This window comes from Phyllostomus hastatus, unplaced genomic scaffold (genome assembly GCF_019186645.2).
Source record: "Phyllostomus hastatus isolate PE091 unplaced genomic scaffold, TTU_PhHast_1.1 phas_contig_40, whole genome shotgun sequence".
NCBI lineage: Eukaryota > Metazoa > Chordata > Mammalia > Chiroptera > Phyllostomidae > Phyllostomus > Phyllostomus hastatus.
Window position 1 is genome coordinate 23,430,925 of NW_025333872.1, and position 72,089 is coordinate 23,503,013.

Sequence of the window (72,089 nt, forward strand, 5' to 3'; positions counted from 1 at the left end):
GGAAGTTGTGCAGCATCTCCACATATTAATTTTTAAATATGATTTTGCACAATTATGAAGTTTCACTTTATTTTATCTTAGTAAATTGGTTTAAAACATTTATGAAATTCTATTAAAGTTGTTTACTACCACTCTTGCAATATTATAGTGCTCTTTTTAGAGACACTGAAGCAAAATGCACCAATTTGCTGCAAAAAACAAAAACTACTTTAAAATTTTATTCTAGATGTAAGGAAGATGATCTGTATATGACAATATGGCCCAAAAGTGAAAAATACAAAATGAAGTATTACAAATCCATTTTTCAACTAGGCAACAACATCAACTGAAATAGTCTCTTCATAATTTAATGAAACACTAAGCCAAGATGCTCAATAGAATGTAAAATTTTAAATTTAATTTTAATTTTGAGAGATAACAGTTTGCAGAAATTTCATTCTTCTATTTTTAATAGTCTTGCATGGTTGGAAAATTGTAGCATTAATATAATAGGCAAATAGCAGTACAATATTATTTTCTTCTTTTATACTTGTAATGAGTTATAATGTAGATTTGTTAAGCTTATTAAATATCTCCTTACTTTCCAGGCTACTTCCATTTGCAATACAATAAAGTGGTTGCACTTGAGCTATGTATTTTTTGAAATTAGCAGGATAGAAGGCAGCCCTGATATTCAGACTGCTTTGTCAGTAAATTCTGTAGAGACTATTGTTAAGTAAAATTAGAAAGCTGGATAAACAGGAGGCATTTAATGAAACTTTATGATGCACAATTATTTTTATTTAAATGAACACAAATAGATCCAGATATAGCACTCTGATAGAGTAATTTATAATTTTTTCAATTACTAAAATATTTTTCTAGGTTATTTTCAAAACTACAGTTTCTCTTTCAAAACTATAAACATAAATCAAGAAGTATTAATACCATTTTTCTTAGATTAATGAGTCACTCAAAGTTTTTGAAACTAAGCATTGATTATTCATAGACTTTTTTAAAGCATTAAATAATCATTTTATGAAAAGTATTTGAATACCTTTCAAAGAGTAATTAAGGCATTTTGATAGAAGATCTCATATTACTGGACAATCTCCATAATGAAAAACATCAAAACTGATATAGGCAAAGAAACCACTTCCTTCTACATTCTGGATTCTGTGGCAAGCCTAAGAACTAAACTGACATGATGAATTAACAATAGAAAAACATGCAAATGTTATTTAATATATTTTACATATACAGGTGGTGACCACAGGACAATGAAGACCAAACATGACAGCTCTGAGGTATCAGCTGCCAATGTTCCCAACAGATGTAGAATGAAAGTTGCAGTCAGTATGTGGGGCCTGAGATTGCACTGGAGCAGCCACTAAAAGGAATATAAATCAGGGAGTTTGTATCCTGCTCTGCAGAGCTTCTTGATGGGAGCAGGACATCAAGGAGTCATATGAATAATGCCACTTACCAAAGGAGTAAAGAACCTGCAGCAAGGGAAGAAAAGAGGATCCACAGAGCCATTCTTGGCCTGAGGACAAACCTTTGGCTCACCATGAGAAAGATATTTCAGGGAGTTCCACGATGTTGGGAACAAGGAAATTAAGAACTAAATTTTAACCTTAATAGACAAGAACCACATTGTAGCTGAAAAGAAATGATAAAAGAGACAAAGTACAGTCAAAGCAAACATCCTGTGTCTAGCAGACGCTCTCCCCTGGGTAGGCTAGATAAGCAGTGCTTTGTAGTTTTTAATGAGAAAATAGAAAACTAGCTAGCTAGAGCCAGGAGATTACTAGGTTAATGAACAAACAGCCTGCCTTCCTGCCTTATGAAAGAATGCTTGGTTTGAAATTCCCGCGCGCGGTCTTTGTAAGCGAATTACTAACTGCCACGTCTGCTTCTGTATAACGCTTGCTTGCCCGCCCATATATAAGAACGTAGTTGTAAGTGCTCGGCACGGCTCTCGTTTGCAGCTCCTTGTGGGCACTGTGTCGCTGGACACTCTGAGAGTTCGCCCCTGCGCAGGTTAAACTTGGCCAATAAAGTAACATCTTTGATACCCTGAAAGTCTCCGATATTCGTTCTCGAGTTTGCTGGATGCTACACACGATACCCTAGATACTGTAGAATTATGATTCTATTCAACTCTTATCAGGAATATGAAGTCCAGAGACCTGGTCTATTCAAACCCAGCCTCCCATTCTTAGATACTTACAGCTTTATTCCAGACTGTTCACTGAACTTCTGTTCTTCTAGACCTCTGTCTTATACTTTATATTGCATTCCTTTTAAGATTTGCTCCAATTTCATTTACAGCCATGTATCCCTGAGGATACATCATTGTGTCAGTTTCTGAGATTTGCCCTTTCATGGTGTATATCTAGTTCCAAGTTCCTGGCCATACATCTCATCCTATTGCTTATTCAATTCCCCTCCCCCCCCCATATAAAATGTAAGCAGAAATATAGATATATACTGTTTGTATGTTAAGGTAGAAAACTTATAAAAATTTATAATGATATTATTTTATTTGACCTGACCATTTATTTAAGAATGTAAATTGCACTTAGAGATCATTACTTTTATAAGTAAAAGTACTTTTATAAAATTACTTTTATATTTTTAACAAAATATACAAACTGCATTTTAAATTTTTTTTTAAATTTATTTTACTTTTTGCATTACCATTAAGCCTCCTTATACTCCCCTCTTCCCATAATCACCACACTGCTGTCCATGTCCATGAGTATTTTTTTCATTTTTGCTCAATCCCTCTACCCTGTAATCTCCCCCCACTTAGCTGTCATCCTGCTCTCTATCTATGATTCAGTCTCTGTTTTGCTGGTTAGTTCAGTTTGTGCATTAGATTCCACCTATGACTGGAAACATGGTATTTATCTTTTTCTGACTGGCTTATTTCCCGTAGCATAATGTTCTTCAGGTTCATCCATGCTATCACAAAAGTAAATTTTTTCTTCTTTTTTTTTATGGCTGAGTAGTATTCCATTATGTAAATGTCTCATAGTTGCTTTATCCACTCATCAACTGATGGACATTTGAGCTGCTTCCATATCTTAAAGACTGTAAATAATACTGCAAAGAACATGGGGGTGCTTATATTTTTTCAAAATATTATTTTGTGTTCTTTTGGATATATTCTCAGAAGTGGAATCATTGAGTCCTTTTAATAATTCACATTATAATATATTCAGAAATAAATGGTCAAAATGCTATTTTAATAATTTACATTATAATGTATTCAAAACAAATGGGCAAAATGCTAATCTTAATATTTCCCTATTTTAGTAATCAGAATATTATTTCTATATCTAGACTTCTAGCACTCTATATAGAGCTTGTTTAAGAATGACTACTATCATACTTTAGAATGATTCTAAGATGATTTTATAGAATCATTTTGTGATTCAAAAAAATTCCAAGGTAAAATTTTTTAAATAACTTTGGAAGTGACTACTATCTGCTAATCAAAGTACACTATAGTCTCCTTTTCTGGAATGGAGTTTTAGTCAATACAGAGTGAGCAAATATGTATGATATAGTTGGTTAATCCATAAAATCTTCCTAGGGCTGCTTCTCCATGTCTTCTCCCCTTCTGATTAACTAGAGCAGTGATTGCTATCCCGCTTTCCAAGTGAGTTACTCCAGAAACATGGGTTTGAAGACAGAAGAACCTACTAGCCCAGAGCTCTGAATTATGATGTGAAGGTGAACTATTGTAACAATCACTTCACTCATCCAGTGATGGCTCATGAACAACAAATTGGAAATACAATCACACATAAAGTACTTAGAAGTTTTCTATATTTTCAGTTAGGAATCTAAAAATCAATGAATTGTCAAGTCCTGCTAATTCATCCATCTTCTCATTTTCCTATTCTTTTCATATTTAGTTCAAAACCTCATAACTTTTTGTTTCACTATAGCAGCATACAAACTAGTTTTCTAAATACTCGCTCTCTCCCACAAAATCCACTCACCACGGTAATCATTATGGACCATCCACACTGTTTTTGAGCCCAAATATCCTTATGCTTTGTTAAATAATATTTTCTATTTCTATGATATTAAATAAAGGTAATCACATGCTATATAGTTACATTTAAAAAGAAAAGAAATCATAAGGTAGATATCAAAATAGATGTGAATAAGAAAGATTCTCTACAAGTGAATGTTTAAGATCAGTAACAAGAGATTACTTCTACATATTCAACATCTGTCCCATGGTCCTTTTTTATGACCTAGTTTTATTCACAGCTGATTGATTACAAGGCTAGTTCCTATAAATGCTGAAGTAGATTTATCAGTTTGTTTGTTTTTTGAATGGAGGCAGGAACCTGTTACTTTAGATACAACATTCTAGTGGGTTGGAGACTTCTGGCCTGTTATGGATTTCACAATGTAAAAGCTGCCTAGTTATTGAGGGCAATTACCCTACAAATCAAATGATCCATTCATGTGGCAATAAAATAGATCAGAAAAAAATTAATAAAAACATAGAGATGAAAGTGTGAAAGATTATTCACCTCTGAAATATGGAAACAAACAAGAACATTTTATATGTTACTCCAAGGAATATCCTCTTAAGACAGATAAGAAAAATAATTTCTCATGGGTCATTTTTTCTTTTGTGTTCTGAAATTGCCAGTTAATTTTCACTTTATCCTTGATAAAATTATGGCAGTTAGAGAGATACACATATGATTGAAAACCTGAAGAAAGGTGTGTTTTTTTCAGAGGTCCAGGGAAATGGAAAAGACCTTAAAAGAACTCCACATTTTATAACTGTGATGTTAAAAAAACAAATGTTTCTCCATAACCTGGCTAAAGACCAACAACATTGCCAATTGTGGTGCAATAAAACACCCACCATTAGAAGTAACAAAATCAAGCAGTCTCAGCCACACACGTAAATGAACAGGTGTGGCCGGCAAACCATAGTTTGTCAATCCCTAATGTAGACAAACAGAAAATAGACAAAGACAAGACATAAGAAACTCCTTATAATGTTTTGAAAATGTGATCATGGAAAACTTTATTCTATAAAGACACAAATACGGTAGGACTTTCTGACCTTATCAGCCCTTGGAACCATCTTCAAGGACAGACTTTCTTATATCTATTCCTACTCTGTCTTAATTAGCTTCCTCTTACAGACTCAAAACAAAACAGTAACAAGGACGGACAGACAAAAGCTATAGTGTTGCTACTAAAAGTCACACTTCCATCAGCAATAAGAATTTTCAATTCATGAGCCAAAAATGAGATGATTTGTAAAAGAGGGATTGCCATTCTCAGGAGATAAACTCAGCATTTAAAATCTAGACAAGAGGTCACAAATCTCATTCTCTAAAAGAGTAGGTAGGAAATATTTTCAGCTATGGTGACCACACTGTCTCAGTCCCAACTATCCAGGTCTGCTGTTATAGCAAGGAAGAAGCCATAGACATAATGAACAATTATAGTCTGCAGGCCATAGCTTGACAATTCTTCATCTAGACAAATAGAAATTAGAACTCAGACCAAAGGTGGGGCATGTCTTCCTACGGCGGTCAAAGAGATTCCTGGAAAGGATATTTATAAGGCCTTAGAGGAAGGCATGTTTTCTGAATATGGGCTCTTAAATCATGCCAGAAAGAAGATATTGCGGGGAGGGCTTTGGGGTGATCTTCAGAATGGCATTTATAGTCTCCCTCAGAGACCACCAGAAAATTTATTGACTAAATAAACCAAAATTTATTAATGCTGCAATGACAGAGAACACTACCTTGATACTGTTTTAGTGCCTCAGACAGAAGAAGTTAATGAAGATTATTAATTCTCAGTTCAAGGAGTTAAAGTATGTCTTTTGAGGAGGGGAGCTTTTTAGACTTGAACAATTCTTTTATACAATCGTATAAATCAATTGGTAGACAAAGTGAAGTGAGCATTTTGAGGTAAGTTTTGATGGAACTGTTGTCATGATAAGTGAGTTGTTTCTCCAGCTGTGAAAAATATTATCTGACAGCTATTTGCTCAGATGAGCAAACTGTTTTCTCAGATACCTTTGTGGCAACAACTTCCTGAAGCAAAGAGTGAATTTATCTGGACACAGGTGCTCCCATTTCTAAGGTAGGAAGAGGCAGCAGCACTTTTCAAAAGAGAAAGGTGCCAACCAAATGATATTATAGATGTTCACCGGTATACTACTTCTTATTGGATGATTAATTATCTTTCTCTCAACTAGTCAGTGGACTGTGTGCAACCAGAGGTATGAATATTTTAATATTTAGATCCCTAATGATTATGACTATTAAAGACACTTTTATTTGAAAGAAAAAAGATAAGTAAAAGGTAAATATGCTGGATACTTTAATATGGCACCCAAATTTCTGTTATCAAATAGTGATGTTATCACCCCATCTACAGAGAGTGTTGCCAAATGACAGGCATTAGCTATAATGCTCAGCTGAAGAAATCTACTTTTCTCGCTGCCATGCTCCTTCTATGGGAAGATTCCTATGACCTATTTCACAGGAGCATAAAGCCCCTCCTCAGGACAAGTCTCACATGCCATCTTAATTCCAGAAATCCCTGTGGAGTTAGCTGAAGCCTTAATTGGAATTGCATTGGCTCAATATCTCTCTATGCCCAAATATCTTTGCTTCTTTCTGTTTTAAGAGTGTTGTTGATTCCAAGAGTAAGTCCCCATATATGGCATTCACAATTTGCTATAGTGTATTTTATCTTTCCTCTGGAACCCAGCTTGAAGGTGTTGGGGACAGGAATGGTCAAAAAATTAAGATGATATTTTGGAATCAAACAGTTTCTGTCTTGAGAGCAATGAGAATCCTGTCACTGGATGGAGATGAAATATAGATAGTACCTGACAAAAGGTATCTGTATAATTTATAAAACTCTCACTGGTAGTAAATCAATATACTATATTGTGAAGGAAACATAGTCACTCACACAAGGAATGAAATGTTTAGATGTGAAGTATAAGAAGAGAAACAGTAGCTATAAAGAGAAGGAAATTGGATTTTTATTGCTATGCTTGCATTGTATTGTCAAGATAATCTGGAAAAAATAGAAAACTGAGAATAATTATTTACCAATTAAAAATTAAGTATAATTTTATTCCTGGATGTCAGATAACTGAAAGGATTGTCACTTTCACTTTATAATGAAAAATAGTACTAAGTGCTCATCAGTAAAATGAGTGGATCAAAAACTATGGTACATTTACACAGTTGGGATACTATGCAGCAGAAAGAAAGAACTCCTATCCTCTGAAACAGCATGGATGGAACTAAAGAGTATTATGAAATAAACAAAGTAGTGAAAGGCAAATACCATATGATCCTACCTATAAGTGGAACCTAATCAACAAAACAAACAAGTGAGGAAAATAGATCTAGAGACATGAAAATAAGAAACCAACAGACAATGACCAGAGTGGGGGTTTCAGGGGTATGAAGGGTAAAGGTCAAGTCAAGGAGCATGTATAAAGCACCCATGGACAAAGACAATGGGGGGGCATTGAACATGGAGTGAGGTGGGCAGGGAAGAGGAGAGCAATGGGGGAAATTGGGAACAACTGTAACTGAACAATAAAAATTAAAGAAAATGAAAATTAGTACGATTAACTTCAAATTCAGAATTTTTCTTTCTCAAACTTATTGCATAGCTAAGGTTATAAAACAAGAAATTGCCCAAAATTTAAAAATAGATGTCTGTTGGGAGAGAGGAGATGTGGGTAGAAGCAAGTGGACATCAATAAAAAGAGTTCTGACAGAATAGTTAAAAATTTGGTAAATGCTGAATGTGGTCTTTAAACATTTATATATAGACAGAATAAGTCTGTAGGCTGGGGTTACAGAAATTGAGCAAGTCCACACAATCTTGAAGGCTGTTTCTGCATAAGCTCCACTGGACACTTACAGTAAAGATAAGAAAGAGCCATAAGAAGTCTTTATCAAGGTGCAACCCTGGGATAGGACAACAGTACAGAAAGTGCAAGAAATGTCACCTAGATACTTCTCCCCCTACCTACACCATGAAACAAAGCTTTAATCTGTGTATTTAAAGACAGAAAGCATTGCTGCCCTTAGAGCTTAGGTGAAAACTCATTGTATCTGGGAAGGAGAAAGGTGAAACAAAAACTGCTCCTAGGGCAAGGGCAAGAAAACACATCTGTCCACAATTACATTCACTGTAGGGTGAGAAAAAATGAGGACACATTCTTGAGACCCAGGAACATAGTGCGTGCTTAAAGGTGAGGTTTAATTATAAAAAAGAGAAGTGAGTTCTCCAATTATCCTCCTTGCTGTCAAGCTAACAAACTTTGGATAATAAGCAATAGCAAATTACTCCTGAAAGAGAGGCAAGAAGGAGACAAGAAAATGCTAACAACCTCCCATGAGACACAACAGATAGAGAAAACCTAAAATACACCCTTTAACAAGATTGCTGTGAAAAATCAGTCTGTTCTCTAAACACAAGACACATCTACAGAAATTTGAAACCAGTGGTTCATTGAAGGTAGCCTTAGGAACCAAGAAAAAGAGGAAAAACTCAAATTCAACCCTATTCATTGTATAAACTTAATACCATGCATTAAAAGTTCAACAGAAACAAAGGAATATACATTTTTAGGCATAACAATATTTACCTCAGTCTCTACTATTGTAAACAAGATGTATGGTTTTTAACAACAAAGAGACATAAATGACAAGGGAAAAAAGGTCATCCAAAGGATACAAATCAATAATCAGAACATACACAGGCAAGATGATGACATTAAACTATCTGATGAAATTTAAAATAACTATAATTAATATATTAAGTTGCTAATTTTTAAAAAGGGATGAAAACTTAAAAAATAAATAAAATGGTATAAAAATATAAAATGCAGAAAAAAATGTCTTTGAAAGGCATTTCAGTAGACTCAACACATCCAAGAAAAGAATCAATGATCTTGAGGATGAGTAATTAAAATTTACTGAATGACAGTGAAGAAAGTGTAGAGGCAGACAAAACTTATTAATAAAAATTAATAAGAGCTATAAATCAGCAATATTGTAATATGTGTAGTTAAATCCCAGAAAGAGAAAAATAAATATTTCAAGACATAATGGATGAGGATTTTCCAAAATTAATGACAAAAAGCAAACTACAAATCCAAGAATCTCAGAGAAGGCTAAGCAGGATAAATGCCTCCCCACTAGCCAAAAAAAAAAAAAAAAATCACCTAGATATATCACATTTAGATCTTACAAGCATATGATAAAGAAAAAATATTGAAGGGAGCTAAAGTGACATTATGCATAAAGGAAAAAAATTTAAAAATACAGAGGACTTCTTGTCTGAAACTATGTAGGTTAGAAGACAATGGAGTAATATCAATAAATAGGTGTAAGGATGGGGGGACTATCATGCCATAACCCCAAATTCTATCCCTATCAAGGAAAAAATAAGTTGAAAATAAGAATGGAAGAAGATACACCAGGCGAGAAGAAAACATAAAAGACCTGAAAATGACTAAATTAAATCCATCAAAACAGGCTTTAAAACAAAATATGCTACTAGAGACAAAATAAACTCATAATGATAAAAGTGTTCATTATTTTGAAGATATAAAATTTGTGAAAAAACACACACATAAATACAAACTCAGAAATGTGGAAAGCAAATACTAAGTAACATAATTGGAGAGAGAAATAGGCAAACAGTAACAGTTTGAGACTTTAATACCCAATTCTTAAATGATAGTTAAATTTACTAGACTAAAATCAGCAAAGGTATGGAAGATGTGAACAATAAGAACAAAGGAAGGGTGAAGCACTCTCAGCCTGAGAAGAGCATAGTAGCCAATGTCTTGGAACCCTCAGGGATAATGACAAAATAAACCACCAGAAGGTAAGAAAATTAAGAATGGACAGCAGAGGATGGACATGATGACTGCCTTTTATTGTGGTTCTGATATTAGCTATAGAAGCAAAGATTCATACAGACATTCATACTCTAAGTACCTCAACAAGAAAAGGCCACTAGAAACTACTCCCAGAACCTAACCTAGTAAGAGGACGATAGTTGATTTTATCCTGAACTACCCTCTTCACTGACACAGTTATGAATGCTGCCAAAAGCTTTAAATCCTATTTGCAGATCACTATAATGAAAAAGCCTGCCTTAATCCATATTATTATCCCTTCCAGTAGCAGCCTCACTCAGTGATCAACATGGTAATAAAATGGCCTGGTTATCTCTTTCCAACTTGGGTAATTCTGATGGTCCATCATACCTTTTTTTACTTTTTTAAGAGTTCATTTATTTATTTTTAGACAGCATAGAAGGGAGGGAGAAAGAGGGAGAGAAACATCAATGTGTGGTTGCCTCTCATGCACCCCTTACTGGATACATGGCCCACAGCCTAGACATCTGCTCTGACTGGAAATTGAACCAGTGACCCTTTGGCTCACAGGCTGGCACTCAAACCACTGAGCAACAGCAGCCAGGACATGATGGTCTGTCACAGCTTTGGAGAACCCCAAGGATGCCCTTTCTGTTAGGAGTGGCTGTCATCTGCTGCCTTTGTCCAGTTATTTATTTTGCTCCCTTCCATTGGTGTTAATCTCAAGAGAACTTCCCCAAAATAATCTGCAAATCCTGAAAATTAATCTCTTTCTTAGAATATGTTTCCTAGCACCTGGGAACTCAACCTGCCATAACAAGGTGGGAGATTATTGTTCTCTTATTTTCAATGTAGAGCATTATACCATCTTCTCTCATCAGTGGGCACAATTATTTTCCTTTACATCTTTAGACTCAGAAATCATAAAATGCATTTTTCTGGCCATGTCATTTTTCAAGTCTCAGCTCATTTCAGATTTGCCTTACTGAAAATGTTTGACAATTTTTTACATAAGTTTTTAGCATTACCAGTGCCTTGAACAACTACTCAGATTTCTAGGTATTTCATTCTTCCTCACTGGTATTATTTTGTCAGAATTCAGTTGCCACATTTTTTACATTTATTTTAAGCTATGGTCACATCTAAAGGCTGTTGGAATTGTTTGTTATATTTTGTGTGACCTTTTGGAAATCTACTTTCCTAATATCTTTTGTTCAAGTCTACAACTCTTCTCATTACTTGTATATTATGAACATTAATATGAAGTGCTATCTTCACTTTAGGTTTCTTCACATTCATTTTTTATACATTTCTGGTCATATTAAAAGTAAAAATAGCAATATCTATTGTCACCTCCACTTTCAAAGAGTAAAACTATTTCTACTTTTCTCTCTTTCAGTAAATTATACCTATTAAAGATAAAGAAGAGAATATTATACATGACATATTTATAATGATTAAAAACCCATGTTAAAAATTATTTGATAATTTATTATTTTATAGTCAATTTTTCACAAATTATAATTCTTGTTGAAAATAATTGTATACATTGTTTCCTTTCTATCTTTTTTCAGAAAGAAACTACAATATTTATTAAAGAAATTACGGCCCTGGCTGGCGTAGCTCAGTGGATTGAGCATGGGCTGCGAATTGAAGTGTCGCAGGTTCTATTCCCAGCCAGGGTACATTCCTGGGTTGCAGGCCATAACCCCCAGCAACCACACATTGATGTTTCTCTCTCTCTCTCTCCCCCTCCCTTCTCTCTCTAAAAATAAATAAATAAAAACTTAAAAAAATAGTTAAAAAAAAGAAATTACCATTGATGCTTTTAACAGTTGAGAGATATAATGAGGAAAAATTTCTGAAAATATGCTTTCTCTTATGAATATTTTTTCACAAGGTGATTCTGAGATATAAGAGGGGATACTTGAGTGGAGAGTCTAATTGATACTTAATTTTTTTAATAATAAAAACCTTGTTAAATAAAATATGGCAAAGCCATCACACAATAATAATCAGTAATTAAAAATCACATTAATGCTTGATGACAAAAGGTAAGATAGAATCACAATGCACTACTGAATGGAAAAGAACTTGAAAAGCAATTTAGAGTAAAATTATATTATCTGTAAAAACATACATGAAGAGAAGACTTGTAGGAGTCTATTCGACCATTCTGCATGATGTGGGCCAATCTCCCACTGGGAGATGAACAGGACCCACACTCAAGATAGGTTCTCCTGTGGGGAATCAGGCCGGCAATGTACCTAGGCCACTATGATCTTGCCTTTTGCTAAAACTCCCTCAACCCGAATTGAAGACATTTACTGCAAAGCAACTTCCTAAAATCCATGCTAAACCTTCCAACAAAGAGTGTAACTGGTTCAACTACTTTTGCCTTTTCATTTGCAAATATCCCTCTTCTGTGATGTGATTAGCAGCATTGGCTTCTTTGTTTTCTGTAAAAGATAACCACCTAAAGCGAGCCTGTGCATAGTAAATGACGACCATCATATAATGGGCGGAGTAACCCAACAAAGGCCTGTCATGGTGGAGGCCTGGCTTTTGCTCCCCTTGAGAGAAAACCATGCTGTCTCCTTTCCTCTACGAGACTCAGTAGTCCATGTGAATGTCTCATTTCATCCATAATGACGTGGACACTGCAGGCCGCTGTTTGCATTATAGGAGAGATATCAAAATGTTAACTGTGATTATTGATGAGTGATGAGATTGTGAATAGATTTCTTTTACATTTTGTTTATATTCATATTCAAAAATATTTCCAATAAACTTGTATTTGTTTACAATTAATTAAATTTGTTTTTAAATTGTTTTTTTAACCCTAGATTTTGCCTGAGCTTTATCTTTTTGTGACTATTCCTAAAAAGTCTATTATGTACCTTTGACTTTCATTTTCCTTTCCTATTTTCTCTTTTTTTGAACACATTTAAACCATATATTTTTATTATTTGTTCACATTTTTATTGTTGTTCAAGTACAATTGTTTCCATTTCCCTCCTCACTATCCCCCACCCCAGCCATCCTCCTTTCTATTTTTTAAATTTATATATGACTATTATAATTTATGAAATGCAAAACTGAAAAAAATAAAGGATTAAATAGTGAAGAGAGCATACACATAGAGAAATAAATCAATATTTTATTCATTTCTTATTTATTCACCCATTATACATCAATGTTTATTAAGTGTCTACTGTGTGTCAGGTGCTATTATAGTCAATGGAAGTACAGAAATAACAAAGATTAAAACAAAAAGACACACCTGGGTTTCAGGCCAGGTCCCCAGTGGGGGGGGGGCGTGCAAGAGGCAACTACACATTGGTGTTTCTCTCCTTCTCTTTCTCCCTCTCTTTCTCTTTCTAAAAATAAATGTTTCTCTCTCTCTTTATCTCTCCCTTCCTTTCTCTAAAAATCAATCAATAAAATCTGTTTTAAAAAACAGAGAAACCTCTGCTTTATAGAATTTATAATTTACTGAAGTGAGATAGATAGTAAACATAATAAATAAAGAAATTATTTAGGTCATGGACTAGCAAAGCTTTCACTGCATAGGTCCAAATAGTAAACACGTCAGCCTTTGTTAGCCAAACAGTCTCTCCCATAACTACACAGACTTGTCACTGTTGGGGGAAAATAACCATAAACAATATATAAACAAATAAGCATCTTTGTGTGTTAATATAATCTTATTTACCAAAAATTTCAATGGAGGCCCTGGCTGGCATAGCTCAGTGGATTGAGTGCGGGCTGTGAACCAAAGTGTCACAGGTTTGATTCCCAGTCAGGGTACATGCCTGGGTTGCAGGCCGTGACCCCCAGCAATCACACATTGATGTTTCTATCTCTCTCTGTTTCTCCCTCCCTTCCCTCTCTGGAAATGAATAAATAAAATCTTTTAAAAAATTCAATGGAGAAAAATTAAGATAAGAGTAATAGGCAGAGTTTGTGCAATTTTTAAAAAGTGAGTCAAATAATGGTCACTTTGAAGGTGATCTGTAAAGAGATTTAAAGGCAGGAAGGGAGTAAGTTACTTGGATAACCAAAAAAAGAATGGCCTAGAGTGGATCAAAGAACACATGTGAAGAACTCTGTAATTATTAGACTGAATGTGGCATACCAGGACTAATATTTTCTAAGTTTGTACCATATACTTGTCCTTTTGTGTGTGTGTATCTTTAAACTAATGTCTGTTCTGTTCCAGTACCATGCAAGCTATTAAATATTCATACACCATCAAAATGTATTACCACATGAAAAGCATGTAAATCTGGAAACTTTAAGTCCAGTAATAAATTATTATTTCATAAATATGTTCCATTGATATACCACCTAATTCATAGACATATAGAATTGTAACTATTTACAAGCTTTTTTAAAAAATAGAACACTTATTCAAAAGAAGTTAAGCACTCCTATGTTTGTTGCAGCATTATTGTTATTTACAATCTTTAAGATTTGGAAGCAGCCATAGTGCCCATCAGTAGATGAGAGGATAAAACAACTATGGGACATTTACACAATGAAATACTACTTGGATGTGAAAAAGAATAAATCTTTTACCCTGTGTGACAACATGGATAGACCTGAAACATTATGCTAAGTGAAATAAACCATTTAGAGAAAAGAAATGCCATATTATTTCACTCATATATGGAATCTACTGTAAAAACTGAACTAACAAGGGAAATAGAGACAGACTCATAGAATGGAGAGCAGGACATGAGCTAAGTGGGTAGAGGTTAGGGAGCGAAGGGACTGAGCAAAAAGGAAAAATGAATCATGGACATAGACAACAGTGTGGTGATTGCAGAAGTTCAGGGAATATGAAGGGACTAAAAGATAATATAGAAATATAATAAAAATTAAAATAAAATAAAATAATAAAAATTCAATAAAAAGCTAGAGAAATTTTCTTCTCTGATATCATTCATTAATAATTCATCACTATAAAACATATTTAACATAATGAGAAGTAAACTAATTATCTTTTAGGAATTTTACAACCTCTTCGAAGTAGGGAATAGTTTGAAATAATGTGATATAATATTACAATACATATAAGTATATTTTTTAACTTTCTGCTCTAAATATGCATAAAGGATTTTAAGCCATCATTTAAGATGTAGTTTTCATGTTCAAATAATTATTTTTTACTTTAAAGTCTTTTGTAAAAATATTTATCTATCTCACATTATTGTTATCAGGTATACGCTAGGCACTGTGTCAAGGAAGAAGGAACAGATAAAATTATTTGGAAAAGAAAATGGTGTATTGAATATATAAACTTAATATATGAAATAGTATTGCAAACTAGGTGGGACTTTCATTTTATGTATTTACTTTAGTTTTTAAAATGACCAGAATGAAACTAGTTAAAATTATACAGTACTTGAAAATGTAATTATGGAAATTAGAAGATATTCATTTTGGCATGGTGATAGTAAAGAAAAAAAAGATTCAGTGTAACAGGAAATGTTATCTTAATATTGTATATATTATCTAACATTAAACAAAGAAAAGAGACTCCATGCCTTCAACTTATATTCTGAAAGTAAATTTTTCTAGAAAATAAGAAAAATAATATCTGCTGTAGTATCACATTGTACATATTTAAACACTGAAGCTATTAAATTTATTAATGATGCTATGTTTTTATACATGATGTATTTTATTTAAATGTATGCTATATAAAAATATGGAAAATGTTTTATTTATAATGTTATAACATTTCACAATTGAATTATGTCTTAGGGTTTCCCATATTTTAGTGTCATGAGTCATTAGGGAAAGATTATCCATAGTATTTTATACAGTTTCTACTTAAAAACATAATACCTTATAGGTGATAAATATTTTCCATGTTTCCTTTCTGTCACGCCCTTTCCTGTCACAAAGTTGCATAGTATGCATAAAATAAAATGTGAAATTCTATTATTGCAACAAATAGCAAGAAGAAATAAGTAGAGCATTCAAAATTTGGAACTTCCATTAGACATTTTCAACTCAGAAATTTATTTTTGAAAAAGGTAAAGAATATGATTTTGACCCTGGCTGGCGTAGCTCAGTGGATTGAGCGCAGGCTGTGAACCAGGCATCGCAGGTTCGATTCCCAGTCAGGGCACATGCTTAGGTTGAAGGCCATGGCCCCCAGCAACCACACATTGATGTTTCTCTCTCTCTGTCTCTCTCCCACTTCCCTCTCTAAAAATAAATAAATAAAATCTTTAAAAAAATGATTTTGACTAAGTAGCTACCAGGTGGGAAAATTAAAAAAAAAATGATTTTATATCTTGAAATACCATTTAAAATTCAATTTAGAAAAACTGTTTTATCAAAAATATTTTTAAATTAAATATATGTATTCTTTGTACTGTTAATAATTAAGAATATGAATCCCTTAGTCAGACTACCTGAATTACAATCTAGTTTCCAACACCTAATGCCATACAACCTTTTATAAGTAATAGTATTTAACATAAATTTGTTAGATTAAATTACTTAATACTAGTAATCAGTGGCGCAAGTATATGCTACTTAAGTGTTTGTTAAATATGCATGCTTTTCCTTTTTTGAAAATAAAAACCATACCAACCACACTGTAATAGAATCATTGGAAAGGAATTGTGAGTCAGGTGGGAAATCATTACAAATATCTGTGGTTCTTCCAGAGTCACTTTAAATATAAATATAACTATAAATATATATGCGACAACAGAATATTCATAATTTTTATTATTGAATGTTTGATATAACCAACCAGAAAGTAATGATCTGATTCTTTGAACCTCAAGAAATATATTCATGAATACACAAATATATAGACATTAACTTTTATAAATTTCAAACAAAAATCTCTATCCCAGTGTTTCACTTAACCTGATTATTGACATATTAACTCATATAATTTTAATAACACTATCATGGTAGAAATTGGAAATATTATTAAGCATACTTCACTGATGAATAAAAACCCTAAGAGGTTTGTAGCAAGTTAGTAGTGGATCTAGCCTAAAATTCCTTGTAGTTTTCTTCGTAGAATCATAACTGTTTCACTAATATGTTACTTCCCAAAATGTATGCTATTTTCTTTCAACGTATTTCATGGAAATCTAGAGAGGAAGGATGGTTGAATGGACAGAATTTCATTATTAGAGAAAAATTAAGGTTACCTCACTTGAATACTTGAAATCAGTAGTGATAAATAGAGATCTGAATGTGAAGCAAGTGAAATGGAGGAATAAATGAAAGCCAGGGTTGTTTCAGAATCTCCCTCATCCAGTGGTTTTCAGTAAGGGAGGTGCGAGGGAAAGAAGTGAGAGGAGGGGAGCAGAAGGATGTATCTTGAGCTGTCAGGATGCATTTTTGACTCTCACATGAGTAAGAGTAGAATACAATTTTAATGAGTGAAATCCAGAAGGGTTAAACTTCCTGCAGTGTATAGGGCAACTCCTAACTACAATTTAATGTCTCACAGAAAATTTCAATAATATCTCAAAAATGTTTTCTTTTAACATATTTTTTTGTTTTATTTTTTATTTAATTTTGTTTTGTTGTTGTTCACCTACACATGGAACATAATCAACAAAACAAACAAAATTGCAAAACAATACCAGAGACATGGAAAAGAAGGACAAACTGAGAGTGACCAGAGGGGAGGAGGAAGAAGGATAACAGGAAAGAAGGGGAAGAGGCAAGTCAAAGAACATGTATAGAGGTCCCCCTAACATGATTTAATGGATGTAAATATTTCATGGATTAGGAATTTCATAGAAAGTATTTTAACATTCATGCTCATTTATTGTACTCTTCAACGATTTTATAGCTTTTTATTATTCACAAATACTTTGCATAAAGAAGTATGGAACATATGGTTTAGGATTTAATTTCTTCTGAGTTCTGGCAACTACAATAACTGGCAATCCTTCTTTCCTAACAACCCTGGTAGTTCAAACAAGTAAGCTTACAAACCACAAAAGGTCACACTGGAAAATTACAGGATTCTATGAACCTATAATCAGAACAATTTTTAACTGAGTCACCTCTCTCAAAGTGATGTATCAATGTATTAAACTCTGAGTAACGGAAACAAGAAAATAAAGCTTCAAATAAGATAAAGACTCATATTTCTCAAATAGTGATGTGTATAGTTGGTTTTTCAGGCCAGCTCAATGAAGTAATTGACTTCCTGCTAGCTTCCCTATATGTGCTCTGCCATCCTTAAGCTTCCATCCTCGCAGAAATCTCATGCTTTTAAGATAGTCACTAGGTTCTTCACCTTTCCATTTGCTTTCCATGCAGTAAGAAAAAGGAAAGACAAAATGACAAATGCCAGTTGACTTAAAGCCCTTCTTCTTTTGAGTTTCCAATTTTCATGAATAAAAAGTACTGTTAGAGTCAATTGGCTAGGACTTAGGTACATGCTAGCACTGTTTGTGTGAGAAACCAGAAAAGACAGGGTTTTGTTTTGTTTTTTTGCCAGACATATTCCACTCACAAGAAAACCTTAGGAAGATGAGAATCAATAAAGAATAGATAAATGGAAGTTTCTGTCACAAGGATTCGGATAATAATTAGATAATCCAGAGGAGATGAAAAAAGAGCTTGTGAGATGGAATAAGAATCACTGGGTCCCTTGGCACAGAGCTCAGGCCTTTGAACACCAGGAGGCTTGCAGGCAGGCAGTGAGTGGCCAGATCTGCCAGTTTGTGGATATGATCCAAGCAAACAGGATATTTTGTACCCTCTGGGGTATACTGGCTCTAGAAAAGATCATGTCTGTGGTTCTAACTGTGAAATTTATATTCGACTATAACAATTATTTTATTTTCCACTAAGCCGGCATACTTTGGAACACTTTGGTTAATATATTAAACTACTATTACTTTAAGTTGTAAAATAATAAACATTCACTCTGTAAAATATATTCTAATAAAATGATGGAGATATATATATGTGTGTGTATATATGTATGTATATATATGTATATATACACATATATATATATCACTACTACTCAGAAATAATCTTTTCCTCTTCGTTACCTTTTTTATGTATTAGAAATATTACCACAAACACATAATCACTCAAGGGATTTCAGTATTGCCATAGTGAACAGCACTATGATGAAACAGCACTGCATTTCATTTTTGTCTATTATTTCCATATTTTGATTATATTTTACTGATTATGCTATTACAGTTGTCCCAAATTTTCCCCCTTTGCCCCCCTCCACACAGCATCTCCCATTCCCTCAGGCAATCCCCACACCATTATTCATGACCATGGGTCATGCACATTAAATTTTTTAAAGTTTTGTGGTAATAAATGTCTAATATATGTTCACCTGAAATATTTATTTTTCTCAGTGAGGCAAAAAAAAGATTGAAAAAAGAAATGAAAGGACATTACTTCTGACTCCTGATTCTGTACTTCAGCTCATAAAATGAAGCTCTTCTAGACTTCCTTCTCTCAATCAATTGACATTCAAACACGAAACCTGTGCTGGTGGATCAACTAGATTTGAGCACCATCAGATCACACTGTTTCAAATACCATCCACACACGGCTTCACAAACTGGTAGAAACAAGCTATGCTTTCCCGCTCTTAGTTTACTTTTCCTTGTTGAACAACTTGAGAGGAAATAAGAATCTCACAACTACAATCATAACAGAGCATCCATTCAGTATAAAAATTTTTGTTTGAGAAAAAGAATTCAATTGATCTATGGAAAGGAATGAACTAAGTTGGATGATGCAAATTCAGAATGGCAGCTTGGGCTCCTTTATTTTGGTCTTTTCAATTATGATCCTACAGAAATGTAAGGTCTATATGATGAAGACTGGGGATTGCTTTTGTTTTCAAAACAAGACTTTAAATTCAGATGTTTCTTTAGCTGGAGAAAGAAGGGGAAAGGTCAAGTAGAGGAACATGTATAAAGGACCCAAGGGCAAAGACAGTGGGGTAGGGGAGGAGGGTTGAAAGTGGAAAGTGGGCGATGTGCAGGGCAGGGGAGAGTAATGGGGGAAAGGGGGGAAACTATAATTGAACAACAATAAATAAGAAATTGTTATTTTATACGATTACTTTTGCTTCCCATATCTTTCCTCTGAAAGTCAGCATTAGAAAAACTGCTAGGTTTTCTTGCCCATGCCGAAGTCAGCCAGGGTTTTTATTGCATTTGGGTACACTGGTTTTTGGTTTTTGGAACACTTGAGTCTCTGACACTATTGGACATCCAGAAGCTTCTTTGGCATACAGGGCTAAAATCTCCAAATTCCAGAAAAAAAGCAGCCAAACTGTAGGACCATGTCATAAGAAATAAAGAAGGCTGGAGCTTGCTCCTTAGTTCTGATCCTCCATCATCTGAGGGAAGCAGAAGGGGGAAGTAGGAGCAAACCTTAAAGTCATCAAGCCATTTCTAGAGAAGGTAGCAAAGCAAACCTAGAGGCTGTCCAGTGGCCTTGTTGTGAGAAAAAAAGTGCCTTCTTCAGAGTAAAGACTTCCTATTTATAATCTAAAAAGAATGCTTTTAATGATTTATCTAGACCAGTGAAAATCAGCTGCTCATTACATATTATTCAAATTTAGATTTTCTACTTGATTATTCATACCAAATTAGGCCTTAAAAATAGAACAAACTAGACTAGAATGTGACTATTTAAAAGATCAGAAATTACAGAATGCTTATGTAACTTACCAACATAGCACTAGACCCAAGGACTCCATGATACACATATTTCCAGATTCCTTTGTGTTTTAACAATAAAAGAATGATTCAAAGACATGATCACAGTTTCTAATTGATTGAATTACATTGCCTATCTTAGTTACAAATCAGCTGACACAGTTTTTCCGATTTCCTACATCTTTTGTCTTTTTTGTCTTTTAAATTATCTTTTAAAAATTTATATTTGAAACATGTTTTAAAAGACAAATACTTAGAGGAAAGAGTCATAAATTGTTTCTTTCAGCTACTTTGGACAGGTGGAATGATTCATGGAGTGATTTCTGTGGATTTTAGGTGGGGTGTCCAAGCATTTCCATGGGTCACCTTCTTTCACATGCTCAGGGATAAGGGAAGGTAGAAACTCCTTTTTAAACATATCAGTAGAATAACACAATTCTCTTTAGCGTGAGAACTTTCCCAACACTTTTGCACAACAACAATGATGATCCCATCAATGAACACAAAAGCTAGTAAGAACCTGTCTAAGGTCACTGTATCCACAACATCTTTCTCAACCTTGTTTGTGTTTATTCACTCACTTCCTCCATAGGGTGACTGGTCACCACATTTGGGGTGGTGGTGCTCTGGCTTTCTTCTTGGGCATGGACTGTGCTTTCTGAGGGTTGGTAGATCTTCTGTGTCTGTCATACTCTCTGTATTTGTTGGCCCCAGAATTGTCAAGGCAGCAGACTCATGGGGATCCTCACTGGCACCTGGAGTCACCATGTCATTGTCCACAACTGGAGTCATAATGTCATCTTCTGGCTAGAATGTACTGGCTTCTTCTGTCAGAGCCATGTGCTTCCCAAAATGAAGAACAGAACTAGCACTTCCACATCTTCTTGGTTGACTTTTTTTCTTTATGGCCTGGCAGCTAGCTTCTGTGTTGGCAAGATAATAAAATGTTCTGTACCCACAGACTGCAACCTGGCAGAGTGCAAGGGGCTGGAGCTGGAATGTGGGGAACAAAATCTCCAGTGCAGAAGGACTGCTCAAGTTCCCCTCATCTGCAGCAGCTGGAGGAGCAAACTTCACAGCTGGGTGCTTTCAGAGCAGAGTCACTATTTATCTCTCCCAGAGAAGGCAAGGGAGCATTTCAGGAACATTCTGGTTTCAGTCTGGAGTCATTAGGCCTGCCCTCTGGCTCTGTTGTGCTAGAGTGATAAAGGATGACCTCAGGTCAGATTCAAAGTTGCAGGGCTGCATGGAGACAAAGGGAGCCAGGATATGTGGGGGGGCCCTAAACCCTGGCAAAACTGGCTTTTAATCTGCTGTTCCTCAGCAGGAGGAAAAAAGAGGTGCATGAAATAAGTGATTTATTTAAAAGTTTTAAACATTTTATTAATTGTTTTTTGTTTTCAAGAGTAAGGTGGAAACCTAAGTTTTTCTTGTTATGAGAAGTAAACTATTCCTTGTGCTGCCAGTAATTTTAGAACCAAGTATGGATTGCTCTTGTTAATATCAAATTTGATGACTCAAATTTAAAAAAAAACAAAAACAAGAACAAAACCTGATTTTCCTCATCTGGGTGGACCAGAGACTGCTTGAGATAGTAAACTGCACCCTTTACCAAGGGAACATAGCAGATAGGCTCTGCTGGCTACCCAAGAGAGCTTAGCAGACTCTGTGGCTTTGGCATTTTGGAAAAAAAAAGCTGAGTTCAAGTTCCACCTCTCCTGACTTTGGATGAAATGCTGTGATGCTGGGGCCAATAGAGAGACAGGTATGGATGTCCATATGCCTTTTCTGGCTTGAAGACAGAGGAGGTCACATGAAAGGGCCAGAGAGTGGTGTTTGGGAACTGAGAGTGATCCTCAGCTGACAGCCAGCAAGAAAATGAGGACCTCAGTCTCACAACCACATAGAACTGAATTCTACCAACAGATGAAATGAGCCTGGAAGTGTTCTTGTCCAGAACCTCTAGATAAGACGTGAGCCTGGCCAACACTTTGATTATGAGACTCTTCACAGAGAACACAATCAATCCCGCCTGGCCCATGACCTACGGACCTGTAAACTAATAAGTGGATCTTCTTTAGCACTAAATTGGTAATTTGTTAGGCAGCAACTGAAAACTAGTAGAGACATCCTGGCTCTGCCTCTTGGCCCCAAAGCTGAAGCTTCGTTTAGGAAAACCACAACAGCCTAGGACTTTGATTCAACCAGATAAGTCAGGAAGTAAGGGAGGGAATGAAGGTGAGGTGAGGGGTAGACCAAAATGGACTCAGATTACCCTGGTGTGAAGTAATAAGAAGTATATATATACATTTTTTCTTATAATAATAAGATATATATATGACCTTATAATGATAATATATGTATCATATTATATATCTTATTTTATTATATATCTGCCCCTGTTCCTGATTCATCTCTTAAATCTTCTTATAACTAGGGTGCTAAGAGAATCTTTTATTTTAACATTTAGACTTTGACCCCAGTTGCTGACAAGGAGCTACTAAGACCTTGGTAATTCTTGAATGATAAGAGCACTGAACACTGAACTCCTGTATCCCTTAGGATTTCCTGGATTGTCTTCTGTTCTAATGATTAGAAAGTTAGGACTTTCAGATCCCCCTCTTGTTCCTGTAAGAAGGAGAGGGACTATAAATGAAATTAATAATTCATCATGCCTATGTGATGAAGCTTCCATAAACATCCCCATAGTATGGGGTTCAAAGACCTTCTGAGTTGGTAAACACATCCATGTGCCAGGGAGCGCGGCATACCCCAATTCAACAGGGACAAAGTTCTTCTGCTCAGGAACTTATGTTACTCTTCATCTGGCTGCTTGTCTGTGTCCTTTACCATTTCATGTATTAAATAATAAACGTGAGTGTAAACAAAAGCAGTGTCCCCATCTCCTAAGAGAAATATTGAAAAACTTGAACATGTCTCTCCATCATGTTTTTATTTTTGTTTTTGTTTTTAATGACACTTTCGTGCAGCCAGAAATGCTTCGCGAACAGAATTCACCTGGATAAAGGCATCTCCCAATAGGTAGGTGGCCCTGGTTACTCAATACCATGTGAATATTGTAAATTTGAATATCTATTAAAACTTTCCCAGAAAATCCAACATGCCCTCAATTATGTCTGCATAGGAAAGACCTCAACTACAGGGAAGAGACTACACAGTCTCTAACATTTGTATGGGGTGAAATTGTTGAGGTTGCACTGTAATAATGGGAAGGGTAGGAGGAATGAGAAGGGTTGAGGAGAACTGATTCAGAACCTGCTGAACCTCCGTTGCTATGCTCCTGAACAGTTCAAGGTCCTTATGTTTCTTCTTCAACATGTTCTGTGCATATGTTTCACAAGCAAAGAGGACAAAGTATCCCTTGTTGACCTACTGTCTGGTTAGATAACAAGGAGGATGTCTTCCTTCTCCCTAGTGATGGGGCAATGTTGTCCAAACAAGGCCACCACATCATCAGCTGAATTCATGAAAGGGAGCCCCACATGTGGAGAAGGACGTGAATTTCCTTGGAGAGAAATTGGGATACCCCATTGGAGGCACCACCAGCAATTTTAATATAATCTTTACCTGTTTCTTTGTAAACCTCAATGTACAGAGTTTCTATGTAATGTTTGTGCTTCTGTAGTGCTAGGTGTCTGTGCTCCTTGTTTGCAAACCTAACCAGAGCTTCTCCATTCCTTCAACCCTGGGAATTCAGACACAGCACTACATCTCCTTTCGCAATATTGAGCCCTTTGAAGAATTTTGCAATATCTGGATCCAAAGACAGCCATAGAAAACCCAGATCCCTGATTACAGTGTTGTTATCAATAAGTCCCTTTTTGCTGCAAGTGCCACTTTCAAATTTGTAATTTACTCTTTCTGAATCTAAAAATTTGTGATTATAAGGCAAAATCACAGCTAAATTATGTTCCCCATATCTGCAACTTGAAAGGCTCCACACAGAAAGATAAGTTATTGTCAAGATTTAAACACTCTCATTGCTTGCAGCATCCAGGTTTATATCAGGCATGGATAAAAAAAAAAGTAATAGAAACATGCAGGCAAAAATTCTTGGAAACATTAGGATACAGGATGTGCCTGACATGAAGTACATCAGTAAAAGACAAGAGGAGCCCCTACCCTTCATTTTGGTACATTGCTGACTGGTTAAGCTGTCCGATGGCTGTGATGTCAGGTACAGACATTGGCCTTAACTTAGTTTCTTTTTTACAGTCCTCTGTCAGTTCCAAATGATCCAGTCTAACAATATTCATGCAACTACCCCACTTTCATGACGGCCAGGTTTATGACTTTCTATAACAGTAGGATCAGCTATTTCTCATGCAAACCCAGCTTGGCTCCAATGATCCCAGTGGTGATTCTGAAAAGCACTGCCATGTAATCCAGAGAGACCACTGTGATGGTAGGTGGAGAGTGAAGCAAGGTCAGGAGGTGGTGGGATGGGGTAGAAGTGAGAACAAGAAAATTTGTGCTAATGTTCTTCTAAGAAACAAAGAAGGTGCCTGCTTCACCCCACCCCTTTGACTAACCTGGTGCAGAAAACAACCAACTACCCAAGTTCATACTGGTCCTCCATACTTTGGGCAGGAAGCATACAGCTGCTGGCCTCAGAGGGCCTGTGCCAGATAGAGCACATCACATGGCGCAGCTGCTGGAGTAGCTATCCTCCTTCGAGTAGCTCAAACCATGTGCCTCCGTGGGCTTCCTCAGGCTCACCTGGCCTTGCTGCTTCATTTTCTCAGGCAGCCCATCCTCTATTTTACAGCACTGGTCAATGGCAGCTCAAACCCCAAGTCCAGCTTTTGGAAGCTGGTGCAGCACCTGGACCCAGTAGACATAGTGCTGGTGACTCACATGGACACCAATAGTATCCTCAGTGTCAACAGTCTGTTGCAGTGCATGCAAGCTGGCAAGCACACAAGCACACCAGGGAGGAGAGGATTCACAAGCTCATCTCACCCAAAATGAATATGGCATTCCCCAAAACCAACATGAGTGGCTGCATCAAGGCTGATGTGAAGGGAGGACCAGGTAGAGCAGACCCAAGCCCACTGGAAGCACTGAGCATTATGCCCTTGCCTTCGAGCCCTGGCTGCTGCTGCTCAAGCTCACCACACTCTTGTAGTGCCCGCAGGCTCTGCCATAAATGTGGCATGCAGACTATTCCCTTCATAGCTACCCACCACCCACAGCCCCCTGGATGGCCTGGTCTACCTGCAATACTTGAAGTTATTGCAGTAGCCTGCTTTGATACCCCAGGAGCTAGCAAAATCTCAATGAACTGGGAGCAATGAAAGGATTGGCTCCCAGGACAGCCCCAGGAGAACAGTGACCTCCAGACTTGCCCAGGAGTGCCCTGGGGAAGCATGCAAGGAGCTGCCAAGGGCTGATACCCTTTGAAGGGCTGAGAAAGAAGCCAGGTTGCCCCCGGTATGGATAGCCTGTTAGCCTTCAGATCCAGACTTGGGAGGTGCACCAGGGAGTCTCCACTGTGGAGCATATCAAGAAGGTGGCTGTCCAGGAGGACACAATCCAACAAAGCACCTGACCTACTCTGCCTAGGGTGTTCCACTAGCTTTTGGTTCTGAAGGCCCACCCCCCAGCTTCTGGAGTGGAGAGGTGAGCTACCCACCACATGCCACATGGAGAGCAACCTAGAGCTGGGGCTGAGCTCACCCAGAAAGACAGGGCAGACTAGGAAAGAAAACTCTGGCAATGATGTTGACCACCAGCATCATAGAACCCTGTCTAGGGCTGCAGGCAGCTGTTGCTGAGCCCTCTGTGGGGTGAGGAAACCAGGCTGGACCAGACTGTGGCCCACAATGACCACGCTCTCACTGCCAAGCAAGGTGGGCTCCCTGCGCTCCTCTGAGGTAGGCAAGTCCCTGTCTGTCGATTAGGCACTACTGTACCCACTGCCACCAACCACCACAAGTGAAGTGGGGCTGAGCCTCCCTGCATGACATGAACCAGTGCCTGGTGTCGCCTGAGAGGATGAGAATGCAAAGCCATGCACATGGCACTAGCACTCACGTGCCCCAGCCACTCCCAAGTCAGCAGCCCTCGGTCCCAGGAAACAGCAGGTGCTACAGAACCCAAGGAGATGCCCTTCATGTCCATTCACCTGTGAGTCCCTGCCTACAGTGTTTGACCTCACCCCCTGCCTGCCATCCCCAACACCATCAACTTGGACCAGAACACCAATGCTTTAGGCTTCTTCACCACAACATGCTGTCTGACCCCTTCAATTGCCTCCTGCCATTGCATACCCACCCAGCATACCTGGGTACATGGTGGACCCCAAGAAGCTGTTCCCAAGGCAGGCCAGGCTAACAGGGTCTCTAGGTTGTACCCAGAAATCTCTGGCCCTCCTCAACCCCGGAACTGCCACTCTCAAAGCCACTCCAGTGACTGCTGCCAAAATTTAGGGGCTGGCTAATGAGGAGAGTACATCACTCAACTCCCAGAGCCATCCCAGTGACAAATGGCGGTCAGCTACCTCTATCGAGAAAGTCCTCAGTTCTTTCAAGTCCCATTGGCAGCTGACCATGTGGACTTGCAGCCCCAACCAGCCTTCCTCTCTCCAGCTTCACTCCAGTAGGCCGAGGTAGGATCCCTGTTCTCCTGGTGGATGAATAATTCTTTTTTCAGGTGTGTGCCTTCTGCTGCATCATCAGCAGCCAAGACCAGTGCCAAGCCCGTGCACTGTCCTAGAACTGCTCACATCCTGCAAGTTGCAGTGGGACTGTAACCTTCAGGTGACCCTAATCTCCACCTTCAGAGGTGATACCCAAGTGGTCGGGAGGAGACACACACCCCTCACCATGCACAGGGCTTCACATACATTATGGGGCAGTGATAACAGTGGGTACATTCAGGGTGTGACCTTCCCCACCTGAGAGGTGGAGTTCTAGCCCTGACACCCAACCTTCGGCCAGAATCTGTCACTCTCTTAAGATTCACCTGCATCAGAAATAAAGCAAGTACTCATCTGGAAGAGAGAGGGTAGAGAGAGAATGAGTAATATCTCTTGCCCCAAAATGTACACAGATCCTGTGAATATGCTACCCCACTAAACCCTATGGCAAGAGGGACTTTAAAAGTATAAAGAAGGTTAAGAATCTTAGTATGGGGAGACTATCCTGGATTGGTAAAATGAGTCCAATCTAATCAAAATAGAGACATTTTCCTCATTGTAGTCAGTCATAGAGCTATGTGACACCACAGAGTGGGGGGGAAAGTCCATTTATGCCATTGAAGGATTCTCCCCTAGCGCCCCCAGAAAAGAATGCAGCCAGGAGAGAACCATATCATACTCCTGACATGCAAAACTGCAAGAAATAAATTTTAGTTGTTTTAAACTGCTAAATTTGTGGTAATTTATCACAGCAACAACAGGTATAATTAGGCCATGGTCATCTGGGTGTGGAACACAATTGAGTTTGATAGGGAATGCAATGCATGTACATGATAAATACTGAACCGTACTTTATGTTAGAAAGTAAAGGGGCATAACTAACATTGCACAGAGGAGGGGAGGACATATGGCAGATGAGCTTTCTTCTTTTGCTATGCAGCATCTGAATAGTCTGGACATATACAGGAAATGTTGGGTATAGGCCCTGGCTTTCAAATATAAAACACTAACTGAGAACAATATGCATCTCCAATGAAACAGCATTTTGGAATGAATAGGAAACCAGGAAGCACTAGGTAAGCAGTTCTGGAATGTCTAGATCCTCTGGTATGGCAGTAAATTTCTAGTAGGTGAAGTCATCCTTAAGCAGATTCTTGGATTTATGGTGTTTCCTTAACTTGTGCCCCATTCTACTTCCATAGCTGGTTAGCTAGATAATATATTCTATGAGCCCACTGATAGCAGTCTAATAATTTTTCAGTAGAAATTATTTTATATTGTTTGATATTAAGAGTACTAACTGGCACATATTCTCCCCTATTCAAACAGAACACCCAAATCCTTGTTATTGTACTGTCACCAAATTCAGGGTGGGCGTTAACTGGCTTATATCAATTACTACATCTAGGATATACTATGTTGGTTGGTCAGTGTACGGGCGTGCAGTCCAATCTGGGCCATTGAGACATAAGCAGCCTTTCTGAAAGCATGTGTTTCATTTTGGGTATGACCAATTGTGTTACCTAGTTCTGAGGGAGGAGATAGTCAGGAAGGAAACTCCAGAGGCCCAGCAGGGCTGAGGTAAAAAACATCCATACATGACAAAGATCCCCTAAGACCGGTTGTTCCTGTTTTCTGGGATAACTCTGAACCATGGATGCACCTGCACACTACCCCTGATTCATTATAATATCATTATAATGAAATAACATTGTGGGACTCTCTTCTCCAGTAACCAATCAAGAAAATCACGGCAAACCACACATGCGCAATAGCTTTGAAATACAACTCCTTGTACCTGCGCAGGAAAAGCCTGCCAAAGACTAGCCAGGGAGCTTCTGCCCTATAAGAATAGAATCCCCCCAACCCACGTGTTCCTTCTATGCTCAGAGCTGGCTCACTCCCGTGTCCTGTGGTATGTACTATCACTTAATAAACCTCCCCTCTTTCTTTATGCTATAAACTTTGTGTGTTCAGTTCAATTCTTTGTCCTCGATCACTAAGAACCTGGTTACCTGTGTACACCTCTGACACTTCCATAGCACTATAAAATGGTAGATAAATTTACCATTAGAAATTTAGAAAATAAAGTTATAAATATTCTATTTCTAGTATTTGATGATGGATATTTTATGTTTTTTCAAGCATTGTCGACTGCTCCTGACTGATATAGGCCCCAAAGAGGGTCCCCAACAATTTTCAACATTTTTTTCTGGTGGGACCACACATACTCTTGGGACTGTATTTTCAATACAGACACAGGCATTAACTTGCTAAAATACGGTGACTTGCATGTCATAAAAAACTTGTTTGCATTTAAGGAAATGTCACCAACAATGCATCATGTGTTCCTCAGATGACTGTGGAGACCTCTTCAAAATGAAAATAAGCTACCCTTCATGGGTAAACCTGAGCCTCTCCCTCCCACATCTTCCAAAATAAAAATCTTGGAAATAATTACTTGAAACTTAAAACACATTTCCATAGAAACAATGTTATTAAATAATAACAAAATGTAAGACATGTATCTTATGATTTAACTGGGTCTGTAATTAATAACTGGCAACTTGGATTAGGGGGTGAAAGGATCCTGTGGCACAAAGGAGAGAAAGAGATGTCGTTAGTACTCGGAGTTCAAAACTGACCACTGAAAACAATTAAAAATGTGTACATCTCATTTCAGGAACTCAGAACCAGGACAATAAGGCACTCAGACTGGATGCAAAATTTAAGAAGATACTAAAGGACTCAGGCAGTAAATACATAATTTAATGCTACATTTTTATTTTAAAAATACCTCAAATTAACAAGCGAATGCCAGTAGACTGAAGCTGGTTTTCATAAATAAACTTTACTGGGGCTCATGCATGGATTTTTTTTCTCATCCCCTGGCAACCAAATTCTCTAAACGTTAGCCCTTTATATTGCTCTCCTAGTCCCTCTAGGCAAAACTGTTTGTGAAAGATAGCTGAGTAAGAAACTTTTTAAGAAGTGGGTGCACTCACCTGAATATCTTATTCCTTGGTTTTGACAATACATTAAAGTGAGGTACACATTGTAAGGCATTGCCAAAAAGAGACTGATGTCCTCTAGGCCCATGAAGTTTGGTAGGAGTATTTGAATTAAACTCACAGGGAAATTGGCTCTTCCATGGAAACAAAGAATCCTTGTTTCTGTAACTGGTTCAATGAATAAATTTAATTTTAGAGGTTCTTAATACTTCCTAGCTGCTTTTCCAGAAATCACATATTTTCTAAAAACTTGAGTTCCTGCGTGAGTTGTTGCTTTGTTTTTATAGCATTAACATGATGAAGGCAATAGCAACCTCTCTGACAGTAGGAATGAGGGGGAGGCCACCATATGAATTATGGTCAAGGATGGCTATTGTTAATTTAGGAGCTTCTCTATGTAAGTCCTATTTAATATCTATTTTACTGTGATCCATTGATGAAGAAGGAGTGTGAACTATTTAATGGGAGATCCTCTTGGTGTTTCTTATGTACACAGTGTTGTGATTACAGGTTTGCTGCATATCATTTTTATTATAAAGCCAAAATTTCCTCCATGGATAATGGCACAGGCTAGAGATCTTGTGAAATGCTGCTTGGTAAACAAAAATGAAAGGCTTAATATTTTTCTACTATTGAAGATTTGTTATTTTTAATACTAAAAGTTACTACATTAGTAGTAGTGAAATAATATCCTTGTGAAATCCTTGTTTCTAAAATGGTGAGAACTCCACACATTCATGCTCAGATTATTGCATTTACATTGGATTGTAAAGTAACCATCCTGGAGACAAGTGGTAAAACAATTTTTAAAGTGAGAGACTTATATTGCATGTCAAGCAGTTATTTTCAAGGAAAAAATTAAATTCTATTTGCTATGCAGCAGGGTGATATTTTATGATATAGAAGATGCTAGCAAACAAGTCTTAGTAAACTTTTAAAAATTAGACAGTCCTCTACCTCTGAACATTACCTTTATAAATGATCCATCACTGGCTGCTGCCAGCATTCTGTCTTCACACTTATTTTCCCTTTCTCATTTTCTTTTGATTCTGGCTGCTTATGTTGCTTATAAGAATTAGAGATGCTGCAACTTTTTGAAGCTAATATATTTAGAATTACCAACTAGAATACTGGACGTCCTTGAATTGAATCATTTTGTACACCCTACTCCAGGGGCCAGAAGAATAACTCTCCACTCATCTTTATAACCTAAAAACTGTAAACTGAAAAAAAACAAATCCTCAATTCCAGAAAAAACAGAGTAATTCATGTGAGAGAGTCTCTCTACCAGGGAAACAGAGGTTCTACATGTTTCTAGAAACTAGAAACTTGCACAACACTATAACAATATTAAATAATTATTTGTAATTAGAAACTATGAAAGAAGAGAAGTACTATCCGTATATTAAAGTGAAATAATAAAATAAGATGAAGCATGGCCTGGGAAATTCATCCAAGTCTAACTGAGTTACTGTGGAAGTAGTTAACAGAAAAGTTCAAGGGTGGCTCTTAAAAGGAAGAGTAAAAGTGAAAAATCAGGAGGAAGCCACAAGAAGGAAGACCAAACAAACAATCAGGGTGGATCCAGCAACATTAGTTTCATTTCAGCACTTGGAATTGATGCAAATATGACTCAATCATTTTTTATCAAAAATGACAAGATTGATAAACCTATAGCAAGATTTAAAATTGATACATTCTTTAGAAGCTGTGGGCTTCTAAAATACTTTGCATTACATTAACCAAATTCAAGTCTAGAACCACAGTTGACTCATAACATGGGTATATGTACTTCCTTTGTCTCTTTGGAAAAGCACCGAATAAGACTTTGAAGACATACATGTCTACAGCAAAGGCACCAAAAATATTGTATATGATTCAAATTGTATGGAATCCACATTAAAAATTGAGAGAATATGGCAGAATTTATAGGAACTTACACATGTTTCTGGAAAACCTAAATACAGTCTATGATTCAAAATTCTGAACTACAAAAAATCAAAGGCATATGTGCTGGGATGTTGAAAAATATCAGGACAAATTTTTCTTTTGGAAATGTTTACTTGGTTAACATAAAGTATATTATATATACTTTGGCCTTTTAGAATGGGATTCTTACAATATGCATTTTCTACATACATTTAAAAATACTTAATTCTTTTTATTATGACTATCATTATTTACAAATCATTTTGGAACATTAAATTGTTTTTTTCTCACCCATCTTTAGCATTTAATTCAATAGAAAGATAAACTGTATTTTATAATTGCTATTTACCTAATAAATAGCAATAAATAAATACCACATATGTCATCTACCTCTCTAGTAAAATTTGTATATATATGAAATTTTTAAAAAGCCATCTATAGTTGTACATAATCTAAAGCAAACTAAACAAAATTAAAACTATAAGAAAATTGTTGGGAACAAGGAAATTAAGAACTAAATTTTAACCTTAATAGACAAGAACCCATTGTAGCTGAAAAGAAATGATAAAAGAGACAAAGTACAGTCAAAGCAAACATCCTGTGTCTAGCAGATGCTCTCCCGTGGGTAGGCTAGATAAGCAGTGCTTTGTAGTTTTTAATGAGAAAATAGAAAACTAGCTAGCTAGAGCCAGGAGATTACTAGGTTAATGAACAAACAGCCTGCCTTCCCGCCTTATGAAAGAATGCTTGGTTTGAAATTCCCGCGTGCGGTCTTTGTAAGCGAATTACTAACTGCCACATCTACTTCTGTATAACGCTTGCTTGCCCGCCCATATATAAGAACGTAGTTGTAAGCGCTCGGCGCAGCTCTCGTTTGCAGCTCCTTGTGGGCACTGTGTCGCTGGACACTCTGAGAGTTCACCCCTGCGCAGGTTAAACTTGGCCAATAAAGTAACATCTTTGATACCCTGAAAGTCTCCGATATTTGTTCTCGAGTTTGCTGGATGCTACAAAAATGTTGGCACAAAAGTTTAAATTTTGAATAATTTAGTGTTGAGAAAAAGTGCCATTTTATTCTTCTGGGTAAATAAAAGTTAGACAACTACAAACCAAGTGTAATATAATCATATGAGGCAAAGAAGATCTCAGTCTAAACTCTACCTAAGTTGCCATCTTGCCACAAATCTGCTCTCTTTTTTTTAAGCTGAAAGGATGAATGGTTTTTCAACCTCTCCAATTAGGAGATTCCAGTTGAAATGCTACATGACCAAGGTTTCCTGGGGCTTTACTTTTCTCCTTCAGTTAACACACTATGAGGAGATAGCTGACAGATTTTCAAAGCCAAACATGTAGCATGATATTTGTATCATTTCTTGTCTATAAATGATTTCATTCTCAGTTTCCTATTTTTTGTATTCTGTTGACTGATTTATAATTTATGGAAGCTACACTTATCTCCACTAATGTTCAATGCCACAAAACACTGCCTCTTTTCTATAACAAATGATTCTATAGGATGTTTCTGGTATTCCTATAATGTTTTTGAAACCCAGAGTTAGAAATGGATAGTTTTTAATCTGCATTCAATAACATTTTGCTCTATTTAAAAATGCCTGTTTCTGCAGTTTTTTTAATTTCTAGTTGAAATATGACCTTCTTATTTGTCTGTGAAACAGAAAAAGGAAAACCTATTATCTTTAATAGAAAACAAAAATCCAGAAACATCCTTAATATGGTCAATGATTTCTGCAGCACAGGTTAAAAATGAAGAGAAAGTCATGAATATAATTTTCTATGACCTTAGAGTAGGTAATTATGTATCTCCTTATATAACTGTTTACTTTCATGACTATTGAAGTCAATATGTAATATTCACTTTTTATTAATATTAAAATTATAATAATAATAAGATATGTGTAATACTAGGCTCAGGAAAAAGATCATGATTTGTGTTTTATAGTCCAAATGTTTCTTCTCATTTCTTTCTAAATTTAGCAAACAAAATATTGATGTGAAAAGCAAAACTTAGCAGTTTTCTGTTAAACGGTTAAGCATCAAATAATCTAAGTTTTAGAAAGATGATGTCAGAGTTAGAGCATGAGGTATCATTTGTCACAATCCTTCTACATTTGCTATCATTATGTAATTAATGTTTTCAATACAACGCTGATTAGGCAAGGACGCTCTGCCCCCACTTTCACAGTCGTGCCTGAGTGGCAGCTTCCATCAATACCCCAAAACATCACTGAGTCCAGGCTAAAAAAGTTACTTGTTTACTGAATGTTAGGAAATAATAAACAGCAATTAGGGTCTCTAAGAGTTAGATATTTGGCAGACAGTATATAACCTGACATTTATGTCTCAGAAGATCTCATTTATCCTGTGGGACTCCAGACTGTAAACAAATAGTGGTAAAGATTGGCTTTTCTCTTCAGAAATGGGGACCAAACATGGACTTTATTTCCAACCTTTGAATCAAGACAGGGCCATTTAACCTAAGTTTAGTTCATAGTGATTGAGAAAAAAATAAATGTGCCACTTCCAATCTCAGACTCACAGACAACTGCCACACTGCCTTCAATTGTCTTCTAGTCAATATCTTCCCCAGTCCATTCATACGTTCTTCTAACAGGACATAGGATGCTGCCATTTCCATGCCAGTATTTCCTTGTATGCTTATGTCATAACACAATGAGAGGTTTGGTGTCCTCATTTAAGTTGTTTCTATCTTGTTCAGTTCTTCTTAAAGATCAACACAAAATCAAAGGCATACACATTTTATTAAGCTTCTGTGATAGAAAAGTATGTATATACTAAGAACCAAATCTTTACTCCCTATTGTAATGCAATATGAAGATATAGTTAATTAAATCATCCTTTTTTTCACTGTCCTATACTTGTGATTCTGGTTGTGTGTGTATGTGTGTGTGTACAAACACATGAAGAGGCTGTTTTGCAAGTTTTCCCCCTTCTCTCTATACATATATATGCACACACAGTTGCACTGTTGACCTTAAACAAATAGCCAGATATTTCTCCAGAAAAAGAAAATCAAGAAATTGTAATTTGGGACATGCAGTCTAATGGCAAACCATTCATAAATCCAGAGAAACTAAAGAGAGGAACAATTTTTATGGGCCTGGGAGGGACTGTTATAAACAAAGAGTGCACCAGAGGAAACTGAAAATTTGAAGTGTAGTGACTTTTCATTGGCTGAGTTATTGCTGTCTCCCATTGGCTGAGCTGTTAACTGCGAGAGAAGGAATCTTTCCTTCCTCCTGCTGAGGCAGTGAAGCAGAATCACTTTTTGCTGAAAATGAAAGGTACATCTCCTCCTGTTGGGGTCAGTACTTTTCTGTAAGTGTGTGTGAGTTCTCTCTTCTGTTCGTTAATTTTCACATTTCCTTCTTTGATCAAGACCTTCTCTGAAAGCATTGTTAATCAACCATCAGGTTTTTGCAGATTCTGTGGTGTATTGTCCCTCAGTACCAGGGAGGGAATTTCTTGGGTGTTGTGTCCTACTTCAGAGGGAAAGTACACAGAAAGGAAAAACTATTGTGGCCATATTTGAGTAACAAGCAGAGGCAGGAAGGAGATTCTTAGGCATTTCCCTTCTAAGTCCATAACTAGAATGGTGAAAATGGCAGAACTGAAAGAATTAAGTGAGAGCCTTGGGAAGACACAGTGCAGGAATTAAACATAAAGCAATTACATAGTATTGTCTCAAACTGTTGAGAACAAAATGGTGTCAATAATTTAGCTTTTAGGTTGCAAACTCAAATACTATGAATGTGGGTAAGAATCTAGAGTCAGTTGGTAGACTAGATGAAAGACACTTCTGTGAATTATAAATCTTCTAATTGGTCTGGGCTGAACATCTTGGGAAAGTTTTCTTATCAGCTGTTATCTTCTATTTCAGGAAATTTTCATCTTCAGGTCACCAGATGGTGTACATGTCCAATCAAGTTTAGGTGTGTTCTTTAGATATATCATGTGAATGTAAAAGTCTGATCTCTGGGATTTGGCAGCAGAAGGAGTTCTTTACAAGTACCTATTCAGATCCTTTCAAATGAGGTTGAAGTCAGCCCTTCTGGAGGTATCTTTTCCCAACAGATGCAATATCCAAGTTGAAAAGTGTGTTGCTTAAACGTTTATCTTCCCGGAGCACACTGTGAAAAGACCAATCTACCAGACATGACTCATTTTGATAGAAGCAATTAGACTTTTACAGTACTGAAGTACATCTCCTTTTATCAGGGGAAGATCAAAAGAATCAAAGGCCAGGTGCATTGAACTCCCTGTCACTGCCTCAAAGGGTGAGGACTTATGAATTCCAAAGAGGGTAGGTCTGAAATTTAGAAAGACTAACAGCAGTTATGAGCAAGGTGTTTGGAGGGTGTCTACAAATTTTACCAATGAATCTCAATACTGCTGTTAGTATGTTCTCTTCAACCCTGAGGCTTGAGGGTGATAAAGGCAGTCAGTGAAAGTGTTGTAAAACTGAACAAACAACACAGACTTGTCAAAGTGCCTAACTGGTAAAAAGGGTTTCCCAATCACTAAAGAGTTCAAGAGAGGTTCCCCAGGTAAGTGTAAACTTTACCAAAAGGAACTTTATTGGCTACAGAAGAAGCAGTAGCTTGCCTACAAAGGAAAGCTCAGTCCAGTGAGAAAACAGATTATTACTAAAACATATTTTTATCCATAGGAAAGCTGTGGATAAAAGTCCATTTGCCAAACCTCAAATGGTCCATTAGGCAATTTAGAATATTCAGGAGCAATGTGAACAGTGTTTTCCTGGGTTGTAATTTGGATAAGTTGGACAAGTGAAGTAGGTGCTTTTTTTACAGCCACATTAATATTTTTCTCACAAATATTGATTCATGAATGTTATTATTTTGTCAGTGGACCAATGGTTTAATTCATGTACAGTAGTTAGAAGAGGGGATTTTAAAGTCTCTTGTAGGATCAGGTCATATTTAACCAGAATCAAAGCTTTCTCTTTATAAAACCAACAATTGTTGAATTTTCAACTTGGTTATTCTTTCTTTGAGGTCAATTTTTGGATATCTCTTGCTAGTTTTTCCAAGGTATCATTTGGGAAAGTATCCCTTTGGACCATAATGGATTGGGTTTGACAACTGTTGGTTCCTTAAAGGGTGGCATTTCTTGAGGAAATGTCAGTAAGGTGATTTCCCTTATCTTCCAGACTTGAGTTTAGAATGCTCTGGGATCTTAATAATAGCTAAAGCAGCAAGTAAAAGTATAACATACAATGATTCTTGAAAATACTGCCCATTTTAAATTTTATTTCCATTGAAGTAAGAAAACCCATTACTTCCACAACATTTCCAATCACTAGTTACGCTGAATGCATATTTACTATCAGTACAAATGTTGGAGCTTTGCCATTGCCTGAGGTGAAAGACTACGTGAACCCATAAAATTCTTGTTGGATGACAGTAGCCAAAGGCAAATGTGCCTCTTTGGTTAATCAAATAGTGTTGATATTTCATATCCAGAAAAACATTGGTCATTATCACTTTTTAAACAAGAACGAACTGTCAGGGAATGATGAGAAGTAGGCATTACTCAAAGGAGTTTTCTGCACATCATAGCAAGGGGTGATCTTTCAGTTAAGCCCTCAGGAAAAATAATAAAGGTGAGAAGAGCAGCAGAGTTAAAGTCATTACAATATGAAAGAGTTATGTGAAGAGCAGTTAACAAAAAGATTTCAAAGAACATCAGGTGCCTGAGTAAACAAATGTTTATGATGAGATTTCAGGAAGGCTTCTACTGCATGGGGTACATAGTTGGCTAAAGGGGCCCCCATAACAAATTCCTCCATGGCCTTACTCAAAGTACGGTGCCAATAGTGACTCTAAGGCAAAGGGGATATCTTCATGCTACAGGTCCAGTTGCTGACTATAATATCTTATGGGTTGAAGATGGTTCCCATGTTTTAAGGTGAGTTCCCCAAGGGAATTTCCTTTCTTTTCATACACAAAAAGGAAAAGGGTGATCTGATAAGTCCAATGCCCAAGGGCAAGTGGGTTCACTAAATTCTCCTGTAAGGTTTTAAAGGCTATTTTATCCTGTTCTTTTCATAAAATTGGATTACATTGTTTTTCAGTACAATATACTTTTACAAAAGTTTGGCCATAAGGACAGATTTGGGAACCAATTTTGTCAGTAACAAAATAGCCCAAGAGAACCTCACAACTGATGCTTAGTTTTGGTGTTTGGGAAATGTAGGACACTAGGAAGCTTATCTGGATTTAGATACAGTCCTTGTTTTGATATCAGATGCACTAATATAGAACTTGGGTTCGGGCAAACAGCTGTTTTTTCTTGGAGACCTTATGTCCCTTAAAGTCTAAAAAGCTTTACCTGGTAGATGCTGTTATCCTATGAGGAGACTTGGGAGGAAGAGCAAGAAGCAATTTATCCATATATTGCAACAAAGTAGAACCCTTAATATGGAACTCTAGATCATCCAGATCAGCCTTCAGGACTTGTGAGAAATAAGAAGGGTACTAAAAAAAAATCCTGAGGCCTTATGTCCAATGAATTGTTTCCTTCCCAAGTGAAGGCCAATAAGTATGGGCTAGCTTCATTAATTGGAATGCTGAAGAATGGACTTCATATGTCAATTAGAGTAAAGAATTTACATTCAGTTGGAAAGGATGTTTGCAGTGTCTGGGGAACAACAGGATTCTGAGGTTTAACAATGCTGTTTATTGCATGGAGGTCCTGGACAAATCTCCATCCTTGACCCTTGAGTGTTTTCAAGGGTAATACAGGTATATTTCAGGGACCAGTGCGAGGGATAATGAAGTCCTGAGTCTTGTAATCTTCTATTAAGGCTTTATGTTTTGAAGAGCTTCTTTACTTATGGAGTATTGATTGATTCTGGAAAGGGTTTTGAGGGATATAGTTGAGTCTTGATAAAAAGTACGCTGTAGATTCTGCCAATATCTTCTAGTTGATTTTGCCTGTAAAGAGGGTGGTTGGTGATCCAATAGAGACAATTGATCAGTGCACCCAGATTGAGCTTTAATGCTTTTGGAAATGGAGAAAATAATTGATGTTGAAGGGTCATTTTAATCTTCTCATTGGGGATTTTGATGTCTACAGTCAAATTCTAGAATTATTTCACTCTTTTGGGAGAGAGAAATTCAATCATGATACTTTTTAAAGAAGTCTCGGCTTAATAAATATATAAGGGCAGAACAACTCAGGAGAAAGGTATTTTTAACAGGACTGAAACCAAAAAGAGTAAGTTCAAAGACAGGAGACTGTTGAGGGTTATTAGAGATTCTCACTATTTAAACTATTTTAGTACTTTGAGGCAGGGCCTGCTCTATAGCAGTGAGGTTGAGACCTCTGTGTGTAGCTATGGTGTCAATAAGGACAGAGGAAAAATCCATCCAAAACTCAAGAGCGGTTCTTCTGAGCCATTGAGAGGGGGGATTGGGAAGAGCCCCTGCAGTTCCTTACAGCCCGTCACTGGGAATTAGGAGGACATTGGAAGGACTGGTTAGAAGGCTGAAGACATCCAAAGCACTCAATTTTGTGACAATGTTCTCCCCAGTGTTCTGGCTCTTTGCAATTATAGCAGAAATTAGGAAATTTTGGTCTCACATAGAGGCCATCATTTTCAAGAGTTGAAAATTCAAAATTTTAGTGTTTTTTTCATTCAGGTGGCTCATCTAAGGAGTGAGAAAGCTGAATTGCTAAAATGACCAAGTCTAGATTAAACATAGTATCTTATTCCATCCTGGTTCTGTTAACTAAAAGAAAAAGGTCTCAGTGCAGCCCATTAATAACCGGAGTTAAAAGCTGCTTGATTAGAATCAATATCTGAAGAAAGGCCAGAATTTTCTTTGAACACAATATGAAGTTGAATATAATGGTCATAAACAGGCTCATTCAGATTTTTGTGAGCAATCCTGAATCATGTTCCAATGAACAGACTTTGGGGAAGCCTTAGTCATTTCCTGACACTTAGTAATTGCCCAAACTGGATCATGTAAATGAGTGGTTTGGTCTTGCAGTTGTAATCCTAAGGGCCTTTTAAGATATTCCCAATCAGCAGTTTTCGTCCACTGCTGAGCCTGGTCTTCACCTACAAACATATGAACTGGCTAATATAAGTCAGGAGAAGCTGATTGATAGGTCTGAATGACTATAATAAATTCCCCAGCAAATCTGTGGGATCCTCATTTGCTTTAGGAAAGTCTTTAACTAGGAATCACAGTTCAGCTTTAATCCAAGGGATACATGAAGTTAGGGGTTTAGTGTTTTGATCCTCAGAAGTCTTAATTTTAAAAGGACAGCTTCTGCCCTGGTTGTTGTGGCTCAGTGGATTGAGTGCCAGCCTGTGAACCAAAGGGTCGTTGGTTGCATTTCCAGTCAGGGCACATGCCTGGGTTGCAGGCCAGGTCCCCAGTAGAGGGCACATGAGAGGCAACCACACATTGATATTTCTCTCTCTTTTTCTCTCTCCCTTCCCTTCTCTAAAAATACATAAATAAAATCTTTAAAAATTAAAAAAAAAATAAAAGGACAGCTTCTGATAGGCTCAGAGGAGGAGGAAGATGACTCTGGGGGCAGAGCTGATATAAAGCATCAGGGGAAGAGGAATATGAGGCTTTGGGAGCCATATTGACCTTCCTTAATAATTTGTTTGCTTCAGTTAACCTTAAAACTTTATTTTACAAAAAGGCAATTTTAGACTTAGGTAACATTTGGAAGTTTCAAAATACCAATTGAAATAAGTTTTCCATTCAGTAGTGACAATTTTAGAGCTATGCTTGACTAATTTGATTTTAAGAAAAGTAAGTTTGGGGAGTTCAAAATTTCCTTATAATGGTCATTTGTGTTCTAAATTACTTTTAATCTAAACAGTCCATTTACTTAGAAACACACATGAGGAAGGGTCATGGTTTTTAAACATAAAGTCGTCAGGATCCCTGAGGGAAAATGCACTCTGAAAGTGTTTTGATGACTGGGATTCCATTTTTCAGAGGCTTTTACTATAGAGGAAAAGTCTAAATGGCCTGCAAGCTGAGTACCAGCCCAGTTTCACTAGGACCATATTTCAAAAAGTAGGACCAAAAGCTGAAGAACATGGTTCCAGTGGAATAGCCTGATTTTGAAAGAGTCCTGTCAAGCTGCCAACCACGCACTTGTAGACAAAACAAAGTTTTAACCAGAAAGGAATAAACCTTAAATTAGATCCTGAATATAGTCTAGAGAATTTCTAAATGCAAAGAGGGTAGAAGCTCAGATCCAAGAGAATGACTTACCCTCCAAATCCAGGGTCTGTGATAAACCACACCTGTTTATCTATCAGCCACAGAGCTATTGGGGATCTTCTCCAACTCCTCAAACAGGGCACCAAATAATATTGAATTTAAACAAACAGATGGCCAAATATTTCTCCAGCAAAATAAGTTTATTCAGGAACAACAAAGAATTTCAGTTCTGGACTTACAGTCTAATGATGAGTCATGAAAAAATCTAGAGAAATAATACAGTTGGGGCATTTCAAGGATTTTATGGAATTGGAAGGGGCTATTGTAAACAAAGGGTCCATTGCAGGAAACTGAAAGTTCGAAGTATAGTGACTTTTTGTTGGCTGAGTCTCCCATTGGCTGAGCAGTAAACTGGGCAAGGAGGATCTTTTTTTCCTCCTGTCAAAGTAATAAAGTAGTATCACTTTCTCTCAGAAATGCAAAGGCAGTCTGTTCCCATAGTGGTCAGTAGTGTGGGTTGAATGGCACATGAATAAGAATTCTCTCTTCTAGCCTACAGACTTTATTTTAAAATAGAGTTCCTGTTTATTAATTTTATAATATACATATATGTATTTTAATGTGGACATTCTAATAATTCTTTGAGACTATAGCATCAGTCATTTCACTATCCCAACCACATACCAATTCCTTGTCATTACAATATCTCCATTAATATAAAGTGAAAGCTATTTTATAAATTTTCATACAGCTTTATAAGTTTTGATGTCTGAATACTGAGCAAAACAACCTAGAATAAAAAAACTCATACTCATGGCCTCGGTCCTTCTCTCTCTTACACACACACACACAGAGTAAATCCTGAACATGCAGACAACAACACTGACCATGTAAACAACACTATTTACACAAAGATTATTGGGAAAGGCAATAAGGTGCATGTAATCTTTCAAGTCCCACTTGGAGACATAAGGATGGGTCTTGAGCCCAGAACCCTTCCTCACCAAGAGATAGGGAGGCTACACAGCTTACTCCAAGCTTCTTATTTTCTGTGGGGATATTATTCAGATTCAGTGTATGTTCCTTATCCTGCTTAAGCTTGTGTGCAGTAAAACATGTGGCCCAACCCACTACAATATCCATCCATTCCCAGAGTAGAGGAAATGGAGTTCTTTATCTACAATATGATGGGGGTTGGGGGTGTGCAGACCATCATTACATGTGGGCTGGGAGAAAGACCTGCAGGTGGAGGGGGACCAGTGCTCACTGTGAAAGCTGGTCATTCTCTTATGTACATGAATAAGGCTTTGCTCCCTGCAATGTCTGTGTCAGCCTTATCTTTCTCGGAGATCCTGAAACAGGCAGGGGGTTGAGTTTGCTGCTCCTGGTGGAGTCAGACTTCTCCAGTAGAGGTGATAATGAGTGTAAGTTGTGAAATAAGTAGTCACTTGCCTATTCTTGGAAATAGGCATTTTCATTCCCAATTTACTCGCCAACATCAGTAAAAATTTAACTTTCAAAAAAAGTCAGATATTCTTAATTATTTGGTAAAGTATACTTTCACATCTTCCTTGTGCGCTATCCGGTTTCTTGTTTATATAACTCGGTTAATAATATTATCATAATTCCTAGGAGAGAAAGAGATACTAAACTCCTAAAACAATAAACAGAAGAACAACAATGCCACCAACAAAATAAATATGGCACAAATACACATACACATAGTGACTTCAGAGAAAATGGTTTGTCTAAACATAATAAAAAATGATACCAAACCACAGCAAAAGGCTGCTTCACTTCCTTGAGGCTAAATAACACTACCACACAAAAAAATCAAATGAAATAAGTGATACTTTGGGTCTTTAGTTTGTGTTTATGTTATAAAATAGCTTATGCAAGTAGTTTTCACAAACTAAGGGAAGTATTTAAAAAAACAGTATTCAAGTTCTTTCTCATTTTATATATTAGGAAACATGCTAGCCACAGTGAAAACAAAACAAGAACAAAAAGTTGTTTAGATGTCAGAATTCCCGTGAAAGCTTCAGAATTCCTAGACATGCTTGCTTTGAGGCAAGAATTTATATTTCTGTGAAATCAAACTCAAAGTGAAATATAATTTACCTTTCTCATAATGGTTTCTGCCATAACTGAATATCGCCTGTATGAGGCCCATGAAGTCTGTTGGGAAGTCATCATCAAAGGTTTGAGGTGGTCTCATTTCTCCTTCATTTTCCTCTTTTGTAATGTTGAAAATAACCTAAACTTTTCCTGTTTCTCTCTGACATGTGTCATAAGCTGAATGTCTGTGTTCCCCCCAAATTCTTATGTTGAAACCTTACCCTTTGATGTGATGTTATTAGCAGGTGAGCCCTTTGGGAGATGATTAGAATTAGATGAGATCATGGGGAGAGAGCCTTCCTGTTTGGAATTGGTGCCTTTATGTGTCACAAGAGAGCTTGCTTCCTGTCTGTACTGTCCACCTTGTGAGGATACAAAGGGCCGTCTGCAGCTTGGAAGAAGGTTTTCACCAGAACTCAATCATCTTAGTACCCTGACCTTGGATTTTCGTCCTCCACAACTGTGGGAAATAAATTCCTGTTGTTTATAAGCCACTTACTCTGTGGTACTTTGTTATAGCTGCTTGAATAATCTGAGACAATGTATCGAAAAGTTTTTTTTTACAAGTTTGTACTTATTTTCTGGGACTGATATCACTCTTCAAGGAAGTATTTGCAAATTATTTTGGATCAAATTTTATAGCCATTTGCTAGTAAAAATTGAGGCAATTCTTTGGTTCCCCCCCTCCAATATTGTTCCCCTTATCACAAAGACTTTATTTGCATTTCTTAGGTCATCTTTTCTGCCTCTAACAAAACAGAGTTTATTCCTAAAGCCAAACCCACAAAATGACGTTTCTCTCACATATGTGTTCAATATGATTAGTTTCCCATTGAAGATCTGCTCCTTTGATGCTTTGAAACAAGTTGTGTTTTTGTTTGTTTGTTTTTGGTGGGTTATTATCATATGAAATTCTCAAGAAAATAACCTTTAGGATGGGATTCTCTAGTGTTCCTCAAGGTGACTTTGTACCAAATTGTGACTTTCCAACTATGACTAGATTATATGTACTTAAATTTATTAAAGTGGGGAAATTTATATAAGAAAAGGGTTGATTGTGCTGAGTTTATTCTGGATGAATTAGTTTAGTTTCTGCTGTGAAAAATTACCACAACTTTAATGCCTTAAAAAAATGAAAATATTTTATATTACAGCCATGGAAGCCACAACTTCAAAAACAAAGGTTCCTGACAGGCTGCATTCCTTCTGTGGATTAGAGGAGAATCTTTTCTTTGCTGTTTCTATCTTCTAGAGATGACCTACATTCCCTGGTTTTTGGTGCCTTCCAGCAATGGCATCCCTATGACATTTGCTTTAGGACATCTCTATCTCTGACCTTGATCCTTTCAGCTCTTTCTTATAAAGAGCTTTGTGATTTGCACCTGAATAATCCACAATAATCTCTCAGTATCAAGATCCTTATCTTAAATGCATACACAGAGTCCTTTTAGCAATATAAACTAATATTTATAGGTTCTGGGGATTAGGATATAAACATCTTTGAGGGAGCTGCTATAGTCTGAATATTCGTGTCTCTCCAATACCTATATGTTGAAATTCAAGTGCCCAAAATAATGATAAAGGGTGGGAATTTGTTAGGTGTTTAGGTCATGAGGGTAGAGCTCCAGGGAATGAGATTAGTACCTTTGTAAGAGAGAACTCAGAGAATTTACTTGTGCCTAATGCCAGGTGAGGACACAGTGAGAAGTCAGCAGTACACAGCCTGGAAGAGGGCCTTCACTAGAACCCATGCTGGCACATTGGTCTTGGATTTCTAGCTTCCAGAACTGTGAGAAAAAAATTTCTGTTATTTATAAGCTACCCAGTCTGTGGTATTTTGGTATAGCATGCTACATGACAAAGACAGGAGCCTTCATTCTATCTACACTCTGGGGAATTGATTTGGTAATATCTATTAGACATCTGGTAGATATGCTGAAAGAAAGTTTACTGATGAGATAGAGATTGGAGTTATTAATATGGAAAGTATAAGTACATAAGTAATATTTATAGTTACAGGGATAAGATCCAATATTGTCCTAAAGATGAAAGAAACTAAACTGGTTAAGAGTATTTTTACTTAACCAGATAGTCTTGGGGTTCAGATTCTAGCTCTGGCATTTATATACTGTATAACTTTTTTTGTGACCCATTTTTCCTATCTATAAAAGAGAAATAATGATATTAACTACCTTATAGTATTATAGTTAGAATTGAAATAAAATATATGTACTAAGTAAAAGTTTTTATTATAGGGAGAAATTATAGCTAAATTTTGGATTTGCAAAGTATATAGAATCAACAAAAAAGAGTGAAGCAAGAGGAAAATTATATAAAGGGTGATCTCCTGGCACAGTAGAGAGGAAATAGTTTCAAAAGTAGAAAAAGGAAAATTGGTCTCAAATGATGTTTTGAGAGTTAATCTTTCTTTGCTACAGGGAGATCCCTTTAAAAGGAAGGAAAGATAGGAGTAAAACAGATTAAAATGGGTTCTAGGGAAAACAGGAGCTCAGGAGTGGAATATAGGGCACTCTTGTGAATACTTTCATTTTAAGCAAAGCAAAAAAATGAAGTAGTAGCTATAGGAGATAGGATTTATTTTTTCTCCTAAAATGGGGGGAGGTGTAAAAGGATATGTTTATGCTGCTGTAACAGTGGGAATTTTAACAGTGGAGATTTGTAACCCACCCAAACATTCTTTTTACATTTTATTTTCATAAATACTAACTCTGACTAATATGTAGCTTAGAAATGAACAGTTTATTTGTATAATAATCCTAGGAAATAACTTCATAAGATAAAGACTCCTACCTTTAGGCATGCTAGCTTGGACCACAGAGCCAGGACAAAGTATGTCAGAATGATGTGAATCCAGAATGACTAAACCAGTATGATGCACAGCAGACCATCACTTGCCATATAGAAATGGACTGTGCTCATCTGCATGTGCAGAACTTTCAATCCCCTCCCTTGATCTCTTTATTCTGCCCCCTCTCCTTCCTTATAAAAACCCCTGCCTCCACTGAGAAGTAGAGATGGTCTTTATGACATGTGTCCCCCATTTTCTTAAGGAGATAGGCTTTTACACATGAGTCCCTCATATTCTTGATGGTTTTTACCTTCAAATAAACCACTTCCCTGTACATGGGCACCTTCCTCTACTGTATTGGCTTTCAAAGACGCAGACAGCTGGACCTGCATTCAGTTACACTGCTGGGGGTAGTCTAGTAAAGAGAGAATTAATTGATCATTCAGGAGAGAAAGTGGGTGACTTCAAGGGCAAAGTATGATAGATGGGATCAAGTGTTCAAGTGGAAAGACTAGTTGTAAGAACACAGCAGGGTTCTCGTTATTACCAGGGGAAAGACAAAGTATGGATGTCCAGATTCATGGAGTTTTCTAGAAATAACAGTGGGAGCATGTGTAAGTTCCTGTCTTACAGTTTTCATTTCACACTTATTTGAGAAGATAAGGAGAAGTATGAAAAAGTATTTAGAGAAATGGAAAATAAATTGTCTGCAGACAGTCCAATAATGAAGCATAGCTGAAAACTCACTTGAAGTTGTGAGCATAAAAGTTAAGCTATTTAGCAATGTTGACTGTTTTTCATCAGACAAATTCAGTTTTGAAGTTTAGTCATAGAGTAAGAAAAAAATGGGATTTTGTCATGGTTGAGATTTTCAAATGCAATAAAAATAAAAAGGAATTAAGGAGGGCTGTAAGAGAGCAATTATAAAGATGTACACTGGACTGTGAGATAGGTAAGGAGGGAAGTAATACAAGTTGAGTGATGGGTGGTGAAAAAGTGGAAAGGTCAAGGATTTATAGTTCTGATTTATTTTGAAAAATTGTTGAATAGTCATGATAGTCTCTAATCTCTAGGAATATTAGTGGAATTCTCACTTGACTTGCTACTTCACTGTTTCTCTGATCCTGCTGGACTTTGGTCACTATGATGCTGATGACAATAACAGAGAGTGAACCCTGAGTATAATTTTGTACAAAGTTTATATGTTGCTGTTTTACAAGACCTATGGTTATATCATTGTTCCCAAAACATCTTCAAACACTAAACAAAACCTGTTTAACAAACATATTGCTGACTTTTACTTTTGTTTCTTTGTTGTACTTTATTTCCCCTCTCAATCCATTCTGCTGTATTAAATTATGATATTTTATTCTTGGTCACAGTTCCTTATATCTTTGCTCTCTCTTGTTCTTGCTACCATATGATCTACTCTATGCCTTTAAGGACACACCCCATTCTATGATTTTAAAATTGTATTTACAACTTGTAGCATTCAACCTACAAATTGTACTATATATAAATATATTGTTTTTCTCCAATCTCATAGAATAAGATGCCTCTCTTAGCCACAGGAAATCTTATTTCAAGGTTTTCTAAGAAATTCTATCAGTCACCTTATCTACTCACTTATAGTATCTTTCTCTCATGATCTTTAATCTTCCATCAATAAACATGCAAAGTCTTAATTTCTCACTCTGTCAAATATTTTGTTTCTTCCCATTTTGTCCAAGTTTCACAAATGATTAATTTTTATACTTTGACTTGACTTGATCTTTCCTGAGACTCCTGCTACCTATTTAGACATCAACCCAGTATATATATTCTACTTCCATCATCTACTAGCACTACATGTTCAATTCCATGAATTTCCTTCCTATTGCAAATAAAATATGTAATTTTTAGTCTTTTATATTACTCAAATCCTTTAATATATATGACAATGTTCATGTCTACTTTAAATTAATTTTTTCTCTTGGTCTTTTAACTTCATTCACCAGGTTCTTCTTTTACCTTTCTAACCATCTATTATCATCATCTTTTGTGGAGATCAAGTCCCTCTTTGGAGCTTTGTGGTCCTTCATGGTAGACCCTGGCCCACTGCTTTTCTCTCCCCATTCTCATTTTGGCAGTCCTTTGTAATGAACTTATTTTAGCTCCCAAAGATTTTCAAATATATCTCTAGTCTTGACCTCTTCCTTGATCTTAAGATATCTATGCACAAATGTCTTTTGCACAGACCGATTTGAAGAACTCAGAATCTTTAATTTTCTTATTACTTATGAGATATTTCATATATTTATGAAAAGTATAAATAACCAATAACATAAACCAGAAATTTTAAGGATATCCATGAGATCTTATATTATTTCCCCATGTATTCAACACCTAATATTTCCTACAGAAATGTTTCATAAATATTTCTTTTAATGTTTAAATTTTCACTCTGTGTCTATTTGACAATGCTTTTGTTCTTATCTTACTATTTTTTTCAAAACATGTCAATTACTTTCTTAAAACATTATAAAAAGTTCATTTTTTTTCCATAAAGAGAGCAAAATCAAGTTCTTCGACAAGGAAGTCCTTAGCTTTGTCTCTCTGCACATTTGTTATAATTTCTGCCCCAATGATGCTGAACTCTATGAAGTTCATTTGCACACCATTTCATCTACTACATGTTTTCAATCTTATCTCCCAGTTCATCAAAGAGATTCCTTAACTTCTTTTCCTTGGTCAACATTTTATTATTATTATTATTCAATTTAAGTAACATCTGCTTCAGAAATCCTTCCCTGAAAACCAAGATAATGGTAAATGCTCTACCAATCTTACGTAGAAATTTCTATTTGTGCATGTCCCTCTTCCTCTAGTAGTAATAACACCTTTATGGCAAAACCACACCATTTCTACTTGCCCTGTCATTACATAGCATGGCACCTGGCACATTGTATGTGCTAACAATCATGCTAAGTGAGTGACTGTGACTATTCTGAGACATCTCTGTGGGTAGAGATGTACTCTATCAGCTGGCAATTATGTTAGTTCTAGTTATGGTAATAATTATTATGTCCTGAATACTTACTATATGCCAGACACTTAGTTCTAAGGGGTTTTTTATTATCCCTTAGAACTTGAACTATCCCTAAAATGTGTTATTATTATCTTTATTATTCCTATCTTCTCAGCTGCGAGAACTAGGGCACAGAGAGGTAGAGGCACTTAACCATGATTGCAAAATTCTGAGTGGTGGAGACTGATTTCAAAACCTGAGAGTTATGATCCAATATGGTATTTTGAATCTCTACTTCATTCTCATATGGTGGATTTCCATCTTCAATTTCATAGAAAGAGACCAAAAGAATATATTATTTGTATTTACTTTCTTGGAGGTCAAAATGAAGTGAGTGATAGGTCTAAATTTAGCTCTACATATCTGCATGTTAATATGTATATTGAAAAATAGAACAATATATCCATAAACAAATAGAATGATAATGATCTTTAACTATTTGAATTTAAAATACATTACACTAAGTGATGAGTGCCTAAGAACAAGCACTGTGGCTCTAAATGGTTATTCAACTACGGCATCCCAGCAGAGTCAGTAGTTCATCAATGCTCTCACATTTCATTGTCGTTAAATGCAATAAAATGATATCTGGTATAAACTGTTTTAAAATCTGCGTGAGGAGAAACCAAGATGGTAGGATCCCAAAATGAAAGGTGTAGTGACAAAAGAAAAAGAGGATGGGAAGGCAGATCCAAAGGAATTTAAAAGAGATCTGAAAAAACTCAGGCTCAGAAGGACAGGCTTTTGTTGCACATTAGCACAAAAGGGAATGCTCACTGCAATGCCCCAGATTTAGTACAATCCTTTTAATTATGAAAGTTATTATGGTTTTAAATCAATTTTATATGGGGATTCCTTTTGAGCTTCTAGGAAATTTCAGCCATTCAAACTTAATTTCCTTTAGGGAAACATAATTTTCTCCTCCTTAAACAGACATCTTCTGCTACATGAAATACATAATACTTGAAATTCCCTGAGGGCAAAAGCAAGATAGAAAGGTCAAAGAATCACATTAATTTAGAGTTTGGAAATTAAAAAAATCAGACTCTAATATATGTGGCATAAACTTTGTATTCATTCAAAGAGCATTTTATTTTACTGCAGTGATAGAATCTAGTGTTGCTCCTGAATTGTGTTCCCTAAGTAGAAACCCACAGAATTACCTGCTGATAAAGAGAGTCATAGAAATTTAAGAACAGGGAGATTGAACATACTTTGGAGAAAGTTGAAATGCCATTGGCTCCTCGTGTGTCAGCCTTCAAGCTAAAGATCCCTATGTAGTAGGCTTGAGGATCTAATATTGGCATCACAACAACTAACCCCATTCCATTCAGCTTCTGAAGCTGTTTCTTCAATCTCCTTTACACGGTATGATTAAAATCAAAGAGCAAAAGAAGCCATTCCCAGTGATTTTTGAAATTACAGTTTAAGAAATGTCTCCTTTAGTTCATTCATGCTGACTGAGAAATGTGAAGCCCATAAGGCCTGAATACCCACTGTCTTCATTTAAAAAAATGTGTAGAAATTCTCAAATTATTCCTTAATTCAAAGTTTTCTTTACTGAAAATACTGGGTAGAGTAACATAACACTACATTTTTTTGGCTTCTTAGGAAAATGCTTTACATTTTTAACTAGTGAGTATGGGAACAGTAACAACCAGCAATAGCCATCTTCAAATCCTAGTCCATCTCTCCTCTATGAAATAAGACTGAAAGTGATTTGGAATATCTGTTTAATTTCATTGCTATGCTGCATTATCCTCTGTGTGTTTTTTAAATACTGTACATCAAGTAATAGATGTAGTCTTTTATAAAATTTTATTTATTTATTTTTAAAGAAAGGAGAATGGATGGAGAAAGAGAAACATCAAGGAGAGAAACACATCAGTCTGTTGCCTCTCTTATGAGCCCTGACCAGGGGCAAAACCTGTGGCCCAGTCATGTGCCCTGACCAGTAATTGAAGTAGCAACCCTTCACTTTGCAGGTTAACGCCCAACCAGCTGAGTCACAAGGGTCAGAGCAATAGATGTATTCTTAACAAAACTTTTTTAAGGGGTCTATACACAAACATTTTTATTTCTTAGCTCATTAAATGCTTTTTGGATACCTACTATGTAATAAATTATAATACCTGGAGACTTTATCCTGATTGTTCCTCCTTTTCATCCAAGTGTAATTGTTCCAAGTCATCTTTTGCATTAAAAAAATGACAACGGTAATTATGGCAGTGTTGAAAAGCATAAACAGATACCGAATAACCTAGTAAGTGTATTTATTGAAGAAGATACAAGACACAAGAAACATTTTACTTAGGACAATACACCTCAGCCCCCTTCATAGCAGGCACCTTGGGACCTCATATAGTTCGTATCGCCATCACCTGCCCTGTATTTTCCTGAATCTCATCAGCAACCTCAAATCTCTTCCCTTTCAAAGGTGATTTTAGTTTTGGGAAATGCCGGAAGTCACAGGGCACCAAATCTGGACTGTGGGGGAGGGGAACTGAGTCACCTGGATGACTGAAATCACCAAAGATGATTTGGTGTTTCACAAAAAGCAGTGGACACATGAGACACAATGCTTGATCAGGCATATTGTCATTATGAAGCTTCCAATCACCAGTTGCCCACAGCTGTCACCTTCTGAGTCATCTGAATGGTTCTCACAGAGGAATACTCAAGCTTTATGCAAAATTGTATGACATTCATTGCTGTACTTGCTCATTCATTTTGAATTTGATGACCACACAATACACATGCTCAGTCAACAGTGTCTACTGCTCCCAATGACTACTACAGTGAAGTGATCATTGTTCATACATGCACATTTCAGTCCACTCTCCTTGGCTGCCAGGTGATATCAATGTCATGCAAACCATTCTTGTTATATTAATAATGGTTGGACTTTTTCTGGACAGACCTCGTATATTATACCACTAACATAAGCATATTCTGAACCTTACCGGGGTTGTTTATCTTTCCAATCACAAAGCTAGTTTGGGGTCTAAAAATATATTTCCTTTCACCTTCTAAGTTGTTCTCAATGAGCAAATAATCAAATTAACAGAGACAGGTTACCAGGTTAAAATCACAGCTTTAATACATGTCAACAGGGAATTCACATAAGCATAAAAATTCCATGAAAATTACAAAGATAGTGAGGCAACATTTGGATATATAAGCCATTTTGGACCAAGGAAAAAAAGGGGGATAATGGGATATTAGATTTCAGAAGTAAAAATGGGTAGTTTACAGGTAATTAAGGAAGAGCAGAATACATGGCCAGAAAACCCTTGCTGTACTACTCAGAAACAATGGGGCACAGGGGTATCTACCTAACAAGGCCCTGCCTGAAGTCCTCCTGTTTGCCATACTGAGTTCAAATTAGGCTAAGAATACATCCTAAGATCTCCTTCCTGAAGCAGGTTTCTGTGTCTGAATCTCGGGCAGGAAAGTCGGGAGAGTCAGTTTATTTCTGAGTCTTATTTCTTAATACACAGCTTAAAATTGCTTTGAAGCAGCTTCAAAGTGGAAAAACTTTGGTTTCCTTCACTAGTCAGCTACAGAGTAAAAATCCAAACTCAAGCAGTTTGACCCCAAACTAAACCTTTAACTGTTGTGAAAATGAATTTATAATTTCAAACTCCTTTCTAGACCTGATAAATTCAGGTGTTTCATTTGATCCCATTATGATTATCTCATTTTTCTTTTAATTGATCTCATTGTAATTATCTTTTTTCTTTCACTCCCTTTTTTTAATAGCATGAATATAATGTGCTTTTTTGAACTTCAAAATTTGTCATTGTGTATGCTCAGAACTATGTACTTCCTTCTTTTCGCCTTTCTCTCTCTCTCTTTTAAAGATTTTACTCATTTATTTTTAGAGGGGAAGGGAGAGAGAGAAAGAGGGAGGGATACATCAATGTGTGGCTGCTTCTCATATGCCCCCTATTGGGGACATGACCTTCAACCAAAGCATGTGCTCTAGACTGGGAATCGAACTGACAGCCCTTTGGCTGGCAGGCCCGTACTCAATACACTGAGCCACACCACCCAGGGCCAAGAGAACATTTTATCTCTTCAAAAAAGCTTTAGAGTCTCTAGGCTCTGGCTAGTCTCAAAGTCCCAGACATGTAGCTTATATTTGTGTAGCAAAAGATTTGAAGAGAGAGAGAGATAGAAATTCCTTTAAATTTGCTCATCATCAGGAAGAGGTAAGAAGTCAGACTTTCAGCAGAGGGTGTGTTAACTCTGATGTGATTCTCCCTCCTTAGAGCTCACTCAGCTTCACTGCCCTGGAAACAAAAGCAAGGAGATCATTTCACTTCCTGTCAATCTCCGAGATGTCATGAAATAAGAAAAGCAAGAGGATCTGCAGGTCCTGGTGAGGTAGCTCAGTTTGTTCCTGATGTGCCAAAGTTGCGGATTTGATCCCAGGTCAGGGCACGTACAAGGATCAACTAATGAGTACATAAATAAGTGGAACAACGAATTGATGTTTCTTTCTCTTTCTCTGTCCCTTCTTCTCTCTCTCTAAAATCAATTTTTAAAAAATCTGCAAAAACAACCTTGGGCTGTATAGTAAGATACTATCTAGCCTGAATTATTTAACTGATCAGGAAATTTTGGATTAAGAAAGTTTTCTATAGGGTACAGGATATGAAAGGAATCAAAGCAGTTTCTGTGTCACTGTCAAAGGCGCATGCTTGGAGAGAGGGGTGTATGTTAAAGAAGCAGATACATTGGGTGTTAAGGCAGTGCAGCCCTGGGAACAGTGCAGGCACCAATAGATAAAGACAACAATAGTGAGTCAGTAACTTTAGTAAAAAACATTGGTCTTGGGGAAGCATTAGCTTGGTGGCAGCAATGTCTCTACAGTGTGGCATTTGTCCTTGGCAAAGACAGCATCAAAGTCAGGAGGCTTTCAGAAACTTCATAACCACAGCGCTCCACTTAAACACCCTGGAAACTAAGAGACAACGTGGATGTGAAGAATCCTGGATTTACCATCTTTATCCCTGCTCTTTTAGAGGTAAAATTTGAACTAAACTAGTTCTAGCTGATACTAAAGTATAGTAGAGAAGATGTATTGCTATATTTTTACCTCAGTTTTACATTCAGCCTGATGTATCGTGAAAGAAAACAGAACAAAGCTGATACAACTACAGATTAAGTTTATACACATTTTGAATGTACTTATGCATCTAGTTATGTATGTTTTGTAAATTTTGTTGTAATGAAAATAATATTTCATTTATTTAATAAACATGTATTGAAATCTTATTATACTATGAGTCAAGTACACATTGGTGATACGTTCCCTGTCCTTATTAAATGTAAAGTCTAGAAAAGAATCAGAGTAAATGAATAAATACACGAGCAAATATACAATTACAAGTTGTGTTAAAATGAATGAAAGAAGTGAATAAGATAAAAGGGAATAGTGATGACGGGGGAGTGTAAGAAGGTACTTGAACAAAGGGATAAGGGGAGTGATCTTCAGGCTGAGACCTGCTTGCTGTGGGAGAAAAGCCTACCAAGTACTCAAGTGGGGGGAGGGGATGGTGGTTGCAGCAGTTAAAGCCTTCTAGGCAGAAGGATTAGATTAAGGGCCTGAGTCATGAAAGGGCTCAGTGTGTTTGAGGACAGTAATGAATCTGGTAGGGCTGAAACATACCGGAGAAGAGGCAAATGAGATGAAGATGGAAATGTAGGCAGGAGCTAGATCATACACATCCCTGTAGTCCAAGATAAAAATGTAGTGGTTCAGGACATAGGCTGAAACCAGACTTCATGAATAAAATCTAGCTTCTAGCACTTAGTAGCTGTGTGACTTTGGAGAACGTACTTAACTTTTCTTTACTTCAGATTTTTCACCTGTAAATATGGGGACAATAATATTGTTAGTGTGGGTAGCTAGATATTAATAAAGGACGGAAGCAATAAAAACCAGACATGATTAAGCATAATGAAGCTTACTTGCTTCACCAGGAAGTTATAGCTTCACATACTCCCCAGAGATACACCAACCCACTGCCCTGCAGATCACTGGGGGAAGGGATAGAGTAACAAAGGGAAAGGTAAGCACATGTTCATTAGGAGCCAGGAGGCTGAACATAGAAGCCTGCCAGTCTAGTTTGGGGAAATGGTCTGGTTAAGTGACAAAACTCCAGACCTAGAAAATAGATTGGTTAGAGGGTGGACCCATCAGAAACCTGGAAAGCTTGGGAAGCTGATTGTTTAGTTTACAGAAGAGCCTGGGCTATCCCAAGCCTGAGATAATATAACCTGAGTCTAACAAAGACAAAGCCCTTTTTTGCCCTCACTTCCCCTGCCCAACCCCTCCAAAACAGGTGTTGGGTCCCCATGGCTTAGCACTTAGCAACCATGTGGCCCTAACAGGCCTGGCTGGCAGCCTAGGTGGGCTCCAAACTCAGGCACCTGAGTATAGCAGTGTAGCAACAGATCACAGCCGGGAACAGCACTGACCTCACTGGATGAGGACTGAGACTGCTGATGCCAGACCAGTGGCACAGAATCTTTGGTCACTGGCTTTTGTTTTGAAGAAGATGAGGCTGGACTTTTTCCAGGACAGAACAAATTGAAATGGATTACTAGGAACCCAAGGGCAGCCTTCTCTTTCCACCCTGATGACCTTTACCACTAAGCCTCAACCCACCATGTGTGAGTCTCCTAAAATGCTTTTCCTGGAACCATGTGAAAAAACACAATTTCCACTGGCAGCAGTAGCACCTATTCAATAGGGTTGTTTTGAATATTTGAGTTTATAAGTGTAAAGTAGGTAAACTAGTATCTTACACTGTATATTTCTCTGTATGTGGCTCAACCATTGCAATCAGAAGAGTGATATGATCAGAGCTATGTTTTATGCACATAATCTTGTCTGTTGGCTGGAAAATGGATAGGGAAATGGAGAATATACATGGAGAGTGTACAAAAGTGATTATAGGGTCTTAATAAAGTACTTTGACCTTAGATATTATTTATCAATTTTGCAGCATACTCTAGTTTGTACTTTCCTTTTTTCCTGTTACTCTTCTCATTGAATACCTTTAACTTTCTTGAATATTTAATAGGAAAGTCATGTGTCATACTAATAATGTAGTGACAAAATTATTTTGAAAAGCTATGTCTTCTCTAGAAAAATAATTGTAAATTCTAATATTTATATTACTGAGGTGAAAATATTTGGAATAAAATTGTTTCTTACTAATGCACTTATTCAGCAGATATTTACTGAAAACTGATGATATGTTAGACATTCTTCTAGGCATTTAGAATGTACAACAAACAAAATTCTGTGTCATGATAATTATATTGCTTTTTGGTAAGATCAAGTAGTGACCTGTCATAATTGAAAATTCTATATCTGAGACATAGTTACTCAAAAGTATATAAATAAATGTTAATACTAGTTAGTGTATTAACATTCCCTCACCTTGACTAACTTTAGATAGACTTCTGATCTAGTCCCTGACCTCTCTTTTCTTAGATTATGTTCTTGAGAAAACTTTTAACTTTGATTTCTTTATCTGCCTCTTCTAGTTGTAAACAAACTGTCATAAAACCTTTTTTTGCCAATTTTGCAACCCAGAGATGTCTTTCCTAAGGACCTAGGAGCCATTTCTTTAAAATATAATCATCAAAGATAATTGTGCTCCTATCTAGCAGTCTGTGTGTGAGGGTAGGAGCCTAATTTCTGATGGATACCAATTAGTAACATAGGTGATATCATCACAGTGAAAATACACTTGCAAACTCAAGAATCCAATGTGCACCACACATTCTATTGCCTAACCTCTCTCCCAACAACTTCCAGTACTGTCACACAAGGTCCCGGCACTTGCTTCATCACAGTTAAATTTAGACAGTTTTCTGGCCTCTCTTCTATATGGCTATAGTCTGGATAAAGTCATCCTTATTCGTTTACATTTTTTGGTGCAATTTTTGCTTTGACATAGCTATGTAAAGGTATATAGCACAATTACAGATGATTATAAAAATGCAGTTTTGATGAGAACTTTACTTACCCAAAAAGTGGTGAAATTGAGTAAATCTGTACGTGTGTAAGTTTGCAAAATGTGTTCAAAGCAATATCAGTATAAGCAATATATAAAATTTCTGAAGAAAAAGTACTTCAGGAATCTTTAGTATCTAAAATATGATGAAAATTGTTCCAAGAATCATTTAGAAATGAATATAATGATGCTTGACAATAAATGAAAACCAAGGAAAAATGATCTAAAAGGGGGAGGATTGTGATGGTTAATTGCATATGTGAAGTTCATGAGGAAATTTTTGTTAGAATTATCATCTGAGATGTCATTGTACACCACAGTATACTGGAAGTGTGCTGTGTAAATTATACGAGTCTGGGAATAAAGTGTCTCTAAGTAATGAGAGTAATTTTAAATCAATGCATTTGTCCAACAAGTAGCCAATGGGGAAATTTAATTGTGAAATTCATGGTTATTATCTTAACTTAAAATGAATTCTATCAACTAGTTTGAGCCAAATTACCATATATATTAGACTCTATTCACACAGTAGACAAAAAGTACATTAATTTGTGCTTTGGGAGAGACTTTCAAGACCTAACTTTTTAAGCTCAAGAAAAAAAAATGCACACACATAAATCATAGCCTGACTGATAATGGATAAATAAATTTCAGTGATTTATAGAAAAAAAATATAAGCCTTATAATAGTATCCATTATTTTATATACCCAGGTAGTTGAGATTCAGCTGACATTAACTAAAGAAAGAAAAATACACAGAAAGAGTCAGGAGTCAAGTTTTCTCCATTTTGAGCTAAATGGAATGACATGACAGCTGATATCAGTGATTTACTATCTAACATATATCGCTGGAGTACCAATGATTTATATCATATATCACCAAAGAGTGGAAAAATAAATATATATTACATCTGCATGGCACTGATAACCACAAATCAATTTCTGCATCTGTAACTAGAGTAGAAAGACCTAGTGAAATCTAAAACCAGGCATTTATTTAGGCTAATGTTCCTGCAAATATGGCATGGTCATTTAACTGAGATTTGTCTCTAAAGACTTTGTGGATTAAATTATAATGTAAAAACTTTTTCAAATGTTATACCTTGAATAGTTTTTGCTCTTGTGTTTAAAGAGAAATTAAAAATCAGATTGGGTGTTTATTAAAGGCAAAAGAGTATCTTGACATCCTAAACAAATCACAGCGAATTAAAAGTATATTTTAACAGATTTTTTTAATAAGGCAAAACTAAATATAAAGATATATATAAATGTTACTTGAACAACAATGAAAAAAAGTATGTATAAATGAGAAAACCAAGAGAAATTATTGGTGCTTTTCTATTGTCCCTAATTGAATCTCTTAAGGTTGGTATCTTGCTAGATTTTGGTAATTTTTTTCATGCTTAGTTTAAATTAAAATGTACTAAGGAGAAGCCCAATCATAAATACCTCTCCCCTTATGAATTACCTACAGTGCTATTTAAAACTCTGAAAAATTTCCTTTAGACCTCAAATAATGATAAAATTGGCCCTGAGTTGCATTATTTAAAAAAAAAAAAATCATAGATCTAATGAGTTGCACACAAGCTAAAGCTAGTTGTATTAGTTACAATGTAGAAGAGGGATAGAGGAAAGCCAGACAGATTTAGAGAACAGAGAGTGGATACATGTGCCTCACTAGGGAAAAGGATATAAATAAGGAGTAACAGAGAGGTATGCATCACTAAACCAGCAACGGGTTGATGGTTTGGTGAGACTGAAATGATTCACAAAGGGAGATGAAAGAGGGCTTCACAGGTAAACAGGGCTCTAAATAGTCCTAATCATTTTCTCAAGCTTATTGTCTCGTTAAGTAATTTTTAACTTTCCTGTTTATGTTTGTATATTCCTGGGAGTGAATATGTAGTTTATCAAACAGATTAAGAACAACTGGCTGTGTAATTTATGCCTTACTGACATAATGGGAAAATGTAAATTCTATAATCATTAACACATGGGATAGAAGCTGCTCTTGTTTTTTATAGAAGGAAGTGTTAGAAGAAAAGAGTTCTCCCCAGGAGCTTACACATATTATGATTGTTATTTGCATGGCTGGGAAATCCCAGATGGATGAATTCTGGATAGATTTCAAATGGGGTGAATTATATAGTATAAACAGTTCTCATTTAAAATGTATAAGCTAAGCTGTGCTAGTGAAAATAGACAGTTATGTTATATTTTCTCTGTTTTACTAATAAGTAAAAATGCAGTTGGAAAAATAAACATTGTTTTTGGTGGGTTGTTTGTTATTTATCTACTTGTGTTCTTTTTAAGTTAACTCACCTTTCCAAAGGTAAGGGGTGTCCAACCCACTGCCCATGGGCCACATGAGGCCCAGGATGGCTATGAATGTGTTCCGACACAAAATTGTAAATTTACTTAAAACCTGTTTTTGGCTCATCACTTTTTGTTAGTGTTTGTTCATTTAATGTGTGACCCAAGACAACTCTTCTTCTTCCAGTGTGGCCCAGGGACAACAAAAGGTTGAACACCACTGGATGATGATTTATATAAGTATATATTGTGAAATGACTACCACCATCAAGTTAATTAACACACCTAACACCTCACAGAGTATAGTGAAAACATTTAAGATCTGCCCGACCAAATTTCAAGTATACAACACAGTATTATTTTACCCCTCTTTTTATTGTTTGAGTGCAGTTGTCTCCATTTTCACCCCACCACTCCACCCCAACCCAGCCACCCCCACTGCCCACATCAGATCCTACCATCCTTTGGTTTACCCCAGGTGTCCTTTATACATGTTCCTTGACAACCTTTTCCCTTTCCCTGCCTCTGGTCACTGTCAGTTTGTTCTTTATCTTCATGTCTCTGGTTATATTTTGCTCCCTTGTTTGTTTTGTTGATTAGGCTCCACTTATAGGTCAGATCATATGATATTTGTCCTTGCCTGGCTTATTTCACTTAGCATAATGCTCTCTAGTACCATCCATACTATTGCATAGGATATGAGTTCCTTCTTTCTTTCTACTGTGTAGTATTCCATTGTGTAAATGTACCACAGTTCTTTCACCCACTCATTTACTGGTGGGCACTGAGGTTGCTTCCAACCCTTGGCTATTGTAAATTGTGCTGCTATGAACATTGGGGTGCATAGGTTCTTTTGAATTGGTGATTCAGGATTCTCAGGGTATAATCCCAGCAGTGGAATTGCTGGGTCAAAAATCAGTTCCATTTTTAATTTTCTTAGGAAATTCTATGCTGTTTTCCATAGTAGTTTTACCGGTCTGCATTCCTACCAACAGTGTATTGGGTTCCCTTTTCTCCACAACCTTGCCAGCACTTGTTTGTTGATTTAGCTATGAAGGACATTCTCACTGTTATGAAGTGGTGTCTCACCGGTTTTTATTTGCATCTCTCCAGTGATGCAAATAGCTAGTGATGCTGAGCATCCTTTCATATGTCTCTGGGCCTTCTGTATGTTCTCCTTGGACAAGTGTCTGTTCAAGTCCTTTGCCCATTCTTTAATAGGATTATTTGTCTTGGAGTTGAGTCATGTGAGTTCTTTATGTACCTTGGAATCAAACCCTTGTCTGAGCTGTCATTTGCAAATATATTTTCCTGTGCAGTTGGTTCCTATTCATTTTGGTGATGTTTTCTCTAGCCATGCAGAAGCTTTTTATTTTGATGAAGTTCCATTTGTTTATCCTTTCCTTTATGTGTCTTGCTCTAGGGGACATATTGGTAAAAATATTGCTGCTTGGGATATCTGAGATGTCGCAACACTATATTATTAACTATAATCACCATGTTGTACACCAGATCTCATGGACTTATTCATCTTATAACTGAAACTTTCTATACTTTGTCCAGCATCTTTCCATTAAACCCACCTTCATCCCCATCCACTTGGAAGCCACCATTCTACTATTACTATGAGTACTACTTTTTAGATTCCACATATAGATGAGATCATGCAGTACTTGCCTTTGGTGTATTTTGGTTAATGTAATGCCTTCCAGATTCATTCATGTTGCTACAAATGGCAAGATTTTTTTCTTTTTTATAGCTAAATAAAATATATACATATATAATTATAGCAAATATATATACATACAAATATATATATACATGTATAACTCTCTTTTGATTATAAATGCAAAAAATTCTCATAATATTACTTTGCCAACAACAATTATTTATGTACCAATTATTTATGTGAAAAGCAATGAAATGATTCATAGTTCACTTCAAACACAAGAGTCAGTTCCACAGTTTAGAAACCTAACTGTGAAAATATAATATAGAGAAATATCTCATGAATTTGTGATAGAAAAATGTCTTATAAGACCAAAAATTTTATATAGTGCAATTTATTAACCATACAATAGTATAATTTATTACCCATAATGTGTACAATATATTAATAACCACAGTCTTGTTTCCCCAATACACTGTTAAAAAGGTAATAAATAAAGCCCAAGTATTAAGGAAGAACAAAAACTGACAAAGGCATTGTATCCAGAATATATAAATGAATTCCTAACAAGTGCCTATATTAGCAAGACCTATGTGAGTTTTGGGGCTATGGACAAGACAAAATAAACAAATGTGGTACAAATTTTCAAAGAGCTTAATTCAAACTGGATGGTGAATAAAATCAACTATTTACACCTGAAACTACTACAACATAATATTGAATGTAAACTGTAATTGAAAAGTAAAATTTAAAAAAACAACAAAAACACCAAGAATTTATTTGTACTGATTAAAAATTGTTTGTTATTAATAAAGTTTAAGAGGGGTCAGTCCCTCTCCTTAATGCAAGAATATTTGTTTCCTTGGATGTTTCTATTAATCAGTTTATTTAATCTTGTCTTATAGCACTTGTTGGCCAACATGTGAATCATCGCATTATTTATATTTTAGTAACTGCTTATTAAGTACCTTCTGTATGCCAACACTGTGCTAGGAGTTTGAGAAGACATGATGTTTTCCCATAAGGAGCCTGTATTCTTCCAATCCATTAATACATGTATGCACACAGACATGTTTACATTTTTTTAAAGAATTAAATTTTTTATAACAAAAACAAAATACTATAATTAATAGTCTTAATAACCTCTTAAGCTGGTACATTTGGATTTTCATTCTGTGAATTCACATCTTCTCCCTTCTTGACTAATCTCTGAATATAGAAAGGGTGTTCACCCTAATCACAGAAATCCTCAGATATTGACATTATTCTTAGTCTGAAGTTTAAATCCCCATAAGTTGAATTTAATCAATATAAGCATTTTTTATTTCATTTTTCTTGTCAATGAATAATATATGCCTAATCTGTCAACACCATTCTGCTCATTAAAGTGGTCACAAGTACAATATATTCACGAGTTTTGAAGAAATATTTTTGTTCATTGGTTCACTGTGTTTTTTTTTTCCCTTATAAACAATAAACACATAGGAAATGACTCATTTATTTTTGTGGACATTATATCAACACGTGATTCTCAGAAGTTTTCAATTTTCTGGGTAGAGACCTGAGGGCAAAGTCAAACACATTTAGAGAAGTTTGGGAAGATAAAAGGAATCAGGGACATATGGTGTTGAGCAGTGGTATGTAACAATTTTGATATACTCTAGAGTCAGGGCTACTTTCTATGAGAAATATTGTATGTTCTTTAATGTTATGCCAGTTCAGTTGAAGCTTTACAATATTTTCACCCAGATGCATCCAGAACAATATATATCCCAATAAAAATTATAATAAGAAATTATTTTATTAGGTAAAGCTAATTTCTCTGGATATACAAAGTTTTATCAAGTATAAACTTTTAAATAAATTAATTTTATAAAATAAAAAGTTATAGTGGAAAACAAAAGCAAATGTTAAAATTATTTATAAAACAACAAAAATAATAGTATAACCAGTTAAAATTTAAATGGGAAAAACTTAATATTCTAAATAAAACAAAAAAGTCTATACAGTTGATTTCAAAAGTAATGTAGGACTTAAAGAAAAAGACCACTGTTTATCAATGGAGAAAGAATTTTTCAGAATACAGGATTAATATCATGGGTGTATAATTAAGAAAAAAATTAGTTCAGAGCCATTCCTCTTCACATACAAGCTAGATAGAGTTAATTTTTTTGAAAGTTATAGAAGTACTTAGAAGAAAATAAAGCTTGATGTAATCAGGTATCTGCAATGAACACATGTCCATATATAAGCCAATAAATAACAAGAATAAGGAACAACCCAAAGGATGAATTTAGACATATAAGGAATTTACCCTGCATGGAGGTATTGTATCATACCTTCCATGAGTCTTTCAGGAGGGGTAACATAGTGCTAAAAATCAGGGCTTTGTTAGAAAATAAATAGTGTTTAACAGAAGATTAATATTTAGTAATTTTTTAAAACATCAATATTTTTTCCAAAGAGAAAAACATTTATAATGCATTTTACATGTTGAATACTTTAAACATCACAAAAAATCATTATATAAATTAAGATATACAACATTCTCATTACCTAGAAACTTCCTTCATGCCACTTTTTAGTCAATATATGCCAAATAGCATGTCAGTAACTAAGTCAACAAAGGCTAATAGCTTCTAATTAAATTACTGTATTTCAAACAAGAGGATATTTAAAATAATTAGAAAATATGATTGTAATATCTGCATGGAAATGTTTGTCCATTTTGTTAATTTTGAGTAAGTAATTAGGACGCATTGAAATCTGCTGGAAGAGAACAGGTACACATGAATACACAAACATATAAAGTTAGTATTTGTTGTGTAAGGTTCATAGGATTGCAAAATAACCTCTTGTAATATTTTGGCTTTCCAAATTTGGAAAGCCATCCTCTGCCATCCTCTTATATTGTTTATTTTTACATTTACATAATGATTCTCACAGATGACATACATGCATCCACCAATTCTGTGAAATCCATAACTCCCTAGTTAAAACTTGAATGTGTGAACACATTCGTACTTACTTATCACATACCAGCTTCATTACAGAAACAGGCCACCAATGATTTCTAAATGTTTATTTTCCTTGAAGACTAAAAAAATAAATGTGCTTTAAAATATTTGATGAAATAATTTGTTTCCACCGTGATTTTCCACATTAATTCATTTAGTTTTACATATCTTTGTAAATGAACTTTTCTGATTACTAGGTATGAGAGAAAAGTTTCCTTAAATCTGAACTCACACTAGCATGGAGGAAAATTTCACAAAAGTACCCCATGGATTCCTCTGCTAGTGTGATCATCTTTTCTAGCTATTCATTTGTCAGAGTAGTTGACAAGAAAGCATCTGAATGTAAGATAGACATCCTTATATGCACTGTTATAAAACTGCAGCTTACTCTAGGGCTCCAATCTGTGAATTCATCACTTTATTCCCACATTAAAACTACTGTGTTCTACATTTTTTTTAAATTGTTGTTCAATTACAGTTGTTCCCATTTCACCCTCATTACTCTTCCCTACCATACCCAACCAACCCCCACCTTCCACATTCAATCCCCCCATTGTCTTTGCCCATGGTTCCTTTATACATGTTCCTTGACTTGATCCTTCTCCTTCTTCCCCTATTATCTCCCTCCCCCCTCCTTTCTGGTTACTGTCAGTTTGTTCTTTATTTCCATGTCTCTGATTCTATTTTGCTTGCAGGTTAGCTCTCTTTGCTCATTATGTTCCATGTATAGGTCAGTTTTTCACTGCCTGGCTTACATCACTGTGTTCTACATTTTTAAATCAACTTCTATTCTAACTCACCCAATGCCCGTGAAATGGTTAACTTTGCATATTCTCATTGGAGTATACATGGAAAGTTTTGTGATCCAGCTAAAAGAAGTTGGTTGAGTTGGGAGAATATTTAAGTTTAATGAGCTATATTTATGCGTTTTATAAATCACTTCCATGTAAAAACAAATTATCACTGGCTGTCCTATTAGAAAAATATTGATGCAAATAGACCAATTTGACAGTAGTAATGTGAACTTCCGTGATCCTATTTATTGCCTAGGGACATAAGCATGTGTTCCCTAATTGCTTTTTTCTAGAAAGGCTAATTGACAATATATCTATCATGATATTATAACTTCTTCAAAATCATTTTTCAGAGAAATGGAGATTAGATTCTATTATACTCATGAAGACTGTTTATTTTCCTTATTTGTTATAAGCAATACAATAGAATATCATTTCAGCATTACTTCTTAGTGTTCATAATTCTAATGTATTTCAATAGTCTGTCATTTTAATTTGAAAGGATAAGGAGAAATATTTTTTCTTAAATTAATATTTTGAGGTAGAATTTATATATCAATCTCTAACTCCTGACTTGCCTTCTTCAGTGAGTAATTTTGACTTTGTTTTTTTATCTATAAAATTACCAAGTAAATCAAGGTATACATATCTTCATTACCCAGAAACTTCACTTAATGCCTCTTTCTCTCCCTAATAAATATGTTTACTGTTTTCTCCAAATGTCTCATCATAATATTACATGAAATCATTTTTTAAAGTAGGTATCCTATAAACATGAGTTTATTAGAGGAAATACCTTATTATCTAAAACAGTTCCAAATATGAATGTGGATGCTCAAGTCCTATTCAAGATTTGCAGCATCTCAGTAAGCCTCATAGTTTAGAGGCCTATGAACTAAGAATACTGCCATACTCCCAAAGCACAAGGGCGGGAAAGCTGCAAATTAACAGCAAGAGTCATTCTCACTCAATAAAGTAAAGAATGAGAACACACAGTAGTCATTGCTCAAGAGCAATTTTGAAATTCGGGCAGACACATTTGTCCAGAACTCAAGGAATGAGAAGTTTTTATTTAATATCCAGTTTATCACTCTAAGGTTGTCTATTCTTTGCACTCTTAGGTCATCTTCTAAGTCATCTGTCCTTCTTTTCCATAAAATATGTCCTATGTTTACAGCCTGGAAGGTTTATCAGCCTGATCCCTGTCTGTAAATATTTTGTCAATTTTGGTTAAAGTTTCTTTCTCACTTAAAACAAATATATGCTGCAGTTTGGGTTGAACTTTTGTTAAGTTTCATATGTATTTTTCAAAATGCTTACTCACTCACTAATTTTGCATTTGAATGGGTATGTGTATTCCAGCAATTGCTCAAAAAGGTATCTTTTATTTTAAAAGAAACTTTTACAATCACCTTAAAATCTCTAACAATAGTTGTAGAATTTTCTATGTCTTATGTTAATTTCCTTAACATTTTGTTCCAGGAATATGTAGGCTATGTTTCATGGTAATTAAAGTTTTAGGATGGTTATACTTTCCTGTTAGATTGACTGCTTTTTGGTTAGGAAATGCTCCTCTTTATATCTACTAGTATTTATCGTCTTAAGTATGGACTCCATGTATAACATTGACAACTTTCTTGGGGTTATAACTTGACTACAATTCTGTCTTTTATTTGAAACGTGCATTGTTCATAGATTCAGTGTTTCTTGTGAGCAACATACAGTTTTTTAAATCAATTTTGATACTCTTAAATTATAATTAAAGTATTACTTTATGTGCATTGAATGGAATTACTGATTTACTTGGGTTAACCTGACATCTTATTATCTGCTTGCTTATCTCTTCTTTGAACTCCTTTCTTCTTCTTTCTCTCTCTCTCTCTCTGTCTCTCTCTCTCTCTCTCTTTGGATTAATCTATGTTTTTTTTCTTTTACTAGCTCATTAGTAAACATGTTTTTATTATTCATTTAATGGTTACTCTATAAATTTTATGTGTGTACTCAGTGAAAAATACACTCCCTTAATTTATTAATTTTGCTACTTTCTGGACAATGAAAGAATGTATTTCCATTTAATCTTATTTTTCACTCACGTGTGAAATTATTGTCATGTCTTCAAATCTACATACTTTCACCTCACCATGCTACTATTATTGCTTGACAAAGCCAATAATCACTTCAAGTTATAAGAATACTCTCAATTTCTTATGAATGTCCATGTTTTTATCTGAAATTATTTTGCTCCCACCTAAATAGCCCTTTTTACAACTTTTTATAGTGCATGTATGCTGATGTTAAATTCTTCCATTTAAAAAATGTACATTAAGGTTTTAAACTTTTATCTGGAGGTTATTTTTACAGGGTATAGAAGTCTACATTGCCAATAATCTTTCAGCCTTTGAAGGTGACTTTTAATTTCATTTTCATGTCATTTTTTTATGTTCAAAATTCATTTTTCAGGCTTATTATTGAGTCATTGCAATGTGTGTATATACACACACAGAGATTTATTATGAAGAATGGAGTTCTTCATATTTTCCTTTATTTTTTTAGTCCAGCTTTTGAAAATATATTTGCTAGTAATGTATCAAATATTAATAGGCTGGGTTTTTTTCTCCTGTCATAGTGGAACTCCAAATTACAAGAATAATTAACTTTTGCAACATTTCCATATGTCTACAATTTATTAATGCATTTTTATCTATTTTATTTTTGCTTCAATCTGGATAATTTATTCTTACATTTTCCAGTTCAATCTTTGTTCCACTGTGTTCTTTCTGATTCTAAATTTTTGTTTTTGTATGTTTTGTTTTTAATTCTAGCATTTTTATTTGATTCTTATAAATTCTGGTTCTCTAGTAAAATTTATTATATTTTAAAATATATATTTTAAATATTAGCCATAGTTGTTTTAAGTTTGTATGTGATAACTATGTACATTTAGATCTGATCCTATTGTTTTTTAAATGATTCTAACCATTTAGTTCAATGTTTCTGTAAATCTAGTGATTTATTTTTAATTAAATATAAGGTTTTGTGTATGATAAATTGCAGATACCCTGGATGAGGTCATCTTCCTTTAAAAATTAATTTCTTTAGTAGGTGGCCCCGCAAAAGTCAGGGAGGTTTTACCTTGAGGCTATTACTAATGTTTCCTTTACTTCTGGGGCTCATGTAGTTAGTTACAGGGTATCTTTAGTGACTTCAAGCATCTCAGTGAAACCCTGAAGTGTTTACCTGGGGGGACTTCCTAACTTGCAGGATTTGAGCACAAATTGTGTTCTCAGTACTGTGCAAATGCTGAAATTTACACTAAAAGTTGTTTCTTAGTTTCACAGAGGCTGGTTCATTTATGTGCAGATATTATTTGTCTGATGTCTCAAGGAAACATTTATTGCAGATGTTGAGGTTCACTTGTCAGTGTTTTTTTTTTCTCTTGGATTTTTGTTTTTATAATCATTGCTGTATTTAAGACTCAAACTACATTTTGTACCTCCTAAGTCTAGTGAAAGTGCAGAAACTATCATGCAGGTATTTTTTTTTCCTGTTAGGTGTCTATTCCCTTATGAATCAGCAAATACTGTGAGGACAAAATGCTGAAGTGAGTTTGGCTTTAGTGAATTAACTTCCCTTATCACCAAGATTTTTGACCCCTTGAGTACTGACTGCCTTTGAGGGCTCTTTGATGCTTTCAAAATTTTGTTTTATATTTTTCCAAACTTTACAGAGGTTTTATGGGAAATCAATCTGACAACAGTGATGAAGTTCTGTGTACAGAGAAGTGCATATGAAGTACTAGCCAGAAGGGGATAAACTCAATACATTTGTAAATATTGAATAAATAAAAAATGTTTTTACTACTAAAACCAACAACAAAAACATGAACATTTCAGTGTTATATTTCCACATTGCTACAGTGTGCTACAATATATATTTTAATATATAGCCTTATTATTTTTGCTACTCATATAAGTTTTTGCTGCATAACTAATTAAAAAGGTAAGAGAATATATCTATGAAGTCACAGATGCCAAGGTACTTACCAATGCTCTTCACAAGAGTCAATTCACTACCTGATTTATATCATTCCAAATTGTTCTTTAAAAAATAGCAACTATAAAGCTAATTATGTTTGTATAGTACATTTGTATCCTTTCAAAGGAAACTGACAAAGAGATAATCATCTCTTTTTTGAAGAGTCTTAAAATATCTTTAATACATTTTTATTAATTAGTTCTATGGAACATTAAATCTATACTTAATGGACCTCTGGACTACCTATAATTGTATGCATGTTTGTTTGCATGTAATTATTGGACGGGATTAGAAAGCTCTGGATTTACATTTCTGTGAATTTCTCTAATTTGCTATCACTATAATATGTTAAGAAACTGAAACAGGTGAACAAAAGAATTATAGGAACTAATGGTGAGTATATTGATTAAAAATATATTTTGTCATACTTGTCCCTGTTCTCACAGAATATTTTGGATGCAGTTTATGAGAGATAGCTTCTTATATCTCATGTGAGGTGTAATAGTTACAGATTTTCTCTCTCTGGATAGCTGCTTTCTCAATCAGCACCAAATTACCATATTATAACAGCTGTGTGAGATAGCCAGAGTTGTTCTTAGAGCAAATGGGAATTAGACAATCTTTCACTCACTGTCATGCAAGATAAAGTACAATATCGTAATAATGCTGGAGTTCTACATAAAAACCAATTACATAGCTGTGGCCCATCTATTGATGGAGATTTTATTAAAACTGAACAAAAAGTACCCAAGCTGTACATTCCTGAGTTGGAATGAATTTGAAATAGCAACATGATGCAATATTTAAATACAAATTTAAATTGCACGGAAAGGCAGATAATGCTTGACTACAGGATATTTTGGTAACATTAAAAACATTCTAATGTAAAAATGATGAGTTCATTGCATTAAGATTGGGAATATAGCACATAAACATGCATAATGCAAAACATTCTGTGCTTACCAATGTTATTTAGAATTGTTGATTAAAATTGGTTAGATGTATATAATAATAATAACTTGTAAGAAATGTGTCTATGTGTATAACTTCAATCTTTAAAAAGAAAAGAAAGTTAGAGGAATACAATTTTATAAACCATGAATATGATTTGTACTGATCTTTTAAAATCCTAATATGATATTAGTATGATAATTTCATGACATGGAATTTCATGACAATGTGAAATTATCATGATCTATGAAAAGAAGTAACTTCATATGTTAGACTTCATGTCCAATAAATGAAACAACTTTTAAAATTGAAAGATTTCTTAAATATTATGAATTTTAACTTTTTTAAAAGATTTTATTTATTTATTTTTAGAGAGGGAAGGGAGGGAAAGAGAGAGAGAGATAGAGAGAAACATCAATGTGCAGCTGCTGGGGGTCATGGCCTGCAACCCAGGCATGTACCCTGACTGGGAATTGAACCTGTGACACTGGTTTGCAGCCTGCGCTCAATCCGCTGAGCTATGCCAGCCAGGTAACTTTTGGCTTTCTATATGTGTTACAAAAGACCTTTCTAATTTTATTTTGTTTTTTATATTTACTAATGATGTTTTTATAGTTTGCTTTTAAAGGAACAAATATGGAATTTACTTGAAATATGGAAAAAATGAGTACCCTGTTCAAAAACACAACTTAAAACTAGTTTAAAAGTAAGGATTATGTTGCATTAATATAAGAGTTAATCAGATGACAAAAACTAAGAGAAAGTAGATATCTGAACAGAGAGAAACACCCTACAGATATCTCCACTACTAGTGATTTTGTCTTGTTTTCTAAAACCTATGGGAAACAATTTGAAGACAAAGCTCAAGATTTATCCTAGTAGATGTCCCCCCAAATATCTTAAGTATAAGCTAGTAATAACTTAATTTTTCTAGAAACAGCAGAGAAAATTGCCATCTAAAAAGTTAGCCCTGGTTGGTGCGGCTCAGTGGATTGATTGAGTGCCGACCTGGGAACCAAAGGGTCACCTGTTCGGTTCCCCAGTCAGGGCACATGCCTGGGTTGCGGGTGAGTCCCCAGTTAGGGGTGCATGACAGGCAACCACACATCAATGTTTCTCTCTCTCTTTCTCCCTTCCTTCTCCTCTTTCTAAAAATAAATACACACATAAAATATTTAAAAAAATAAATAAAAATTGATAATGACCTTAAACAGAAAAAATTAATCTACATATAATTTATAAGATTTATAAAAATGGCATCTTTATATGATTTACTTGTTCTATATACTGATTTTATATTTTGTTAGACACATTTAAAAATATTTTATATAATATTTTCTCTTAATTTTTTTCTGTATGGCTTTTATGTTTGTTTTCTTAAAACACTTTCTCTATTCCAGAGGAAGATTTATACTTTCATTTTCAAGTGTGATTTTATTTTATTTTTATATTTAGTAAAACATTATTAAATTTTTATCTTATAACCTGATACAATATAGTACAATACTCTTACTTCTTATAGCTGTCTACACTTTTTTTGCTATTTTTTTAGGTGGAGAAGGTAAAATGAAAACTTTTCTGGTGGGTTTTTTTCAAGATTTTTAAACATAGTCTTTTAACAAATTACTTTTATTGTCATTTGGGTTGTGTTTAGCAATATACAGTGTACGTTATTTTTCTTTTTTATATTCTTTTTTTCCTGAAAATATTGTCATAATGCTTTTTGTGGCTTTTGTTAATATATTGTTAATTATCTCTATTTTTGCATGTGGTTATTCATTTGTTGTACCCTAAGTATTT

General features: G+C 35.6%; 2 pseudogenes; both read right to left on the reverse strand.

Annotated features, from left to right (window-relative positions):
• Positions 1-21,185: 21,185 nt before the first annotated feature.
• Positions 21,186-22,657, reverse strand: LOC123821482 (annotated as a pseudogene).
• A 929-nt stretch (positions 22,658-23,586) lies between these two features.
• On the reverse strand, positions 23,587-43,695 carry LOC123821483 (annotated as a pseudogene).
• Between the last annotated feature and the right edge of the window lie 28,394 nt (positions 43,696-72,089).